General features: G+C 38.0%; 1 protein-coding gene across 1 annotated transcript; it reads right to left on the bottom strand.

Moving 5' to 3' along the window:
- Positions 1-12,355: 12,355 nt before the first annotated feature.
- Positions 12,356-64,825, bottom strand: LOC110150945 (transmembrane serine protease 11D). The gene is made up of 9 exons (XM_020914027.2): positions 64,756-64,825; positions 40,352-40,473; positions 38,944-39,062; positions 29,876-29,943; positions 26,790-26,944; positions 20,404-20,659; positions 17,247-17,506; positions 15,957-16,099; positions 12,356-13,921 (listed from the first exon to the last, which is right to left on the bottom strand). Exons 1-9 carry the CDS (start codon positions 64,761-64,763, stop codon positions 13,760-13,762), a joined length of 1,293 nt encoding a protein of 430 aa, XP_020769686.2. The 5' UTR covers positions 64,764-64,825; the 3' UTR covers positions 12,356-13,759.
- Positions 64,826-72,089: the final 7,264 nt, after the last annotated feature.

Here is a 72,089-nt window from a genome sequence, read left to right as displayed (position 1 = left end):
GTGCAAAATAGACTATCAACAAAAATTGGGTCTTAGGTGGGAGGTGGCATGAGGAATAGAAAAACATTTTGATTTCAACAACACGCCTAGTTTTCCTGAGTTTTATTTATTCACCAAATGTATCTTGAACCCTCATTGGAAAAGACCCTGATGATGGGAAAGATTGAGGGCAGAAGGTGAGGGGTGACACAAGATGAGATGGTTGGATGGCATCACCGACTCAATGGACATGAGATGAGCAAACTCCAGGGGATAGTGAAAGACAGGATGCCTGGTGTGCTGCATTCCATGGGGTCGCAAAGAGTTGGACATGACTTGGCAACTCAACAATAACAACAACAACAACAGTTTTTAAGCCCCTCAGGTGTAATAATGGTATTGAAGATGATTTATCAATTTCAGAAAGTGTGACTTAACTGGTGAGTTTTACTTAAAAATTGTTCCCTTGAAGGGATGAAATCAGGGAGTGTCTATACATTATTTCTCATATGTTGTTAATGGAGCATAAGGAACTGAGCAAGTTAACGTGAACATAAAATATATTACTTAGAGCCAAGGCCAAACATTTTTTCTAGACTTTTTGTTAATTAAATCATAGGGATTAACAGTCACAATTTAATGGAAAAATTTTGGGAGTTCTCTAATAGTTACATTAAATATTAATGTGAATGCATAAAGTGACCAATTATTAAGTTACATTCTGACCTCTATTAAACTCTTCACCTAGAATCTAGATGTTGGAAAGATGTCAAAACCAGAAAAGTTGTTTAAAAATCTGGATCAGGCCTAATGGACTTGTTAAGGCATGCATTTTGGAGTCACAGAAAAGGCTGTAATACGTGTGAGAACATTTATCTTTGTGTGCTAATCAAAACTTATCTGCCCATCTGTGTGTGCCATGGAACCAGTCAGCACATTTTTTTGACTTTTGGGCCAATTGCTATCTAAGCTTATGGTGTTGCTAATAAAAAAAATAAAATCTCCTCCTGTTCTTGTTTCTAACGAAAATATTAAATCATACCAGTAAAAATGTATAGCAACGAAACACTTTATATTTCAATGATCAAAAATTAAGACTTAAACTTTTATCTATCACTTCCTATAGGTAAAATAGCATATTATAAATATGAACATTAATGTCTCTGTATCAACCACATCATTAAATATATATATATATATATATATATAAACTATCTTGTGATCTTTCAATTTTCAAAGTGAAGTTATCTTAAAAAGTAAAATGTCCCAATTTTGCTTCAGCAATTTACACATACACTTCTCATGAATGTTTTAACTGTGATGGAAAAATTTCTCACAAAAAGAAGCAAAACAGACTCTGATGATTAGAATGTATCAATCTTAATCATTCTTGTTTTTCTTTGATTTGGAATATACTTTGTTCCCATTTCCATAAAAAGTTCATTTTTGAGACTTTAAAATACGAATGAAGCTACTTTAATGACTTTGGTCCCTTTAGAAAATTTCTCTGAGAAGCGAGGGCAAGCCCCCCTGCTGCCCGGCCCCCAAGCCCACCTGTTCTGCAGTGGTGTCCATGCCTGCTCTGTCTGTGGAGGTTGTCCTTTCGCCATCTTCTCCCTGAGTGCTGTGTAGCTCAGTCATTCTCCACCTATTTAGCTTATGAGATTCTGTGGCTACTATGTGTTTTATGATAATGGTGTAATGGTAATACTTAGCGCTCATACAACTTTGCATCTTCAAAGCACTTTCTGAGCATTTCCTAATTGTACATTAGTAAAACATGAGCCATTCCATAAATCATAAATACTCAACATGAGTAGAGGCAAAATTTAAAACTCTCAGTCGTTGTGATGGAGGAAACGATAAGGTCACCTGGTTTGAGAAGGACAGTCTTTACCCAGTTCTGTATTGGTGAATCTGAAGAGAACAGCTGCCCTTCTCATTCCCTTCAGTGGTCCCCAACCTTTTTGGCACCAGGGACTGGCTTTGTGGAAGACAATTTTTCAGCAGCTGGGAGGGGGTGATGATTTTGGGACGATTCAAGGGCATTACATTTATTGTGCACTTTATTTCTATTATTATTACATTAACCCCACCTCATATCATCAGGCGTAGATCCTGGATGTTGGGGAACCCTGCACCTAGATTGCATCAATATTTTTATTGCTTTTAGGTGGAAGACCAATGGCTCTCTAAGTTCTAACCCTCCGCTAGAATCTTAATGTTGTACAACTCATAACTCTTAGAGCCTCCTTAGACTCATATCACCCTCTCATGACTTCCTCCCTGACATTTTTACTGCTAACCTAATATTAGCATTCACTAAAGAGTTTTTGACTCTGAAGTCCAAAAGGTGCTGATTATTTTTGTTATTAAAAGTGTATATGGAATTAACCAGTAAGTTTTCAGATTTTTATATATCATTCTGGTGCTTAGCAGCCAATTTAGATAATGTTGTGGAGACTAGATAGGAAACATTCTAATGTTTAGCCACTTGGAAGAAAAAGAATTTGCCAGGGGCCAGGGACCAGCAGGAAGGGAGAATTCAGTTACTCTGGGATCAAAGGCTTCCTTGGATAACAGTCTTTGTTAAACAGACTCAAACTTATAGGATCAAGTGGAAACATTGTTCCACGTAGACTCCCTGCCATTGTCCCCTACCAAACATGACCTGATGACCTGATTTTTAGGTCATCAGAGTAATCATATTTGTATTAGAATGAAAAATCATAATGGCAGTTCTTGTATCAGTTATTAATAGGACCCGGATTGGATACAGTTGCATTCTTTAACAGAGTCTATTTTAATTAGATTTCTTTGAGCATTCCAGGCCATGCTTGTGTGCTTTTCTTCAAAATCAGTTCAGTTCAGTCGCTCAGTCGTGTCCAACTCTTTGTGACCCCATGAATCGCAGCACGTCAGGCCTCCCTGTCCATCACCAACTCCCGGAGTTTACTCAAACTCATGTCCATCGAGTCGGTGATTCCATCCAACCATCTCATCCTCTGTCGTCCCCTTCTCCTCCAGCTCCCAATGCCTCCCAGCATCAGGGTCTTTTCCAATGAGTCAACTCTTCACATGAGGTGGCCAAAGTACTGGAGTTTCAGCTTCAGCATCAGTCCTTCCATTGAACTTCAAAATCACTTCAAAATCCTTCTTCAAAATCACTCATATGCTTTTTTTCACTCACTTGCCTATATAAATCCATTCATTCTTTAAGATTAGGTCAGTCTCTACTTTCTCTGTATGTTCTCAAAATATATTGCTTTATCATCTGAAGTTCATAAAACCATGGGATCTTGCATCTTGCTGAGTTCTTCGTGCCAGCATGGTGCTTAAGCCCTTCAGTAGAGACTTCACAGTGTATTGAGGCAGTGGGTCCCTGAGGTAGCCTTGTTGAGTCTGATGGTGACCGAGAATAATAGAGGATAGTAGGCTATTTGTTCTATGCTTCTAGGCAGTGTGTAGAAATAAATGTGTAAGAAACTGACTGACCTCTTGGAGATGGTGCCAGCAGTTAACAGCAAGATCTACTGAGTCAGAGTCTGAGTTAAGACGCAACCCAGGCTTCTGAGAGGACAGGTGTGGAGGGTGGAAATTCCTGTAGATGGGGAACGTGTATCTCAGGAGGTGACAGTCTGGCTGGCTGTAGGTCAACCCCCTCAGCCCCAGGTGATGTAAGCTGGGTCACCTGGAACTCAAAGAAGGGGAAGGAATTATAGTAACCTGCCTAAGAAAACCTCAAACTGCCCAAGAAAACCCTGAATTGGCTAAATCTACCAAGAATAAAGTATATAGCTGCAATCATGAGGCAGAATTGGGGCCTGAAAGAGATACGACTAAGAAAATTACTTTTCTGGGGGATATACTTGAGTTTATGACAAGAACTTATCATGCCAATAAAGAAACTGATTTGAGTTATGAGCTTTAAAAAGCAGATTTTGTTATGCAAAAGGGAATTTTCACACTAATTTGGAAAGACACATGCATTCCAGTGCTCATAGCAGCATTATTTACAGTTGCCAAGATATGGAAGTAGCCTCAATGTCCATCAACAAATAAATTAATGAAGAAGATGGACTTGGAGGGTATTATGCTAAATGAAATAAGTCTGACAAGAATGATGTATGATATCACTTACATGTGGAATCTAAAAAGTACAACAAACTAGTGAATATAACAAACAAGAAATAGACTCACAGATGTAGAGAACAAATTAGTGATTTCCAATGGGGAGAGGAAAGAGGGGAGGGGCAACAGGGATATGGAATTAAGAGGTACAAACTATTATGTGTAAAATAAGCTACAAGGATGTATTGTACAATATAGAGAATATAGCCAATATTTTATAATAACTATAAATGGAGTATAACATTTAAAAATTGTGAATCACTATATTGTACTTTGGTAATATATAATATTATACATAAACTATATTTCAGTAAAAATATTAAAAAATCAAAAGGGCATTTTCATAAAAGTTTTATTTTTCAAGTGAGATATTTAGAGGTGTCAAAGAAAGACATAGGGTGATAGCTTTAAAAATTACTAATATATATAAGGAAGATGCCATTGAAAGGAAGATGCTACATGGAAATTACAACTCTAAGTATTTTTTTTAAGCTCCATAGTTTTATGTGTTTTAAACTGTCTTGTCTATATATCTAACATTTGTGATGATAAATGCTAGAACACTTTCAAAAACTATTTCTCCCTTTGTCTCATTTACGAGCCTGTTTATTTGGTCCAATTTTGAATTATTATTTAGAAATTTTCAATTTTACTTTTAAAACTTAAGAATATATTTTAGAGGAGCATAATAAAAAAATCTTACTTTTGAGTCAGGGTAAAAAAATCCCTCTAATTAGAGGGGTCTTTCTCATGAAAGAGTTATTCTAATTTTCATAGTATTTGCCATGAAATGAGTCCTACAATTATGTCTCCATGTTGGCATTTACCCCACATATTATGTGAACCTACAAAGAAATGAAAGTGACAATTACATCTGGGTATCTAGAAAAGAAGTCTTCATTTCAATCTCATGCCTTTGTTACCCTTCGCAGTCGGACCCCAACAAGGGTCCCCCTCATCAGGGTCTTGCTCACAAATAAGAGACCAAGTTCAGTTCAGAAGCAAAGGGAAGCATTATTCCAGGATCCCGGGTGGTTCAGTGGTAAAGAATTCACCTGCCAAGCAGGAGATGCAGCTTCGATCCCTGGGTTGGGAAGATCCCCTGGAGAAGAGAATGCAAATCACTGTCTTGCCTGGGAAATCCTATGGACAGAGGAGCCTGGTGGGGTCCATGGGGTTGCAAAATAGTCAGACATGACTTGGCGACTGAACAAGAAAAATGGAGGGTTGTGAGCCCTTGGTGTAGACTGAATGTTCTCCCTGACAGGCTGGCAGCAGGGTCGCTTTACAGGATTCTTCTAATTTGGCGGAGACCTTGCTGGGTGCGCACAGTTTCCGCAAGGTGGGTGCTATTCTGGCAGGGCTCACACTAGGTTAGGAGCGCTAGGCACCGCCTTTCTGCGCCGGCCCCCGCCGCCATCTTGGGCCCCAGCGTTGTGCGCCCGTTCTGCACACGTTCCGAGCGGTCGGCCTGGTGGTCCTGTGCTGGGAGTGCTAATCCAGCGTGTTAGGCGCACGGCGTCTGTGTGGGGCCTCTATGGGCAAATGAAGCTAGACTAAGCACAAGGGACCGTCGACCTTACCACCTGGATTCCATCTTATTTTTCCTGTGGGCGTTGCCGGCAGCACCATAGGTAAGTGTTACCCTAAATTTAAAGGCGTTTCATTTTGCAATTGATGTTTCCTGAGTCAGGTTTGGGAAAGAAAATGAAGTCACCGTCAGTTTATAATAACAATGCCATGGCAATCCCCTCGAGTGTTCTTGGCTGGAGAATCCCATGGACAGAGGAGCCTGGCGGGTTATAGTCCATGGGGTCACAAGGAGTCAGACATGGTTGTGCGACTAACGATGACGACTGCTACTACTGCTTGCTGAGTCTTCTATAGAGAAAAGTTTTAGAGAAAGAATTGAAAAAACTTCAGCGTTTTAGAGGAAAAAATATTTTCTTTTCTGATAAGTGCTATAAACCAAGTGGAGATTTCCTATTTAAACCAGAATAATATAATTACACAGACCTTAACATCTGTAGGATAATTTTGAAGGTTTTTTCTTTTTTTAAAAATTAGTCTAAGGGGGTGATAAACACATATGAGCAAATGTTGATGAGTTCATGAAATTGCTCTTACTGTCAAAAGTAGGGAGAAAGTGATACATTTACGGTTTGAAAGAAACAGGGTTGCATCCTAAGCCTGTTCAGGACAAAAAAATGTTAGTGAAATTACCTTATAAGGATGCATAAATCATCATGAAAGGATCAAAATGCAGTTTTTTGTTTTTTTTTTTCTTCAGGTGGCCCATGATGAGTATGAGAGGTACTGAGTTAGGACAGCATTAGAACTGAAAGGAAGCAAACATTGCAGAAAAAAGTACAGTAGTTTGAAAGTTATAGTAAAACACTCTTTCTGGCTGATTCAGTTGAAACCCGGTTTACCAATACCTTTTGCTCTGGCGGCTCAGAGGGTAAAGCGTCTGCCTGCAATGCAGGAGATTGGGGTTTAATCCCTGGGTCGGGAAGATCCCCTGGAGAAGGAAATGGCAACCCACTCCGGTACTCTTGCCTGGAAAATCCCGTGAACGGAGAAGCCTAGTAGGCTACAGTCCATGGGGTCGCAAAAAGTCAGACATGACTGAGCGATTTCACTCTGTACTTTGAGATTCCCTGTTTCATTGCACTGACACTTATGTAAGCTTTAGTTTTCTTTTCTTGCATGGAGGGAGTTTTGCTTGCTGGAGGCAGTGCTTAGATAAGAGTTCAGGGGATGTGTCAAGTCCCTGGGACTGTCTATACTTAAATAGTCAAGGCCAAAAACAGAACATTTTTATTATAATGAGAAGTTTGTTTACATTTTAAGGCAGAGGCAATTAGTAAAAGCAGAATGAAGTGTTTAAGAAGCCTTCTACTTACAAACAAAACAATCTTTTATTAAAGCAATTTTACTTTTATTTTTGCAAGTACAATTATTTAAGCTGAAGCATTGAATATGATTTATCTCTAATCATTTGATCTGGCCTCTTGTTACAAAATGGGGTTTTATGTATCTTTTTATTTTGCACTCAAAAACTTACAGTTTAGGGAAACTGCTAATTGTGGAAGAAATAGAGTCAGATATTTGAATAGTACTATGCACATTAGAGTGCTCCCCTGATAGCTCAGCTGGTAAAGAGTCTACCTGCAATTGCAGGAGATCCCAGTTCAGTTCCAGGGTTGGAAAGATCTCCTGGGGAAGGGATAGGCTATCCATTCCAGTATTCTTGGGCTTCTCTGGTGGCTCAGCTTGTAAAGAATCCGCCTGCAATGCTGGAGACCTGGGTTCAGTCCCTGGGTTGGGAAGATCCCCTGAAGTGGGAAATGACAAACCTGCTCCAGTATTCTTGCCTGGAAAATTCCATGGACAGAGGAGCCTGGCAGGCTACAGTCCTTGGGGGTAGCAAAGAGTCGGACACAACTGAATGACTAAGCAGAGCAGTACATGCACATTAGGAATGTTTATGTATAATAGCAGTGGTAACATTGCCAGGCAATCCTGCCAAATATTTAAAATTCAAATAAAAACAAGTTTTAAAAGATTAGTGTGAATTGTGAGCAGAAATAAAATGGTCTTTTCTGTTGTCTGTCATGATATATACTTTAAAAAATTTCATATATTTTCTTCAAACATTCTTTCCTGGATGATCTGAGAATTATAGATTACTTTCCCTCACCATGTGTGGAATGCTCACAGATATTCTGTATCAGTGATGTGAAAAGCAATACATATATAAGAAAGCAAATAAAACTTATATATGCAACTTAATGGCTTACTACAAAGCATACACCCACAAACCTTTGCTAACAAACCAGGTTTTCCCTTCATGATTACAATTCTACCCTGCAACTCTAAAGGTAAATATTGTCTTATATCTTTTGGTAATTAATTACTTGCTTTAAAAAATATATTTTAATAAGTAACAATGAATTCCTAAAAATATATAATTTTAAGCAAATAATATGGTTTATATTCTTTAGTGACTGGCTTCTTTCATTAACTTTGTGTTTTTCTAAGGTTCAGTCATGTTGTTAGGTGTGACTCTAGTCTGTTCATTTTTATTGCTGTATTGTATTCCATTGTATGAAAAATAAGATTTATTTATCCATTTTACTGTTGATGGATATTTGGTCGTTTCCACTGCTTGGCTGTGAAGAATAATACTGCTTTGAATATTCCTGCACATGTGCAACCATTTCTAGAGTTTTCACTTTGGAATAAAATGGCTGTATTGTAGGATATGCATATGATATTCTTTGTTTGATAATGTCATTTTTTTTTCAAGTTAAAGAAATTTACACTCTCCCATCCTTACCAATGAGCCCCTGGCAGCTCAGTTGTAAGGAATCCACCCGCAATGCAGGAGAGGTGGGTTTGATCCCTTCATTGGAAAGATTCCCTGGAGAAGGAAATGGCCACCTACGCCAGTATTCTTGCCTGGGAAATCTCACGACAGAGGAGCCTGGTGGACTACAGCCCATGGGGCTGCAAGTGAGTCAAAATATGATTTAGTGGCTAAACAGCAATATCCTTACCAATGCTTGATATCGTCAGACTTTCCATTTTTATCCATTGGTAAATGTGTAGCTGTGATACATTACAGTGGCTTTATTTTACATTTTTTTATTTCTAATAAGGTTAAACCCCTCATCTTACATTGCCAGCCACTTGAACTTCTTTTTTTCTGATATGCCTTTTCAATCTTTTTCCATTTTTCTTTTGAATTATCTTTTTCCTTTTGATCTGTAGTCATGCCCTATGCATTCTAGATACATGGTATCGGTTATGTATATTGCAAATATCTTCTCACTCTGTCATTTTGACTTTTTTATTCCTTAATAGTGTCTTTTGGGTAGAAAGTTCTGAATTTTAAGAAAATAAAATTTAACTTCTTTCATTTAAATCCCTTTCTGTTGTGATGCTAAAATCATCTTCTTTAGCTACCAAAATATTTCTTGATCATCAAGATATTTCCTTCCATTTTCCAAAAGCTGTGTTTCCCATTCCCTCTTCTAGTCATCCAACATGGTTTTTGTCCCCCACTTCCCTGAAACTGTAATTGCCATCAAAGAGATATTTAAGGTCTCAGTCTCTCCCCAGAGCTACATATATGTATTTACATTTACAGTTGTTTACTTGACCTTATTACTTGTATATTTAAAATGTAACAGATTCAGAAAGAAATTGCCAATTCTCCACCCCTGAGCCAAACTTACTCCTCTCAAATTTCATCTCAGTGGTTCAAACTCCTAATTTGAGTCAACCTTGACTTTTTCCTTTTCTCAGCATCTAAATCTAGTCTATCAGAAACTCTTGTTATTTCTCCTTACATATATTTTCTGAATGGCATTATTTGTCACCATCTTCACTGTTAGCTCTTTAATCCAAGTCAGTCTCATCTTTTCCTTCAATTACTGCATTAGTCTTCTGTCTCCCTTCTTCTCGTCCTCTTTACCTTTCTCTACAGAGTAGCCAGTGTAACCAAATGAGGTTCATTTGCCTGATGCATAGCAAGTCAAATGCTGAGACCACTGAATGTTGCAACAGAGAAAGTGTTTATTTGTTGTTGAACCCAAGTTCCTGTGCCCGATGCCCAATGGAACCAAACAAATGGAAACATTGGAATTTGGGGCAGAGAAAGGCTAATTGCAGGGGTCATGCAAGGAGTATGGGAGGCTCATGCTCAAAACACTTCAGCTCCCCAGTAGTCTTCAGGGAAGAATCTTTAAAGACCAACTTAAGGGGAGTGCTGCAGGATGCATGGCTTTCTGCTCATTGGTTGGTAGTGAGGTTATAGGGTGGTGGTCCAGGAATCCTAATCAGCAACCTTCTGGTTGCAACCGATCTGAAGTCTACATGCTTGTGCTCAGCCTGAAGTTACCATCCTTCACCTGGGTCAGGGCCTTACTTCCTGTCAAAGAACTCAAAGAAAAGTATGAGATTGTTATGTATATAATTTAAAGAAGAACTAATATTCTTATTTATCATTAGACTATTGTTTCTTGGCTGCTTTTCCTTTGTTTTTGCTTTCCCTCGCACTCCTAATTATTAGCAGTTTATATGTGCTCTTTGGAACTCAGGGAAAGTCTTTGAACAAGAAACAGAGGTGGCAAGGAAATGTTTTTGTTCCCAGGAGGAACCCACAGGGTCCTGCTCAATATCAGTCTTCTCTTTTCTTTGAAACTGCTTAATAGTTATGGGGCAAGAAAGAAAAAATAGTTTTGGACAGAGAGGTTAATCATAAATTTGGCAGAGGAACTCAGCTTCAGGGGGACTTTGTTTCATATTCATGAGATGGCCAAGTGAGGACATGGGAGAACAAAATATCAAATTGGACTTCCCAAAGGGAGGGACTTGGGATAAGCAAACAGGATGGTCTTAAGTGTGGGAGAATGGGGAAAGATGATTGGAAATAAGAAAAAGATAAGGTAATTGTGGTTCTGCACAGATGTAGCTAAGCTACAGCCTTCATCGTAGAACTCATGGTCATAAAATGATGGTGTTGGCATGTTCTGAGGGTGCAGCACCTGGCCCTCTGACATCAAAATGTCACTAAGTGGTTACTCAGGCATTCCAGGTTGGAGGGTCTGCTGTCTCCACCAGTCTTAAGCAACTGGAGCTTGAACTGGACACAACTTGGGAAAACATTATATTGTTTAGATTACATGCCACTTGGAGGACATACAAGTTTTGTAGTAGCAATTAAAGGGAGTCGGGTCAGTGAAGGTAGGTTCCAGATTTAATGGATCCAACTGATGACTAACCTCAGTTTCACTAGTATAGACTCAGAAAATAGAAAAATTTTAAAGACTTTTTTGATGTGGACCATTTTAAAGTCTTTATTGAATTTGTTTTAATGTTGCTTTTGTTTTATGTTTTCTGGCCTCAAGGGATATGGGATTTAGCTCCCTGACCAGGGATCAAACCCATGCCCCCCCGCCCCCCCTGCATTGAAAGGTGAAGTCTTAACCACTGGACTGCCAGGGAAGACTAGAAAGTAAAAAAAATAAATAAATAAAAAAAATCATCTAATTTCCCTTCAGAATTTTGCCTTTGCATTTATTTCTTCAGCCTCCCCTAACACCAGTCTTTCTTTTATCAGTTTTGCTCCAGTCATGCTGACTTCTTGTGTGTTAGTCACTCAGTCATGTCTGACTCTGCGATCCCATGGACTGTAACTGGCAAGGCTCCTCTGTCCATGGGATTTTCCAGGCAAGAATATTGGAGTGGGTTGCCAAACCTCCTCCTAGGTATCTTCCCAACCTAGGGATAAAACCCACATCTCTTAGGTCTCCTGCATTGGCAGGTGGGTTCTTTATCACTAGTGCCACCTGGGAAACCCACAAACTTGTAATCACCTCAGGACTTTTACATCTTCTTCTGTTTACCTTATTCTTTCCTTGAAGTTGACTCAGCTGGCCAGCAATTTGCCTGGCAAATTGGAAGTGCTCAAAATCTATTGGTAAACAAATAGATGAGTAAAACAATGAATGGCTCATTAGATGGATGAATTTTGCAAGAAAAAAGCATTTATTAATACTGTATCAACAGATTTTTATTGCATAAGTAATTCTAGTCTAACTTGTGTGATTGGAGGTAGGAAAATGCCTGAGCTTTGTTTGGTTTTTAAATTAATTTCTCATTTATTTCAGTTCTCTTTTTCACCAGAATGACTTTCTGCTTAATTTGAATTCTGATCAGTTTGGTTTCTTTGCTCTGTATAATTTGTTTTGTTCCTGGTGAATTTAAAGTTTTTGCTTCATCATGAGAGAATTTGGAGATGAAATGATATGGGAGAGGTGGATTTATTCAAATGTCTCTTCATAAAAATATGAATATTTGCTAAATATTTTAAATAAATAATTGAATCTGCTAAATAAGTACTTTCCTTTATAGGTTTCAATAAATGGAAACTAGAATGTTTATGATTATGTGAAGGCACACGCACAAACATGAAAACACACCATCACTCTTGCACAAACACATTCCCTTGAGACTTACTGTAAATAACCAGTTTAATATTGTCCTTATTGGGAGCAGCCAGGAAGTATCAAGCGAGATGCTTGCTTAGTTATAGAGCTTGATTACAAGGCAGTTGAAAGTGCCAAGACTGTAGAGTCTAATTGTCAGTTCTGTTGTTGGAGAACCAATTTTAAATAAATTGTTTTGGATTGTCCTTCATAAACCATAACTTCCAATAAATACTCAGGCAGAGAAATGATTTTAAAATAGTTTATTTGGAATAACGTGTACCAGTACTTATTTGTACATTTCACTGAGAGTCAGTTAAATTTTCAACTTCTATAAAGTAAATGATTTCAGTGGAGGTCTCTTCACAATTTTACATGAGTAAATACAAGACATTTTCATCACAATGCATGTAGTTATTCTGACATCCAGGTGTCATGAATTAGCTTTTAAAAGGAGGAAGCTCTGACACATAGATGATCATGCTAGAATCCCATAAAAATTCAGTAACATTCATAATTCATATTACATAAATTGCTGTGCCATTAAATGTTAATACATTTTATGCATGTTCTTTGGGTGTGCATGTATTAAAAGAGGGAGGGAAGGAGATGGGGAGAGGGAGAGATGGAGGCGGGGGAGAAAGAGGGAGGAAAAAGGAGAGAGAGAAAAGTTTCTTCACCACGATAATTGTATTGAAATAAAGCTATTTACCCTTTTTATTTTTACTTTTTTTGCAAGCCAATCCTTCTCATTTTTTCCTCTCATGGCTTTCAATTCATTACTCGAGTTTAGCTACAGAGGATTCCTAAACTTTGAAAAATAACTGCCATTGGTGATCTTTAGATCTTAAAGTTACTCATATTTAGTTGTTAAAAAGCACCATGTATGTACACAGTTGTAAATTACCTGAGAATGTTGTGTAGGTATATTTACTGAGTTTCTCTATGGAGGAGACAAATTCTCTCATTCACATAGATGAAGGTAGAAATAATAGTTATGAAGATTATAATTCTTTGGTTCCCTGATGAGGAGTGAATATTCTAGTTTGGATTGTTAAGTGCCTGAAATTCCTTGGCTAGTTCTCATGGGAGCATGTTCCTACAGGATAATTAAGATTGCTCTGTGACTCTACAGTGATGTCATACATGACTTTTAGGACTCACCCCTCGTATAAAATATTAAGTAACTAGAAATTTATAAAGCTAGTTTTTTTCTTGCCTCACGGTATTCTGTCCTGAATGTTATCAACAAGTTTGTCCTTTGCAAGTTTCTATACTTTGCCCTTTTCCCAGCTTTGATGAGACTTCCTTAGAGGAAACGCCTCTGACCCTGGAGACTTGTGCAGTCGCCTCGAGTTTCCACTCTCCGGGTACCTGCTTTTCTCACTAGTAGTACTTTGGTCATCACAAGTATAGCATAATTGTTACCTCTGTAACTCGTTTACTATGTTTCCCCTGGCACATAGCCCCAGTACTATGCAACATTCATGTAATTTTCTTGAGAAAATAGAAACCCATAGTAACAGAGAAAGATTAAATAGTGTGAAACATGTTAAAATTGGATACTTAGTTTCTTTTGCAGCTAGAAAGTTTTAGAATTTTAGACAGGCATGTCTGCATTCAGACTCTTGAACCAAGATGTGTTTATGGCACTAGATCCCAATTTGTTGGGTTATCCAGTCACGGTACGCTGTCACTCGAGTGTACACTCCTGGCTTGTCTGGCAGACCACACTGATACCCCCAGCTTACTATCCCCACGATGAACCAGTGTTGCCGTGAGTCTTCTTGTACTAGAGGGCCTCCAGAGTCACCCTGAAGGAAATAGAATGATGGATTATTTAAGCGTGAAGACAACCCCAAAGTATGAAGAAGTTGATATCTATGATAGTAGAAATCACATACATAATGACAGTAAAGTTAGTCTTACATTTCCTGCTGAAATACTGTATACTAAGTCATGCAAAAATTTAAAAAATCCTCCAAGTATGCACGTTGTTCCTTCAGCAAGCGTGAGAAGAGAAGAAGCGCATCTCCTAGACTTCACCAGACTGCTACCCCGACCAGGCTCCCCTCCTCCAGGAGGTTACCCCTGACTTCCACCTTTCCTCCCCAGTGTCACCCCTTCTAGCTTTGGGCTAGATTATTTATTACTGCCGGTGCTCCCACACCCTGTGTATCTCTCCTTCGTTGCTACTTCATTATTTTATACAAGCCCTAACCCTAGCCCTAGCCATGTGCATGCCTTTTGAATTTATTCCCCCTGAGTCAGCTCCCCCCTTTGTAGCAGTTACACATCTCTGCAACCCTCATTGCATTTATGATACTTGTTCAGTGTCTCTTTTTCAGGCTGTACTGTTAAGGTTCATCAGGGAAAGGGTCATACATGTTCTGGACACTGCTATACTCTAACACAAAGGAGATGCTAAGAAAATATTTATTGAATGAACATGTTTTTAGAAATCTCCTTTATCTTCCTATTCATAGCATAATGCAAAGTGTTTCATGTGTAGTATTGTTATATCAAAAATATCTTTTTTGGTGAATAATAGAAAAGAAATTTATATGGCAATGAGTAAAGCATTCCTTATGAAATGTTTACAAGCTGCTTATAATATTGATAATAAACCAACCAACTAAATATTTGTACATGTAATAGTCCATATGGAGAGAAAAATTGGTATCTCTTCCATGTTGCATGATGGGTTAAGTCTGAGGTTCTTGAATTGGTCTAGGTTTTAATCCTCTACTTAATAACTATATGATTTCCAGTAAGCCACATAACAGCCCTCTGTATTTCAGCTTCTTCCTCTGTAAATGATAATTTTATGTGTTTAATAGAGTTTAACACACCTAGCACTCTGAGTGCATCCTGCTAAATGGTCGGTACTAATAAAAGTCAGCTATTATTACCAAGTATGCTTCCAGAATAGTTTGGTATTCAGTTGACTGCTCTTGGTAGTTAGTTCTTCCATGCGTGCTTAATCACTGCTTTATATGGGGAGAAGGGTTTAGTGTCTGAATCACCAGCTTGCATGACAAGCTCTGTGTGGAGCTGACTGGCTCCTGGCTCCTTTAGATAATGCATATGTGCTCCAGTTTGTCAGTTCTCAGCACTTTCCCATCACTGTGTTTTGCTGCTATTTCTTCTATAGTAAGAGTTTTCTCTGCAAAACATGTTACCAAGAGAGGGCAAGCAAATATTAAACTAAGAGGACTTAGTTTAATAGATGCAATGTTTCCTATATTTGGCCAGCTCTACCACCTCACTGAACAGACATTTAGGCCTGTGTTTTCTCTTCTAGACCATAGACCTGCTGAGCTCAAGTGATGTCTAAGTACAAAGTCTGGCACATAGAAATTAATTGATGCAATTAAAGAAAAAAGAATGAATGAACAAAAACAAATAGGATCTCATAAATTCTTGTGTAAAGTGCTATTTTGAGACATAAACTCTAGGTATTATAGTATTTTAGCTGAAAATCAGTGAGGCCCAGAGTGGAACATGCAGGAAAATTTCATATAAGAATCTGTAAAATCTGGACATTTAGGGTGAAATTATGTTGTAGCTCAGATAGTAAAGAATCTGCCTTCAGTGCAGGAGACCTGGGTTCGATCCCTGTGTCGGGAAGATCCCCTAGAGAAGGGAATGGCAATCCACTCCAGCATTCTTGCCTGAAGAATTCCATGGACAAAAGGAGCCTGGCTGGCTACACAGTCCATGGGGTCACAAAGAGCTGCGCACGACTGAGAAACTAACACTACTACTACTTCTGTGCCCATCATGGCAAGATGCTAGGAGGTGCTTATAAACTTGACCAATGACATGGATAAGGTTGTCTTGACCTACCTGGCATGCGTCCACTCCGCCTTGAGGTACTCCAGCACATAGCATTCCAGATAGGACGGCTCCATTATAACCAGCTGGTGCGTTACATATATTATTACTTATTATATTGACCTGTGCTTGTTCTAGTTCTGGAACTGTGCTGCCTGTTATGTATAAAGGGAGAGAGAAAATGGACTTCAGGGTAGATGAATTAATGATGCTATGGTGAATATAGAAAAGAATATTTGTACTCCAAATATATCTCTTACTCAGCAAAAAGGCTATTGAAGATGTTCTAGGAGTTTTTCCCATAGCAATGATTTCTGCATTAGAGACAGATAACCCCTTTACATACATCAGTATCTTTGTTTTGTTTCTTTTAATTTAGCTTTGTGATATAGTGCCCCTTAGACCTTAAGGGAAAAGCATCTGCCTCCTTAAAATACATTAGTAGAATCTGAAATATCCATTGAGTGACTCTGAATTAGAAAATTACATGTTGAGTAACCTTTAATCTAGTAACAAAAGAGTAACCAATCTGGTTTCAAGGCTAAAGAATAAATTTATTCATATTGATGTTCCTTCGCAATGGCATTGCCATTTTTTCTTATTGGCACAAATTTTATCTATTATATATCAAATTACTTTGGGCCATGAAAATACAATGAACTTTATTTTTTAGGACAATAAGGCTTTTGTTTTATTCCTTGCAGAGATGGTCTACAACATGGGTAGAAACATGCACATTTTGTTCATTCTGCCCTTCCACTCCCTAGCTGATACTCTTGTTTTCCCCTTGGTCATATTTGCTCTTTCATGTCATCCTTATTTTTTATCTGATTTTATTCACTTCAGAAACAAGTGTGAAAAACACTTGTGTGCACACAGAATTTCTTGCTGTAAAGGCAGAACTTTATTTCATTTCAGAATAACTTAAATGGCTGGCAATACCTTAAAGGTTGTTAAAACCCTTAGAGGATACCTATCCAAATTCTATCTTAAATTTTTAAAACTTTCTTTTTAGGGGTGCCACTTGAGTCCTTATAGAGTCTCTGGATCATTGAAGAGCTCATATTTCTTTGTCACTTCCTTTCACATTTCCCTATTACTATATTTGAGAATTCCCTGTAGCTTCTAGGGATAGCACTTTTCTTTGCTGAGGGAAGTCTTGTTAGAGCTTAGGATGATCAAACTGTAGGATGGTTCTCTCTGTAGAACCTGCCTTTTAGGTGTCCCTTGATTAGAAAAAAATGCACAGTGGCAGGTACCAGGAGATATTGCTGTTGTCTTTATTCTTCCTGAGATACTCACCGCTATAACTCTGAGATCCCCATCCTGTTACATAAGCGGTGGAGCCGGGTGAAATGGCCTGGTTAGCCTCTGGGAGACACACTCTATGAATATATCTGGTATAAGTGACTTCTCTATCAAGTTGTACAAGTGCAATATCGTTTTCATGAGTTTCAGGGTTATAATTGTCATGGATTAAAATTCTCGTTACTCCTACTCTCTGTTGAGGAGATGTTGTGGAAGTACCAAAGGTGGCTATCCATTGACGAGGCTCAGAGTAGCTAAAAAATATGAAAACATGCTCTTTGAATAGAGAACTTGTGAGAATTTCAAATGATGGGATTTTTGCATTTGTCATCCAGCCCTGTCCCCACCCCCCCATCCCCAATCTAGGAACTATTTGATCGACATTTCTTTGGGATCTATTTCTGTAACTCTTTACTGACACAATGATCATTGGTCTAAAGAAACATAGAAATGCTTTAGCAAACATCCTGGGGTGATGAACATCCTGGTGTTCTGTTATTCCAATGAGGATATCCTGATACTTTGATGAACACTAGTATAGCAAAGCTTTGCTTTGCTTTCTCCCTTTTCTACATCCTTCCATTCAAGCAACCAAGAAGTCTGAAACAATGTTCACTTTAGTTTTAACTGATTCCTTCTGTTATCTTTTTCCTTTCCTTTAGGCAGAAGCTCCATTTAAATAGTAGTACTGAAAGAGCTCCTTGTCTTATCAGTGGATAAATGATTTTTCTGTACTAAATATGTTGCTTGTTGAAGATTTTGGTGCATATGTTTGTGTGTATGAATACAGAGAGAGACAGAGCACTAATATATACAAAATGTAAGGCATTATCTTTAAGATCTAGGAATAGGGACTTTTTGCCAAACTCCCAAAATACAGTTAAGAAAGAACAGTTAAGAAGAAGGAATTTCATGAAATCAATATTAAGTATGCCATACACAGAGTGCAAACTAATGGTTACCAGGGGGAGAAGGAGGGGAAGGCGCAAGATAGGGCAGAGGATTAAGAGCTGTAAACTGTTATGTATAAAATAAATAAACTATAAGGATATATTGTACAACGCAGGGAATGTAGCCAATATTTTATAATGAATGGAGTATAACCTTTAAAACCTGTGAATTACTATGCTGTGCACCTATAACTCATATAATATTGTACATCATCTATACTTCAATAAAAAGGTCTGTAACATTAAAAAAGCAAATCAATTAAAAGTTATGTAAAACTAAAAACAAAATTAACTGCACCATGGGCATATTTATCAGATGAATGAAAAACCATGAAAAAATACTTGCAGTGTTTAACATCTAAAATTTTTGTAGAATAAACAGAATTCTATGAACCAACAATAAATGGAAAGAGAACCATTATAAAATGATCAAAAAATATTAATAGGCATTTATGGGAGGAGAAGCCCAAACAGCCAGTAGACATGAAAAATACTCAGACTCACTAGTAAGTGGAGAAGTGGAAATTATAACAGTAATGAGCATCTAATTTATATTCATAAGAATGGAAAAAAATTGAAAAAGAATAATATTGTGTTGGTGAGGAAGAAGTTCAAACTCTTTTGCATTAAATGTGAAGATACAAAATTCTGGAAAGCACTGCAGTGTATTTAGCACACTGTATATACACTTCTGGGTACATGTGTCAGAGAAATCCTTCGATGTTTATTTGTTTTGTCTAGTCTCTCAGTCATGTCTGACTCTTTGCGACTCCATGAACTGCAGCATGCCAGGCTTCCCTGTCCTTCGCCATCTCTTGGAGTTTGCTCTAACTCATGTCCACTGAGTCGGTGATGCCATCCAACCATCTCATGCTCTGTCGTCCCCCTCTTCTTCTGCATTCAGTCTTTGCCAGCATCAGGGTCTTTTCCAGTGAGTCGGCTCTTTGCATCAGGTGGCCGATGTATTGGGGAGCTTCAGCTTCAGCGTCAGTCCTTCCAGTGAAAATCCAGGGTTGATTTCCTTTAGGATTGACTGGTGTGATCTCCGCAGTCCAAGGGACTCTCAAGAGTCCTCTCCAACACCACAGTTCAAAAGCATCAATTCTTTGGCACTCAGTCTTCCTTATAGTCCAACTCTCACATCCATACATGACTACTGGAAAAACCAGAGTTTTGACTCTATGGACCTTTGTTGGCAAAGTGATGTCTTTGCTTTTTAATATGCTGTCTAGGTTGGTCATAGCTTTTCTTTTCAAGGAGCAAGTGTCTTTCAATTTCATTGCTGCAGTCACCATCTGCAGTGATGTGATGAAAGTTCATAGAGAGGCACATATGCAGGCATGAGAAAAAGTTCTGTATGCTGCAATCTGGGGCTGTAGGAAGTTGGTGCAGCCTAGCTGGATGAAGGGATATGGTGGATGCAGTTGGGGACCAGATTAAAATTGCCAGGGTTGAGCAAAAACATTAAGGAACAATATGAGACTTACACACAGTGTTACTCATATAAATTGAAGAAACACACACACAAACTAAAGGTTTTACAGGTAACTGCATATTTAAAGACACATGTCAAGTATTTGGGGGAGGCCTACGGGGGCAGGGAAGGCAATAGAATTGGACTTCAAGTATGACAGGAGAAAAATAAAATGAGAGAAAAGTCTTATACAAACTGATGAAAATAAGGTTCTGTGAATTGGAAGCTGATAATTTCAACATGCTCTTAAGGTTGACTAAAAACAAAATGTAACCAAATAGTTTGAGAGTTTTGTGGAGTTTTGATAGTGGAGTTATATGAAAAATAGAGATTATATATATTATCCAGGAGATACTTTTATCAGGTATAGCAGTTTGCAAAAGAGTAAGTGCTAGTTAGAAATTTTAAGGAAAAAATATTTGACAACGAGCAAATACATGGATTTTTTTACACTAAACTTCTTTTACTTGGGTCGTTTTAGTGAAGATGCTAAAAGGCACTCTTCTCTGTCTGCCTCTCTCCCACCCTTCTTTTCCTTTCAGCAAGTTTTGGAGCCAGTTGAATTGATACATGAAACTTACCTGTGCTGCACACTGGCAGTGTTATTCTGGGCAAGTTACTTAATGTCTCTAGTGCTATGTGATTGATGCATACCCTCTAACACAGATGTAAGTATTCACTGAGACAAACAGGGCATGCTAAGATGGATAGGGCACTGCAGTCTTACCTTCTGAAGCAGTGAGCCGCTGACAGGATCCACCTGTTACTGATCAAGGCTCCTCCGCAGCGGTGAGAGCTGCTCCACTGGAGGCTGACTTGCCAAGGCCAGTCTCCTTCCTCAGCTTTACTGCCTCCCATGATTCTCTCCTCAGACAAGGTTATCAGGCCCGAGCGGACCCCACATTCTAATGGGGAAGGGAAGTAATGTGCTAGGAAGATCATGATGCTTACATCTGGGAGATGCTCTAAGAGTTTCACCATAACTTATGACTTTTATGTCTTTTATGTATTCTTTCTCAGGACATGCTAGGCTTTCCAAAAGCATGATCAATATGTTATACTTTTAGAGTACTTATCTGACTGTTACCTATAGACTTCATTTTAGAGAACATTGCTGAACTTGGTTGTCATGGAGCCTTCAAACTGTGGAGCAGATTCAGAGTTCTATGGAATTCGTCATAAGTGGGAGTTAAGGTTGGTCAGTGCTAGAGGAACTAGCTGAGGCCACAGGTTCCCTGGGGAATATCCATCTTCTCAATAACCTTGCTACTCAAAGTGTGGTCTGTGGACCTGCAACATGAGTGTCCCCAAAGAGCTTGATAGAAATGTTGACTCTGTGTGGAAACAACCTAAGTGATTATCAGTAGATGTGTGGATTAAGAAATAGTGGTATATATGCACATAGAAACATGTACACACATTGTAATGTTTTCCAGCCTTAAAAAGGAAGGAAATCATGTCACTTGCAACAACATGGATGAAACTGTAGGGTGTTGTCCTAAGGAAATAAGCCAGACAAAGGCAAATACTGCATGGTATCACTTCTATGTGGAAATAAAAAAAAAGTCAAACTCCTAGAAACAGTAGAAAGTGGTTGCCAGGGTTCAGGGGAAATAGGAAGAGTTTTATTAAAGGATATAAGCTTTCAGATATAAGCTGAATAAGGTCTGAGAATCAAATGTTTAACATTATGACTATGTCTGACAGCACTGTATTATATAATTGAAATTTGCTAGAGAGTAGAACTTAAGTGTTCTTGCCAAAAAAAATGGAGGGAGGTAATAAATACATGAGGTGATGAATGTGTTAATTAACTAGATGAGGGAACTCTTTTTGTAGTATATACATATATCAAATCATGACATTGTACACTTTAAATATATTACAATTTTATTTGTCAGCTGTACCACATTAAAGATGAACAACAACAAAAAGAAATGTTGACTGTCAGACTCACATTAGGGAACAAATAAAAAATTGCATTTTTCTTCCAACTTTACTAAGGAATTGACAAATAAAATTGTATATATTTAAAGTGTACAATGTCATGATATGATATACAAATACACTGCAGAATGATTACCAAGTTCAAGATAATTAACACATCTAACACCTCACACATGGATGCATGGGCATGTCAGTTAGTCGTGTCCAACTCTTTGAGACCCCATGAACTGTAGCCTGCCAGACTCCTCTGTCCATGGGATTTTCCAGGCAAGAACACTGGTGTAGGTTGTCATTTCCTCCTCTAGGGGATCTTCCTGACCCAGGGATTGAACCCAGGTCTCCTGCATCTTTGCATTGGCAGGTGGATTCTTTATCACTGAATCACTTGGGAAGCCCACAATACCTAACACAGTTAACTTATTTTTGTGTGTATATTTTTTTTATTTTTTGTGTGTATGTTTGATGAGAATACTTATGACCTACTCTCAGCAGCTTTCAAATGTATAATATCATATTACTAACTAGAGTCACCAAGTCATACATTAGGTTCCCAGAACTTCTGAGCAGCTGCATTTAACAAGTGATTCATGTGCATAGTGATGTTAGAGGGAACCTGCCCTTATTATGAAGGCTGTAGTGGTAATACAGTTCACCGCGGACGAACCAGTTCACATCCATAACTGACTCTGTCTTACCAAATGGGCCCTAGAAAAGGAATTACTTTAGGTCCACAGAATATTCTTGAGGGTGATTGGGGGTTTTTAAGTACCTAGATTAGGTTTATTTAAACGTCTTAAGAAAGTCCATGACACTCCAGTGGCCAGAGCTGAAATGTGCTGGAGTGGGCTTGATCACTCAATTCCTAATTTCATGGTTTATTTCCTCTTGGTTAGTATGTTACTAAGAAATTAGAGGTAAATCACCATGAAAAATTTCTGTTGCTGAACCAGCTCTAAAGTAAGTGATATTACTTCAATAGGATGCCATCCAAAGGCATTTATTTTCTAACAGATCTCCCAGATGGAGGAGGAATAGACTTCTATTAAGAATATAAATGGCATATAGGTTCCTTTGCTGCATACTCCAAGGAAGTTCTCTAGTAAATTATTTTGTCCATGGGATTCTCCAGTCAAGAATACTGGAGTGGATTGCCATTCCCTTCTCCAGGAGATCTTCTTGACCCAGGGATCGAACCTGGATCTCCCAGTTGCAAGCAGATTCTTTACCATCTGAGCCACCAGGGAAGGCCCTAGTAAATAATTTAAGCACATTCTAATAAAAAAGAAGCATGCATTGTTAAATACACGTGAAGTTGAAAAACACCCATAGAGGAAGTATTAACTTATAATATCACTTAAGTATCTGAGATAGGCCAGCTATCAAGATATATTAAACTAATTTCTAACTACATGTTATCAGCCCCAAGGAGCAAACTACTCTTTCCTAGGGGTTATATGTCTGCTATCCAATCCTGAGAGTATATATAATTACATTGAAAAGTCCTGACTTTTATGTTATGTTATAGACATAAAACTGATAATGCTTTTTGCAATTTTTTAAATTATACTTTATGATTAACTTAAATCTATCACAAAGCAAACTATTCTGGTAGTTAGGAAAAGCTATATAAATGGGGCAGCCAAACATAATTTGCAAGTCTGCTAAAATGCTACCATAGAATCAGGTTTGGAGAAACTACCCAAAGCTACCGAGAAAACTTGAATGAGACCAAACTTGATACAGAGTGGGTGGAATGTCACCGATATTTCTTCCTCCTTCTAAAAATAGGGGAAAACCGGACCATCACTTCATAGCCCAATGAGGTCAGCAGTGTCTAATCTCAACAACAACCTACATGAATAAACTAAGAATACCGTCTCAATAGATACTTCCTTGGCAAAGAGTACAAATCACTTGAACATTTACTCTTGTTATTTTGGTAAACCACATTTACAAAGTAATTTAAAATCTTACCTCGAGTGAACAGTTGTACTGTATCCTGGCCAGTTATTGCTAGTGTTAAAAAAAAGGAGTCGTCAGATCAATACAAAAAAGACTGTATATCATTTCACATTAATCTCTTAAAGTGTAGTCCTCAGATAACCATAATCAGAATCATTTGTAGGACTGCTAAATTTAGATTCCTAGGCTCCACCCCAGACCTGCTGAGAGAATCTGAGTCACAGGCTGCAAAAAACTGCATTTATTTTATTGCCCCAATTTGTCATTAATCACACTAAAGTTTGTGCATTAACTTCTCATCAAACAGTTAAAAGATATTTAAAAGATATTTCTGTTCTCAAGTCACTCAGTTTACTTGGGAAAACAGAAACATAGTCATTGAGATACAAAGTGATAAATCTCTAAGAGAAATTAATTTTTCACTTATTCTAATATATATATATATATATATATACACACACATATAACTATATCTGTATTCCTTGACTGATATTATTTGTAGTACTGCAGGTATAACAAAACATAGGGGGTTTACTCTCACATAATTTATAGAAAGAAATTAATTAAGGAATCATTCAAATAAATTTAAATGCAAAGTAGAGAGGAGAAAGGAGAGCATTACTAATGCTGTCTGATTCACGGATGTTATGATGGTGAAAATAATATTTGAATTGTATTTTGAATACCTAAAAGCAATTTTTCAGGCAACCAAGAGGTGAAAGGCATTCCAGGTGAAAGGTATAGTGGCACAAATGCATGAAGATAGAAGATGTTTGTTGAGCAATGAAGTCAGTAGAGATAATACAAATTTTTCATGTAGGAAAGTGATGGGAGAGCACAGAAAGAAACTATGTTGGTGCCAGACACTGAAGGCCTATCTATTCCAGTTCAATTTCTGCTTACAGAGCTGTTTCCTCTGAATGTCCTACAGCCATCTCAAACTCAATGTCACCAAGTTTTAGCCCCAGTTTATTACTTCCCTGGTGGCTCAGATGATAAATAATCTGCCTGCAATGCAAGAGACCTAGGTTCGATCCCTGGATTGGAACGATCCCCTGGAGAAGAGAATGACAACCCACTCTGATATCCTTGCCTGGAAAATCCCATGGACAGAAGAGACCAGTGGGCTATGGTCCATGAGGTCTTAAAGAGTTGCACACGTCTGAGCCACTAACACACACACACACACACACACACACTTAGTAAATGACATCACTTCCACCAATAGCTAGAAATCTGAAACGGTCTCTAACTCCTTTCTCACTATTTCTCACATCTTATTGGCTTCCGGATTTTGTACCTTCTAGCATCTAACTACCCTTTGAATTAGCCCCATCTTTCCCATCCCTTTAGCTACTACTTGAGTACATACTTTCATCATTCGACACCTGTATTTTCTTTTTTGACACCTTTACTTACAATAGCCTTCATCCTGTCTATATGCCCTGGACAGTTATCTATCTTTTCTGAGTGGGGACAATAGAAGGATCTACAGTATGTGGTTGTTGTAGGAATGAAACAGACTTGATATGCATCAGCAAGTCAGGCAGTACCCAACCACCCACAGAGCCGGAGCAGTGTCTTAGAGGTCCTTGCTGTGTTAAGCATCAACTCTGTAGTTTCAGGGTCAGGAGCTGGGAGTCCAGGATAGAGACAGGAATTTGGAGGAGTTAGGGAGGCAACTTTGTGGGCCTGGTGTAGTGGTTATTTGCCAACAGATAGGAAGGAATTTCATTCTTTTAACCACTGGTAAAATTATAACAAGTGTATGTTGATTAACTACTAGTCCAATGTGGGATCACGAAAACCCCTTAATCTGGAGCTTATTATGAGGTGAATCATGGTTTCTTAAGATAGTAGTACATGACAAAGTTGGAGGAGTGTCTACACATGAATTGAGTAATTTCTTTTTTAAAAGTTATGTGACAAATATTAATAGAGTACTTATTATGTACTAGATACTGAGTAAGAGAAGTAAGGAGGATTAAAAAGGCAGACTGGTTCTTGCCTTCAGAACTTAGAGTAGGATGAAGACACCACAAACTCATGGAAACAAGTTTGTAGTTTCGATTATGATAAATGCTGTGAAGGAAAATGAAGATGTCGGTGACAGAGGTAAACAATTTAGTAGTGGAAGTCAGAAAAGGCTTAGGTTAGAAAGAAATGATCCAGATGATAACTTGACAGATGCAAGGGAGTGATCTAGCAAGTGTTATAAGAAACTGGCCAATGTATGCAAAGGCTTGGGGCAGGAAGGAGAGAATCTTTGCAGATGGAGAAAGTAAAGGTGTGGCCAGATTGTGGTAAATTAGGAAGAGAATAGCGTAATGAATGGCTGCAGGGGGAAGCATGAATGAGATCATACAGTGCTTTAGATGAGATCACCATATCATTTACTGTCCAAATCAGAACATGTAAAGGGTAATATTCATAATAGTTCTTAGACAATTGACATGGTCCCCATTACTGTCCTGAGTAAACCAGGAAATATGGTATTCTGCTTACAGGTGGCATTTTTGTTTCATTTTGTGGGAATACATGGGGACTTTTAAGCAAGATTGTATTTATATTTTAAAATATTCCCTTACCAATATGCGGACAATACATTGGAAGGGCTGTGAAAATAAAGAAGGAGTATAGTTTGGAGGCTAGTACAATAGTTCAAGTAAGAAATGATGTTGGCTTAGACCACAGTGATCACAATAGGGATGGGAAGCAGTGGAACTAGAATTCCATTCCAGGCAGAAGTTGTGTGGAATTTCAGAGAGGAGATAGAGATACTGTTAAATCTTCTAATTTCTTTATTTATTCTACAAGTATTTACCAGACACCTTCCAATTACATACTCTTTTCTCAGTGAGGTGATCCTAAATTAAACTGTTCTCTGACCTTGAACAGCTATTTACCATTCTTATAACATACCTACCAATTGAACATCTGACAGCAGTGTCCCTCATAAAGAGTATTGACAGGGGAAAAATAATAAAGAATTTTTAGCAAATAAAAGTTATGAAATGCATATGATTCTTTGAAACATCAGAATATTTTATATTAGAGAACTATGTATTACATTTAACTTCATAGTAAGTTGTTTTCACAAAATTTAATTCAGGAAAAAAGAGTCCCTCATTAAATAAAAACATGAATCAGAACTTGTAGAGGGATAAACTGATATGAAATGGTATGTAAAAAAATGATACTTGCTTATTAACTGAGTTGGAGTTATTTCGAAGTCTTCAGAGTTATTCGGCATTTGGTGTAAAATAGACTCAATTCTCCTTTTCATTGATGCTTCATTGTTTCTTCTGGTGAATGTAAATTTCATGACAATATCTGCTATCAGGTCATTTCCACTTTGCCTGAATAGCCATAAAAATATTTTAAGTGTACAATTATGATAATTTTCTGTTCTTTTTACATCTTCTTCTTGATTAAGCATTTAAAAAATTACTTAAGAAATTTAACAATAGATGGTTAACAAACACATGAAGAGATGCTCAACATCACTTATTATTAGAGAAATGCAAATCAAAACCACAATGAGATACCATTACACGCCAGTCAGGATGGCTGCTATCCAAAAGTCTACAAGCAATAAATGCTGGAGAGGGTGTGGAGAAAAGGGAACCCTCTTACACTGTTGGTGGGAATGCAAACTAGTACAGCCGCTATGGAAAACAGTGTGGAGATTTCTAACTGGAAATAGAACTGCCATATGACCCAGCAATCCCACTCCTGGGCATACACACCGAGCAAACCAGATCTGAAAGAGACACATGCACCCCAGTGTTCATTGCAGCACTGTTCTTTGGAAGGACTGATGCTGAAGCTGAAACTCCCATACTTTGGCCAGCTGATGCGAAGAACTAACTCACTGGAAAAGACCCTGATGCTGGGAAAGATTGAAGGCAGGAGGAGAAGGGGACGACAGAGGATGAGACATGAATTTGGGTAAACTCCGGGAGTTGCTGATGGACAGGGAGGCCTGTGTGCTGCGGTTCATGGGGTCGCAAAGAGTCGGACACGACTGAATGACTGAACTGAACTGAACTGATGTTGTTCTTTACTCACCAGTCCCACTAGACTGCTTTCAGTTTTTCACTCTTTTTAACCTCAAAAACTTCATACATAAGCTATTCCTTCTGCCTGAAATACACATAAACGCACTCACACCACTTTTCCCCCTTCCTCTTCTGTTTTAAAATATACTGTTACACATGTACATATATACACATATAATGTTATAAGTACAGACATAATATATGTTTATATATCATAGGGGTAAGGAGTGGCAGTTAGAAGAACTTTAAGCAAATACTATGTTTAGCTTTGTCATTTCAAAAAAATCTGACTGGCTGCTATGTGAAATGTGGAATGGAGAAAGACTTGAGGAGAGGAGATTCGTCAGAAGGTGGTGCAAGTCCAGAGGAGAGATGACTGAGAACAGAGTGTTTGAAGTTATGGATCTTAAACATTGTAAGAAACAGGACTGTGAAGGTTAGATGATTGGATGTATGGGTTGAGGGCGAAACAGGAATTAAAGATAACTCTCATATTTCTTTCTTGAGCAACTAGGTTGAAGGTGACAGAGGTAGGCAACACTAAATGAGTCACATATTTGATTGGAGACAGAGGATAGGTTCAGGTCTGGATGTATTAACGTTGTGTTATCTGCAAGATAGCCATATTACGATATCAAGTAGATGGCCGTATATGTTCACATCTAGAGAGGAGAAAAGAGGCCTGGCCCCAGATATACAACTTTGATAATAGTTAGCATATAGAGGGCAGTTCAGTTCAGTTCAGTCACTCAGTCGTGTCCGACTCTTTGCGACCCCATGGACTGGACTGCAGCACCCCAGACCTCCCTGTCCATCACCAGCTCCTGGAGTTTACTCAAACTCATGTCCGTTGAGTTGGTGATGCCATCCAACCGTCTCATCTCCCTTCTCCTCCTGCCTTCAGTCTTTCCCAGGATAGTGGGCAGGGAAGCCTTTAAAAGGAGCTTCAGTGCGATGAGAGGCTTACCGCACAGTCAGACATTTGAGGAATGTAAAAAGAAAGAGTAAGAGCTAACAAATAAAACTGAGAAGTAAAGGAAAATCAGAGTGTAGAGGGTCATGGAAACCAAGGGATGGCACTGTTTCAAAAAAGAATAAAAACAGTGCTAAGTTCTCCCATCCAAGTCAGTTGAGAGGTTCAAGAAGAGGACTGATATGATTCTTTTGGGAATTTGTGATTCAAATGTCATTGTTGAACTTGGGAAGAACAACTAGTATTTTGTGGTGAGATCAGAAGCCAGAGGGCAGTGGATTGAGCAGTAAGTGGGAAGTGAACAAAAGGAAAAAAAAAAATACAAATTCAGTTCTACAAGTATTGCCAGCTAGTGGCTAGTACAGAGACTTGCTCAAGAAAGTACTAAGGTGAATGTGCACTGAACTGACTGAAATACATTTTGAAACAAACTCTTCCCATGAATTCTTCTTACTTCTCGGGCTCCTCAGCAAAACTTAAAAGACCAGAGCGCCATGCTTATATTTAGCTAGGTGACTCTATCAAGAATAAGAAAAATTAATCTTTTTGTGGTGTTAGTATTTGAGAAAGAATTAGTATAATTTCTCTTTCTTCTGAAGAATTTTTTTACGTTATTTGAAGGACTGAGCAGTGGGGACATTTGAGACATTTGTGGTAGGGCCAGTCACTTTTACTTTCACTTCAGTAAGGGTAACTATTTTAGTTAGGAGAGATATCACATCACATCACATCACAAGAATAGGTCTGTATTCCATTCAGGTAGGAATGGAAAATAATAAATATGCATGCTGTTACTTCCCCTATTAACTGATTCATTGCAGACATGTCTGTATCTGGCCACAGCATCCTTTAAAACATTCCAGGGAGACAAAAACTGAAAAGCCACTTTTGATGTTGGTTTAGCATTCCGATCTTGGGTGAATATGCCCAGGATCTCAGCATTGCACATCTCCACAAGGCACTGTTTACACAGACTGCATTGTGAATCGTATCCCCTGAATTTACAAATAGCCTTCTTACTGTACCGTCATCCAACTGCCTTCCTTTTCCCATGAAGAACTGAAGTAACAGTCATTCACATTACTAGATATATAGACCATATGTGATAATTTGACATTGTTTTTTAAGCTGCCCGTGATACTATTTTCATGATATTGCAACACATTGTATGAATGTCTCTTTCATTATCTATGCTATAAACAAAGTCTAATGAAGCAAATTGTATCTAGGCTTATATATATTGTAGTTCCACTTACCTCAGTTTGACGACATGAGCTTTGATGAACTGATTTTTTAAATCTGACTCTTTGAATGTTCTAGTAATCTGTAGAAAGGGGAAAAAAACACCTTGTAATTACAGTTCTTTCTCTCCTTCCTCTTTCCAACACTGAAACATGAGACTATGTTAATGAGGAATATAGACTAGAGTTTTTTTAATTCAATTCCACTTCAGAACATCTGGGATCGATTTAGACAGGCTAAAAACCTTCTGAAGCAGTGTCTGTTCTTCATCTATTACACAAAAATCATAATGGACAGGATGCATCTTCACTAGAAGCCATTCTAAACACAGCAGACACTTTGCTCAGTGAGAGCCTGTGTTGTGTGATTTTGTGGCTGTTCCTAAAGAGGTTGGGGCATGAGCCAGCCCAACACTATACAGCTTACACTGTGATCCTGCAACAACTGTTCTTAAATAGGTTAAAACCAGACTAAAATGAATAGAAAGGGAGAGTCTGATAAAAAGGAGGAAGAGAAATAAAGGACAGTCTTTTCCTTATTGTTTCTGATTAATGTCTAAACATCTTAAGTTATTTTTAACGTCTGTTGTTATTTCCTGACCTAACTTTAACCCACCCCTGAATCATTGCTCAGTGCCAGCAAGGATGGCTCTCTTGAGGTATAAGGTTTAGCTTCACAGAGAACTAGAGAAGTAGTGATTCTGTGACTGGAAGAGTTCTACCAAGATGCAGGGTGAGATGTACTAAGCCATCATATTGTGGAGTGGATTCTGTTGGCTAGTACTGTGAGGTTGGACTAAGGCTGAGGTGAACATGAAGAAGTTCAAATGGGGAAATTAAGTAGCATGCTGAATATTATATTAAGCCAGGATTTGAAGTCAATTCTCGAGACTGTAAAGTTTATATAATCTCTGTCACACCATATTATATCTTATTTTTTCAATATCCATTTCTTTAGGCTGATATTGGACCAACCAGTTGTTAGAAAATATGATAACTTTTTTTTTCTTTCTAAAAGTCTTGAACATTTTTAAGAATTATAAGGCTTTTAGTTTTATCAAAATAATTTCATTTTTTAAAAATTCAAGAAGTACTAGTAAGTATTAAGAAGAAAGCAAAAAGTCAGTCAAAATTCTATGATCTAGAATTATAGGATGCTACCATTTGGCCAGCCATATTCTAGTTAACTTTGTAGAAGGATGGGTTTTAATGTGTTTGTTTATATGGTGTATTGTAGGAGGAGGTTTAGTAAACTGAGTTAAGGTTACTATTACTTGACTTTAACAGAAGTAGAAAGAACTGACCTAAAACTGAAGGAATTGCTAAAATTTAAGTAAGTGTTTCTTGTAACTATATTTCATGATTTAGTATTGTACCAGCACAGGTTAGAATTGATCAAAGGGTTAAAAATCCACTATAATTGTTATATTTTGCTATGTGGAAAATATTGAGGTAATTTAGTGAAGATAATAAGCAACATAAAGAAAGTTGATTAATTGGCAGATATCCATCAGCTCAGTTCGGTTCATTCGCTCAGTTGTGTCGAACTCTTTGTGACCCCATGAATCGCAGCACGCCAGGCCTCCCTGTCCATCACCAACTCCCGGAGCTTACTCAAACTCATGTCTATCGAGTCGGTGATGCCATCCAGCCATCTCATCCTCTGTCGTCCCTTTCTCCACCTGCCCCCAATCCCTCCCAACATCAGGGTCTTTTCCAATGAGTCAGCTCTTTGCATAAGGTGGCCAAGTATTGGAGTTACAGCTTCAGCATCAATCCTTCCAAAGAATACTCAGGACTGATCTCCTTTAGGTTGGACTGGCTGGATCTCCTTGCAGTCTAAGGGACTCTCAAGAGTCTCTTCCAACACCACAGTTCATAAGCATCAATTTTTCGGCACTCAGCTTTCTATATAGTCCAACTCTCACATCCATACATGACCACTGGAAAAACCATAACCTTGACCAGATGGACCTTTGTTGACCACGTAATGTCTTTGCTTTTTAATATGCTATCTAGGTTGGTCATAACTTTCCTTCCAAGGAGTAAGCATCTTTTAATTTCATGGCTGCAATCACAATCTGCAGTGATTTTGGAGCCCCCAAAAATAAAGTCTGACACTGCTTCCACTGTCTCCCAATCTATTTGCCATGAAGTGATGGGACCAGATGCCATGATCTTAGTTTTCTGAATGTTGAGCTTTAAGCCAGCTTTTTCTCTCTCCTCTTTCACTTTGATCAAGAGGTTCTTTAGTTCTTCACTTTCTGCCATAAGGGTGGTGTTATCTGCATATCTGAGGTTATTGATATTTCTCCTGGCAATCTTGATTCCAGCTTGTGCTTCTTCCAGCTCAGCATTTCTCATGATGTACTCTGCATATAAGTTAAATAAGCAAGGTGACAATATACAGCCTTGACATACTCTTTTTCCTATTTGGAACCAGTCTGTTGTTCCATGTCCAGTTCTATCTGTTGCTTCCTGACCTGCATACAGATTTCTCAAGAGGCAGGTCAGGTGGTCTGGTATTCCCATCTCTTTCAGAATTTTCCACAGTTTACTGAGATCCACATAGTCAAAGGCTTTGGCATAGTCAAGGAAGCAGAAATAGATGTTTTCCTGGAACTCTCTTGCTTTTTCGATGATCCAGCAGATGTTGGCAATTAGATCTCTGGTTCCTCTGCCTTTTCTAAAAGCAGCTTGAACATCTGGAAGTTCACGGTGCACGTATTGCTGAAGCCTGGCTTGGAGAATTTTGAGAATCACTTTACTAGCGTGAGATGAGTGCAATTGTGCGTTAGTTTGAGCATTCTTTGGCATTGCCTTTCTTTGGGACTGGAATGAAAACTGACCTTTTCCAGTCCTGTGGCCACTGCTGAGTTCTCCAAATTTGCTGGCATACTGAGTGCAGCACTTTCACAGCATCATCTTTTATTTTATTTTATTTTTTTTATTTATTTTTATTAGTTGGAGGCTAATTACTTTACAATATTGTAGTGGTTTTTGTCATACACTGACATGAATCAGCCATGGATTTACATATATCCCCCATCCCGATCCCCCCTCCCACCTCCCTCTCCACCAGATCCCTCTGGGTCTTCCCAGTGCACCAGGCCCGAGCACTTGTCTCATGCATCCAACCTGGGCTGGTGATCTGTTTCACCCTAGATAATATACATGTTTTGATGCTGTTCTCTCGAAACATCCCACCCTCGCCTTCTCTCACAGAGTCCAAAAGTCTGTTCTATACATCTGTGCCTCTTTTTCTGTTTTGCATATAGGGTTATCATTACCATCTTTCTAAATTCCATATATATGTGTTAGTATACTGTAATGGTCTTTATCTTTCTGGCTTACTTCACTCTGTATAATGGGCTCCAGTTTCATCCATCTCATTAGAACTGATTCAAATGAATTCTTTTTAATGGCTGAGTAATATTCCATGGTGTATATATACCACAGCTTCCTTATCCATTCGTCTGCTGATGGGCATCTAGGTTGCTTCCATGTCCTGTCTATTATAAACAGTACTGCGATGAACATTGGGGTGCACGTGTCTCTTTCAGATCTGGTTTCCTCAGTGTGTATGCCCAGAAGTGGGATTGCTGGGTCATGTGGCAGTTCTATTTCCAGCTTTTTAAGGAATCTCCACACTGTTTTCCATAGCGGCTGTACTAGTTTGCATTCCCACCAAGAGTGTAAGAGGGTTCCCTTTTCTCCACACCCTCTCCAGCATTTATTGCTTGTAGACTTTTGGATAGCAGCCATCCTGACTGGCATGTAATGGTATCTCATTGTGGTTTTGATTTGCATTTCTCTGATGATCAGTGATGTTGAGCATCTTTTCATGTGTTTTTTTAGCCATCTGTATGTCTTCCTTGGAGAAATGTCTGTTTAGTTCTTTGGCCCATTTTTTGATTGGGTCATTTATTTTTCTGGAGTTGAGCTGGAGGAGTTGCCTTTATATTTTTGAGATTAATCCTTTGTCTGTTGCTTCATTTGCTATTATTTTCTCGCAATCTGAGGGCTGTCTTTTCACCTTGCTTATAGTTTCCTTTGTTGTGCAAAAGCTTTTAAGTTTCATTAGGTTCCATTTGTTTATTTTTGCTTTTGTTTCTAAAATTCTGGGATGTGGGTCATAGAGGATCCTGCTGTGATTTATGTCGGAGAGTGTTTTGCCTTTGTTCTCCTCTAGGAGTTTTATAGTTTCTGGTCTTACGTTTAGATCTTTAATCCATTTTGAGTTTATTTTTGTATATGGTGTTAGAAAGTGTTCTAGTTTCATTCTTTTACAGGTGGTTGACCAGTTTTCCCAGCACCACTTGTTAAAGAGGTTGTCTTTTTTCCATTGTATATCCTTGCCTCCTTTGTCGAAGATAAGGTGACCATAGGTTCGTGGATTTATCTCTGGGCTTTCTATTCTGTTCCATTGATCTATATTTCTGTCTTTGTGCCAGTACCATACTGTCTTGATGACTGTGGCTTTGTAGTATATTCTGAAGTCAGGCAGGTTGATTTCTCCAGTTCCATTCTTCTTTCTCAAGATTACTTTGGCTATTCGAGGTTTTTTGTATTTCCATACAAATTGTGAAATTATTTGTTCTAGTTCTGTGAAAAATACCGTTGGTAGCTTGATAGGGATTGCATTGAATCTATAGATTCACAGCATCATCTTTTTGGAAGTCCATCGCCTCCACTAGCTTTGTTCGTAGTGATGCTTTCTAAGGCCCACTTGACTTCACATTCCAGGATGTCTGGCTCTAGGTGAGTGATCACACCATCATGATTATCTGGGTCGTGAAGATCTTTTTCGTACAGTTCTTCTGTGTATTCTTGCCACCTCTTCTTAATATCTTCTGCTTCTGTTAGGTCCATACTGTTTCTGTCCTTTATCAAACCCATATTTGCATGAAATGTTCCGTTGGTATCTCTAATTTTCTTGAAGAGTCTTTCTCATTCTGTTGTTTTCCTCTATTTCTTTGCATTGATCGCTGAGGAGGGCTTTCTTATCTCTCCTTGCTATTCTTTGGAACACTGCATTCAAATGTGAATATCTTTCCTTTTCTCCTTTGCTTTTCCCTTCTCTTCTTTGCTCAGCTATTTGTGAGACCTCCTCAGACAACCATTTTGTGTTTCTTTTCCATGGGGATGGTCTTGATCCCTGTGTCCTGTCACAAACCTCCGTCCATAGTTCATCAGGCACTCTTATCAGATCTAGTCCCTTAAATCTATTTCTCACTTACACTGTATAGTCATAAGGGATTTGATTTAGGTCATACCTGAATGGTCTAGTGGTTTTCCCTACTTTCTTCAATTTAAGTCTGAATTTGGCAATAAGGAGTTCATGATCTGAGCCACAGTCAGCTCCCGATCGTGTTTTTGTTGACTGTATAGAGCTTCTCCATCTTTGGCTGCAAAGAATATAATCAGTCTGATTTTGGTGTTGACCATCTGGTGATGTCCATGTGTAGAGTCTTCTCTTGTGTTGTTGGAAGAGGGTGTTTGCTATGACTACTGCATTCTCTTGGCAGAACTCTGTTAGCCTTTGCCCTGCTTCATTCCATAATCCAAGGCTAAATTTGCCTCTTACTCCAGGTGTTTCTTGACTTCCTACTTTTGCATTCTAGTCCCCTATAATGAAAAGGGCATCTTTTTTGGGTGTTAGTTCTAAAAGGTCTTGTAGGTCTTCATAGAACCATTCAACTTCAGCTTCTTCAGCATTACTGGTTGGGTCATAGGCTTGGATTACCGTGACATTGAATGGTTTGCCTTGGAAATGAACAGAGATCATTCTGTCATTTTTGAGATTGCATCCAAGTACTGCATTTCGGACTCTTTTGTTGACCATGATGGCTACTCCATTTCTTCTAAGGGATTCCTGCCCACAATAGTAGATACAATGGTCATCTGAGTTAAATTCACCCATTCCAGTCCATCTTAGTTTCCTGATTCCTAGAATGTTGACATTCACTCTTACCATCTCCTGTTTGACCACTTCCAATTTGCCTTGATTCATGGACCTAGCATTCCAGGTTCCTATGCAATATCGCTCTTTACAGCATCGGACCTTGCTTCTATCACCAGTCACATCCACAACTGGGTATTCCTTTTGCTTTGGCACCACCCCTTCATTCTTTCCGGAGTTATTTCTCCACTGATCTCCAGTAGCATATTGGGCACCTACCGACCTGGGGAGTTCCTCTTTCAGTATCCTCTCATTTTGCCTTTTCATACTGTTGATGGGGTTCTCAAGGCAAGAATACTGAAGTGGTTTGCTATTCCCTTCTGCAAAATACTTGTTAAAACTGAAGAAAAAATTTGAAAATCTTTCGAGGGAAATAAATGCATAAACCTATATTCTGATAATTCTAGTTCTGGGTATATGTCCCAATAATATAATCATTCAGGTGTACAAGTATGTATCAACAAGAATGGTCATCAGAATATTGATTATAATAGTGAAAAACTGGAAACAGTGTAAACATCTGTCAACAGAAGAGTGGTTAAATGAACTATTGTATCTTTTTGCACTATAATACTGTTTAGTTATTTAAAATGGTAGATTTCTTCATTGATATTTAAATACTTCTGTGACACATTTTTGAGAAAAAATAGGAAAAAGCAGGCGTGTATAATCTTATTTCGTTGACAGAAAATTGTATGTGTTTATGCATGTTTGATTGTGAAGTTTACATGAAAGATACTTGGAACATCAAAATATTAATCGTGGATATGTGAGTATTGAGATTTTGTGCATGTTTCTGATTTTCTTATATTTCTTGAATACACTGAATTTTCTACATTTGTGTTTTATCTTTACCACAAAAGACATTACTAAAATTATTTATTTTGATAACAAAATTTATACATACATTATGATTTGCTTTATAGACCATTTTTGAGAATAAATTAAAAATAAAAAGTTAGATTGTACAATTTTTTTGGTGTTGGAGATTGTATTTTAAAGACTTACTGAATATCTTCCAAAGGTGCTGGTAGTACTTTGCAAAGAAACTTATTTAGTTTATGTTTTCACATCGCTGAATGTGCTATATGTTGTGCTTTATGCCTTACACCATTTCTCTCCAAATTAGTGTTTTGCAATTTTACATGTGCTTTATGAAGGATGAACTCACCTAACATATCTATTCTCTCTCACATAAACTGAATGACCTCTTTAGGGCTGAGGACATCTCTGACATCTTGCTCTAATGACTGGTAGCCGGGTTCTAATTCCCTAGAATGAAGCTGGAATTCTCAAAATACACACTTTCAGTTTACTCACTTTTATTAAACTAGGCACACAGCTGAAACATTACAAGATGTCTTTGTGTGGGTATGAGGGCTTCAATATGAATAATGGTCCTCAGACTGGCCTCCTGAGATGTTTATCTCTAGCAGCTTCTTCAAGAAATTTAAGAACAGCCATTGGTTTGAAGCCTAAACGATGGGCTCTCATGACGCAAATGATATGACTAAATATTGTTGATGATTTTTTAACAACAGTTTGGGAAGAGATAGTAGGAAGCTGGGGAGGTAAGCCTAAAATGCATTTCTACCTTTTCTGGAATATGCCGTAATTCAAGCTTTCAACCCCTGGGTTTTCTTCTGGACCAGGGTAATGAGCTTCTAACTAGTCTTACTGTGTGCGGTCTCTTCTCTTTATAATCTAATTTTTACATTCTGAACGTGAATCTGTCAGATCCTGTTCACATCATTCTGCCTGTAGCTCAAGACTTTTTGTCTAAAAAATAAAACCCAAATTTGTTATTAGCTAAGGACATTCTCTTCTCTGTGTCTTGGCTCATGTTTTAGCTGTGATATGCCTTATTCATTCTAAAAGTCAGCCTGAAAATCATCTTTTATAAGAAACCATCTCTCATCTCCATGATTGGACAGAATTTATCCTCTTAGCACAAACTTACATCCAGTATCTAATATCTACTCCAGTTTCTGTAATGTCCACTGCATTTGGCAGGATTAATGTTTAATAATCATTTATTGAAGGAATAGGAGGCTTCTACTTTTGACATAACCAATTGATGTTCCCCATTATTAGCCCTACCTCTGCCTCCTGGCCTAGATTCTGTTTCCAAATTGTTCTGGTTCAGTTGTTTATTCTGATCTCGTCAAACACTTAAACAATATATCTAACTTCCCTTGCTCTAATTTTGTGCTCACGAAGCACTTTTCTCATAACTTGGCTCCCAGTGTAATTTGTCTCTAGGGGTAAAGGTTGTCAGACAAGCAGATGACTCAATCCCCCGTACATCATAGGCCTTGTTATAGCTTAACTCAGTGATTCCAAAGTGAGGTCCCTGGACAAGTAGCATCAGCATCACCTGGGAACTTACTGAAATGCAAGTTCTAACTACAGAATCAGAAATTCTGACATTTGGGCCCAGAGATCTGTTTTTTAGTAAGCCTTCCAGGTGATTTTGTTACATGCCGAAGTTTTAGAACCATTGGATTAATTTATATTCTTAAGAATTTCAGAAAAGGTAAGGTAAGTGAGCTGAGATTGGTCAGCTCTGACTCTGTAGGGCTGAAGGTCAAACCCTGGTCTGTGATGATAAACTAAGGGTCTGCTTGTGAGATTTCTTGGCAGGCAGCTTCGGGGCCTCTTCATTTGAGAAACCAGACTTGCTTTGTTTATTTTCTATGTTGATCTTTGAAGCAAAGTATTATTTGTCCAAACTATGTTAACATGTATTTTAACACTTACTACCTGTGTGTTTAGTTGCATAAGAAAAAAAGGAAAGAAGGAAAAATGAAAATGATTTAAAAAAACAAACTCAAGGATAGATAAATGCTCAAATTGCACAAACAATAGACTTCCGATTTTTGAAACCATAATCATAAAAAATATAGTTACTCATGACCTAAAGCTCTTCACTCATGATGTAAGAAAATGTGAATAAGAATGAATGTACAAGCAAATTGACTTGAAAGAAGTATGATGAAACACATTCTTCATCATTCAGGGAAGGAAAATACGCATTTAGCAGTTGTAAATATATCACAAAACATTAGGTTTATTATCATATTTGTTTTATGATAAAGAACAAAGGCAAAAATTAACTTACCATAGATTCAATATTTCCACTCAAAGTCCTATATTTCTCTGTAGCTGGTGAACTAAACTCATCACTATATTGAATACCCAGGATTTGAATGCTGCTTTGGTAAAAGGAAGATTTTTGATCTGTAAAACAAGGAAAAGGCAGAATCAGTCTCACATTACTAAGTACTTTAATTTTTATTTCATATAGGATTATTTAGGCTGTTATATAATTTAAAAAAATTTAATTCCTTTAAAAGGAAAAAATTCTAAACTTAGTAAAAATGTAACTATAATAAAATTATTTTCTCTTTCAGTCTTTAAAAAGATTGGCAAAGCTGAAACATTAAAAATGCATGAAAATCAGATCAGCATTATTTGAGAAATTAGGCTCCTGTCTTTGTGTTTAAGTGTGACAGTACAGTGTTGTTAGGAGGGAAAATTCATTAAAACTGAAATTTGATGTTAGTTTTTCCTACTTCTGTAATTCACCTTGCACATAGTAGTCTCTAGGTGATTTGATAGCAAAATACAGTCCAAAGTAAAATTTAGCTACAATTTTATAATTCAATTGACTGAAAAGACTATTACTAGTTACTGGAATAAATTTATTCTCACTTAGTCTCTACCCTTACACATACCCATATGCCTTCATTTTCCCCCTATCCCAGCCCCTATGATTTAAATAATGCAATGAGATTATAGCTGAAGTTAAAAAAAACCAGATTATAGCATATATTATCTAGTGAAATTTGACACATTTTATCTACATTAAAACCTCTGAAAGAATATTCACTGGGATATAATTTTGTGTTAATGAACAGTGTATATGCATTCTTAATATTGTTTCTGTTTCATATTTTTAATAAAAAATTAAAGAAAATAAGAGAAACAAGAAGAACAGAATCATTTTTAAAGTTTGTTTTTTACCTTTTTCTACTTCTTAACTGCAAATTCATCTCCTATCATAACTGTCCTGCTCCTAAGGTTGTTTTCAGGACACAGATCATGAATTAATGAATATTTAGGTACGTCCAACTTTTAGATTTTGAAACTTAAGGTCCTTTGCAATATTTTAAATAAAGAAGGAAATTATAGGATTAATGAAAAACATAACAAGTGAACTCTAGCATCAGATAAATATTGTCTTTTTCGTCGGCTAGAATAATCCTTGCCTGGGTAATAATGTTGTTTGGTATACTAAAAAAGGCCAAAATAAATAAATAAATAAATAAAACTAGAAGAGGAAAAAATACTGAATTATAGAAAATATAAACATGGAAATATATTTAGAGGTATATAAATAAAATGTATAATTATGTTGTATTAAAAAATAAAAGTGGCAATAAAAGAGAGAAGGCCAAACTTTGAATCTGAAAGTATATTTAGTGAATTCATCTGAGAAGTGGTATTTCCAATCTTTCGGTACTTACCAAAAGCTAAAAAGTAGACAAGTAGACCTATGATCACTGCCAGGATCGCCACCACTGCGACGACAACAAAAAATACTACGTATGGATTCAGGGATCTTGAGGCTGATGCCACTCGTGCTGGCCTTAGAACAAGGGGGAAAGATCAAAGCCCATTCATTTCACTCAGAGAAGCCATCATTTCAACACTGCTGAAGTCTCTTAGGTTGCTCATGGCTCTATTATAGAAAATTGATTGGTTCTTTTTTTTTGTTTATTTACTTATTTGGAGGATAATTGCTTTACAATATCAGGTTGGTTTCCACCATACAAATAGGAATATGATTCTGAAATGAAATCAAACTGAACAACACTCTCTTTAATGGTATTTCTTACCATTTTTTAAGCACTACAATGTTGACATTTAGGTAGTTTGATAGAAGAATAAGGAAATATGATTTATGGTTTGCAACTGCTTTTTCTTCTTCTGACACTGTTTCTCAAGAATAACAATGCTTTTCTGTTTTACTAAAACTTCTAAGACCCCTGTTGGACACTACTGTAGTAAGCTCCCTTACCTGGGCACCGTCCCCAGGGATGTGCTGAGATCATTTTTTGGTGGGGAGAGGGGCAGAGGGAGTCAGAATAGTAGCATTTCTCACAGTAATAGCTTCTATATTATTAAAATGAGGACATGGCTAGAGGCTGAGAGCTGAGATCCAGAAGAGTATCAAGCACTTATAATTAATTAGAACTTTACTAGCAGCAGAGGATTTGTGTGATTTTGTTCACCCATGAGTTTATCAATAGCAGTGTAAGCCAATCAGTTCAGTTCAGTCACTCAGTGGTGTCTGACTCTTTGTGACCCCATGAATCGCAGCACGCCAGGCCTCCCCTGTCCATCACCAACTCCTGGAGTTTACTCAAACTCATGTCCATTGAGTCGGTGACACCATCCAGCCATCTCATCCTCTGTCATCCCCTTCTCCTCCTGCCCCCAGTCCCTCCCAGCATCAGGGTGTTTTCCAATGAGTCAGCTCTTTGCATGAGGTGGCCAAAGTATTGGAGTTACAGCTTCAGCATCAGTCCTTCCAGTGAACACCCAGAATTGATCTCCTTTAGGATGGACTGGTTGGATCTCCTTGCAATCCAAGGGACTCTCAAGAGTCTTCTCCAGCACCACAGTTGAAAAGCATCAATTTTTCGGTGCTCAGCTTTCTTCACAGTCCAACTCTCACATCCATACATGACCACTGGAAAAACCATAGCCTTGACTAGATGGACCTTTGTTGGCAATGTAATGTCTCTGCTTTTTAATATGCTATCTAGGTTGGTCATAACTTTCCTTCCAAGGAGTAAATCAATAGATTTGTACTAATACAGTATCTGGTTTCTGGATTGTAGTATCTGATTTCTTGAATTATATTAGGCATATAATCCAAGTACTTCCTCACTGTCTCTTTTCCCACCACACGCACACACTGGGAAGTTCACCAGAACTACTGTGTATGAATTCCTACTTTATCACCATTTGCATGGAGATCATATTGTCATTTATTTGAGATTTTCTTCATCTGAAAAATGGGACTAATACTTGCTTCATAAGGCTGTTTTGAATATCAATGAGGTTATGTTTTAGAGGCTATGTAAAGTGTATAAAGTAGATATTTCTACTAAATATGTTATCTATTAGGCTGTGAGAACTTTGAAGATAAAGTTGGTATTCATGCATATGTTTCCAACACTTTGTAGGCTACTTGGCTTATATAGGTGGTGCATGCAAGCATGCCAGGTCACTGCAGTCATGTCTGACTTTTCACTCCTCTGTCCATGGGATTCTCCAGGCAAGGATACTGGAATGGGTCGCCATGCTCTCTTCCAGGAGATCTTCCTGACCCAGGGGGTGACCAGGGAGCAAACCCACATCTCTTATGTCTACCTGCTTTGGCAGGCAGGTTCTTTACTACTAGGACCACCTAGGATTTATGATATTTATAAATATTTATTGTATATGTTAACTCCTTGGTGTGTTTCAGTTTTAAAAGCCTTAACAGAACTGAAAAGCCATTACATTTTTGCCAGAACACGGTCAGACTTCCATTTCTTTCTTTCTATTTGTTTTGCTAACGTTCTGGTATATATGGGAAGGGGATGATCTGAGAGTCAGTGACTCCCAGAGTGTAGGTTTCACAGCAGGGTTGCCTGGTGTTTGGGCTTTACACAACTCACACTGATGAAGGGGCATCTCCTGGTGTTTTACCTTGTATCACCTGTACATTGCAGGCTTTGGATATGGGACCAGTATCATTTCAGAGGAATTCCCTGGTAAAGAATCTGCCTGCAATGCGGGAGACCCTGGTTTGATTTCTGGGTTGGGAAGTTCCTCTGGAGAAGGGATAGGCTACCCATTCCAGTATTCCTGGACTTTCCGGTGGCTCAGATGATAAAGAATCCACCCACAACGTGAGAGGCCTGGGTTTGATCCTTGAGTTGGGAAATTCCCCTGGAGGAGGCATGGCAACCCACTCTGGTATTGTTGCATGGAGAATCCCCGTGGACAGAGGAGCTTGGCGGGCTGCAGTCCATGGGGTTGCAAAAAGTCGAACATGACTGAATGGCTAAGCACATCATTTCAGAAGATTATTGGAGGTGGCCATAGACTTGCTGACTTTTTTGTTGAATAAACACATTAAACATTATCAAAATTGACCAGCTCAAATATTATTGTTTAATAAAAGGGCATCTAAATTCATGAAAATAGGAATAACGTAATCTCAGAATAACAAAAAAGATGAATAATTTAGCCTTAGCTTAATGATGTCTTTTTACTACATTGCTCTTATTAATTTTGCTATGCTAGTGAAAACTGACTTTCACTAACACTGGTCCAACATCTGGGAATGAATAACTCTATGCTGGGAAAGATAGAAGGCAGGAGGAGAATGGGATGACAGAGGATGAGATGGTTGGATGGCATCACTGACTCAATGGACATGAGTTTGAGTAAACTCTGGGAGTTGGTGATGGACAGGGAGGCCTGGCGTGCTGCAGTCCATGAGGTCACAGAGTCAGACACAACTGAGCAACTGAACTGAACTGAACTGTAGTCATTTTCTGAGTAGGATAAAATTGGTACATTAATATTTGCTGACTTTTTAAGCCTCAATTTACTCTTCTGTTTCTTTGTGGTTTTTCTGTGGCCGGTGACACGTGGTCACAGTTGCACACTGTTTGACATTTGCAAGTTCAGCAAATGTCAGTGGGTGCTTGGCAGGGTAGAACCAAAAGAAGAGCTTAAAGCAAGCCATCCCAAAGTGTCACTTCAACTACCAGGAACCAACTATTTCCAGAGATGAGTAGAAGTGTCAAGATTTATTAGTGTAGAGTGAGAAATTTCTAAGAACTAGGCTTAAGTTGGAAGCTGAAACAGCAACAACAAAAACAACCAAAACAAACTCCCAAACCGAAGGCTAGAGTCAGCACGTGCTTTAGCTTGGATGAGCCTCTCATGGGAATGGTTTTCGAGGCAACTTTGCTTCAGTTCATGGAAAACATCTTAAAACTCAGTGGCTGAAAAGCACCATGAGACATATGACTCAATAAACAAAGGGTGTGGACCTCAAATTAGCTTAATCTCACAAGCTGTATTTAATTACATAACAATGTGTTGTTCCACTTTGTAGAAACAACTAAAGAAGTGTCTGTTCTCTTGTTGGTATCTGCTCTCTTGTTACAGGTTCAGCTTGTCATTGAACCTCTGTATGTGGCTGATTATAAAGCTTATGATAACACATACTAAATTGTGTCCAATGTTTGCTTTGCAAATTCTTAGAGAAAATGTTTGCTAACGCTGTCTGACTTTTGACTCATGCGCAGTGGAAATCTGCAAGTAAATATTTTGCTTTTAAAGCAGGATCTTAATCAGTGAAGTTTTTAGTGCTTGTGTTTAAACAGCAAAACAGATACATAGTTGTGACATGTTTAACCAGCTTCCGCCTCCTTCTTTCTCTCATTGACTTGTAAAATTAAAAGAATGTTGAAAAACATATTCTATACTCTTATGAGAACCTAAGTGGCAGACTTTATACATGTTTATTGCCAATCTTCATAATAGTCTTATAAGGTGGATATTATGCCCTTGTTTGGAAGACAGGAAAACTGAGGCCCAGAGAAACATAAATGACTCATAATTTCTCAGGAGTGACAGAAACTGGAAATAGAAAGGGTGGATAGAATGTAAGAACATGGACTTCCTCTGACGTACACTTCCTCCTTCACACTGTAAGAGACAGAATAGCTTTGGGACTCTTATCTCTCCTGATATCACTTGGAGGAAGCAAAGAGAATCAACATCTGTTGAGTTTTTAGTTTTTATTAAATTGAGCGCTAGAATTTTGTTCTTACACATAGCATATGTGCAATAAAATAATTGTTGGTTTAATTTGAGAGTACATCTTAGATTAATATATCAGATTTATGTAAGAATACTAGTTAATTTTGTCCGTTGACACATAGTTAAAACCAATATATGGTTGTTGATTAATAGAGTCACTTGGCAATGACTTTCCATTATTTGTAAGAACAGAGGAGAACAGGGAAAGGTAATTACAAATTCAGATATACATAGTATGTCTTTAGAGGACTTTTAGACAGTTTTGTGTCTCTTTGAATAAGATTTCAGGTATGATATAAAGATTTGGTCCATGATTGTTATTTCATGATATATATTCTTCCTTGCTGATCCCATCCTGCACCCTGGTTTCAGGTAGCATTTAATAAGGTAATATTTTCTGAGATAGATCTTCACCCTCAGATCTTAGTCTCTGAGCTCCACACCATTATTTCCAGCTGTGCATTGGACATCTTGTGGATGTTTTACAGCCTCCTTAAGTATAACAATTCAGTTCAAAACTGAACTTGCTATCTTTTTCTCCAGATTTTTTCTCTTCCCTACTATTTCTAATATTGGGAATGTCCCTACCATCTATCTGGTACCATAAATTAAAGACCCAAGATTTAGTTGTACCTCTTGATAATTTTCCACTTTTGAGAGGTCATTGAATGGTGTTTATCCTATTGCCTAAATCTTTCTGTTCATTCCCTCTCTCTTAATTCTCGATGTTATCATCTTGTATTACGTGAAATGCCTGTTAACTGGTCTCCTTTCTTCTGTTACCTAATTAAGAGACATTTGGTGAGTGCCTGCAATGGTCTAGGCAAAATTTAACTGCTGGAAATACAATGAAAAGAAACAATCATAGCAGTCCTAATAGTGAGAGGAGAGAAATGAGTAAGATAAGTAAGTAAAATAAAGGAAAAATAAAAGCAAAGAGATGAGAAAGGGAATATATATGGGATGCTGAAAATTTAAATAGAGTGACCAGGAAAGGCCTTGCTGAGGAGTTGACGTTTGAGTAAAGACCAGAAAGAGGTGAGTGAGCAAGTCATGAAGATATCAGGGGGAGAATTATTTAGGTGGAAGAACAGCAGTTTGGAGGCCCTGAGCCAGGAATTCATAGGGTAAATTTGAGGACCATTAAGAGAGGCAACTGAACTGGAGTGGAGTGAGACAGTCAGGGGTGGGGGACATTGAAAGAAAACAAGGTCAGAAAGATAAGGAGCAGGGAGTCAGTGGTCGGGGGAAAATCATTTAGGGTTTTGCACTTAAGGACTTTGATGTTTATTCTGCGTGAGACAGGGTCTTTGAGGGTTTTGAACAAAGGCATGACATCAGATCTATTTATTTAATAGGTTCCCACTCTGGGTACTTCATGAGGAGTAGTGGGCCTGGGATGGAGAGGGAGACCTCTTGCATGCATGCTAAGACTCTTCAATTGTGTCCGACTCTTTGTGACTCTATGGACTGTAGCCTTCAAGGCTCCTCTGTCCATGGGATTCTCCAGGCAAGAATACTGGAGTGGGTTGCCATTTCCTCCTCCAGGGAGACCTCTTAGGAGCTCACTAAATAACTAGAGTGAGAGACGATGGTAGTTTAGAAGAGGTGGTAGAAGTGGAGATGGTGAAAAGTGGTCAGAATCTATATATATTTTGAATTTAGGCCTTAGAGGATTTGCTGATGATTCACTTATGAGATGTGGGAAAAAGAGGAATTCAGACTGAATTCAGGATTTTTGCCTCTTTCCAATCAACCCTTTAAAATCCTTCAAGTGCTTTAAAAAAATGTGAATCTTAGGGTATGATATCCTCCCTTCCAATAATACCTCATTTTAAATTTATCTACAGCTCATCAAAAATCCTCAAATGGCATTCAAACCGTCCATGGCATTTAAGGCCAACCTCTGCAACTTTATCTTCTGTCACATCCTCACCTACCCACCTGACCTCATCCAGATCAAATGTCACAGTCACTTCTGCATGTGATGTCTTTTGCCTGGAGAATGTCATATCTGTATAGTTCTCATTTTATCCTAAAATAATTCAAGCATCTTTCATTTCCCACCACATAGTTACCCTTTTCTCCTCTTGCTGCCCCTCATCTGATCTCATAATGCTCAATGAATTTCTCTACTACAGTCCTTATCCCTTCATGTGCCTGCATCCAGGATTCTGTAGCTCAGCAGTGCCCAAGCTTTCTTTTACCAGGAACCAGTTTTTTGGAAGGCAATTTTTCCACAAATGGCGGGGCGGGGGTGGGGGGAGGTTTTGGGATGATTCAAGTATGTTACAATTTTTATGTACTTTATTTCTATTTTGTGGCAATCTCAGTATATTGTGCCTTGACTTCTGGGTTAGGGTTCACTTTCTTTCACACTCTCATAAGGATCTGATGCTGCCACTGATCTGACAGGTGGCAAAGTTCAGGCAGTAATGTGAGTGATGGGGGGTGGCTGTAAATACAGATGAAGCCTCGCTTGTTCACCCACTGCTGACCCTCTGCTATGCAGTCTAGTTCCTAACAGGCCACATATCAGTACCAGTCTGTGGCCTGGAGGTTGGTGACACTTGCCGTAACTCATGAAACGTAGAGATGCATCTTGTCTGCCAGGATATGCCTCATTCATATACAATATATATTATAGAGTGAGTCCACATCAGGCATTGCAATAGAAAAATTGATGAATGACTGCAAATAGGGATTTTAAAAAATAATTTTACTATTTTTTGGAAGGACTTTAACACTGTAGTCTGTGCATTCTTATTTTAAATACTAAAAAAAAAAATACAGATCAGAGAATAATCTCTGCCATCTATTGAGTGCTTACAATGTACTGGCTGAACTTTTCAACATCATTTAATTTAATCCCTGTTAAAAACCCTTGTTCAGGTGCTCAGTCATGTGTGACTCTTTGCAACCCCATGGACTGCAGCACACAGGTTCTCTAGTTTACAGATAATAGAATAGAAGCTTAGTTAGTCAGCTAGTAAGAGGGCTGGAATGCAAACCCAAATCTGTCAAGCTTAAACTACAAAATGACCACTTCATATGGGAAGAAGTTTTCTGTTAATTATTATGTTGTTATTAATTTCTATCACATTTACTACTTTGTTGGTACTAAGAAACAGAAAGTTCAAAATATTTCTATAGCCCTTATAGGATATACAAAGACAGTTATTTGAGTGTGTGTATCAATATGTTGGAGTTATGCAGAATATGAAAAATAGTTCCAAAGAAGAGGGACTTTTTCTATTTTAGTCCCTTTCGTTAAATCTCGATGGTTGTCATGAGGCAGGCATTAGAGACTATCCTGTTCAATGATTTAATTTTTTAAGTTGAGGAATGCTTTGTTCAAACAAGGTCTTAAAAAACTTGAAAGCTTAATGATTAAAACAGATGAAAATGGAATAGCTTCTTCATTTGATTTTGAGTTGTGGGAAAAGGACCCTTTCCTATTTCTAACAAATCACTGATCTAGCCCAACACTTTTATTAATTTCTTAAGTGTTAAAAAAATTTTGTTGTTGTTGTTGTTCTTGATAGCTTTAGTTGTGCTCTAAAAGAAAAGAGAGACACAGAATTATTCAAGATTGCGCAACTGGATGATGGTAGAGTTGGGGCTCTAGTTTTAAGATTTCTTTGATATATTTGCTTTATTAAAACATGATGCATTCTTAAAACACTGGGTTCATATGGAAGATAAGATTCCTATCCTTGAATCACATATCCATGAGACTTTGTGTGCATATACCTTTGGAATGCACTGCATGACTTTCTTTTAATTCAATGGTTTATTTTCCAACTTAATCTTGGGTAACAATTAAATAAGCTTATATTCATTGAGGATATAAATCACATATTGTTACCCTGCTTTTTTAACTTATATGCAGAATACATCATGCAAAATGCCAGGCTGGATGAAGCACAAGCTGGAATCAAGATTGCTGGGAGAAATATCAATAACCTCAGATATGCAGATGACACCACCCTTATGGCAGAAAGTGAAGAACTAAAGAGCCTCTTGATGAAAATGAAAGAGGAGAGTGAAAAAGTTGGCTTAAAACTCAGCATTCAGAAAACTAAGATCATGGCATCTGGTCCCATCACTTCGTGGCAAATAGATGGGGAAACAATGGAAACAGTGTCAGACTTATTTTTTTGGGCTCCAGAATCACTGCAGATGGTGACTGCAGCCATGAAATTAAAAGACACTTGCTCCTTGGAAGAAAAGCTATGACCAACCTAGACAGCATATTAAAAAGCAGAGACATTACTTTGCCATCAAGGTCTGTCTAGTCAAAGCTACGGTTTTTCTGGTAGTCATGTATGGATGTGAGAGTTGGACTATAAAGAAAGCCGAGCACCGAAGAATTGATGCTTTTGAACTGTGGTGTTGAAGAAGACTCTTGAGAGTCCCTTGGACTACAAGGAGATCCAACCAGTCCATCCTAAAGGAAATCAGTCCTGAATATTCATTGGAAGGACTGATGCTGAAGCTGAAACTCCAATAATTTGGCCAGCTGATGTGAAGAACTGACTCATTGGAAAAGACCCTGATGCTGGGAAAGATTGAAGGTGGGAGGAGAAGGGGACGGCAGAGGATGAGATAGATGGATGGCATCACTGACTCAATGGACCTGAGTTTGAGTAGGCTCCAGGAATTGGTGATGGACAGGGAGGCCTGGCGTGCTGCAGTCCATGGGGTCACAAAGAGTCGGACATGACTGAGCGACTGAGCTAATACCAGTTGAGGAAACAGAGACTGGGCAAGTGGTACTTGAGCAAGCCTGTACAATGTTTTTGTGAAAATTAGGGGAAAAGCAGCTTCTCTGGGAAACAGACATAAGTTGTTCCTTGGGCTACGTGCAGCTCTGGTCTGAGCCAGACAGCTTGGCAAGGAGCATAGGCACAATCTTGGCTTCCAGTCTCCCCCTGAACCAGCATTTTTGTGCATTATACAAGCTGTACAGCTGTATGCAACAGACCAGAAATGATGTATCAAAGCTTTGGAATCTGCTGCTTGTGGGAAATGCCAACCTAGGATTCACTTTTCTCTTGTAAAGTTTGCAAATTGGTACAGACAAATGGCTAATGGATGTAAGCATGTGTGTATGTTGGCGTGTATATAGTAGTTGAATTGGGAGGTGGTTGAATTAGATGATGGTTCAGGAGAACCTACTGCCGGGGAAGTCAAGAGTGTGGGTTCAGTCGCTTCATAGGCTAGTCAAGTTCTTCCTTCCCTAGGACCCAGGCTGTGTCCTGGGGCTCAGGCTCCTTACAGAGCACCAAGCCGAGCTCCCTGTGTGTATAACACGTTCCCACTAGCTATCCGTTTACACAGGGCTTTCCCGGTTGGCTCAGTGGTAAAGGATGTGCCTGCCATGCAGGAGCCGCGGGAGCCCTGGGTTTGATCCCTGGGTGGGGAAGATCCCCTGGAGGAGGGCATGGTAACCCACTCCAGTATTCTTGCCTGGAGAACCCCCATGGACAGAGGAGCCTGGCTGACTACAGTCCATAGGGTCGCAAAGAGTTGAACACAACTGAAGCGACTTAGCATGCACACAAGCTCTATATATATGTCAATTCCAACCTCTTAATTCATCCCACCCTCCTCTTCCCTCCTGTGTCCACACGTCTGCTATAATGCTTTTCATGGAACTTCAACATCTTCCAACTGACACCTGGATGTTATCACACATATACCTTATACTGATGGAAAGGGGTATGTCCAAAGTACCTCTACTGAGGTACTTTCTGTAGTAGAAGAAATTTAATATTAATTTTATCATCTTCTTCTTTAGTCATCAGTTGCTTTACTCAGAAATATGTGTTGATTTTACATACCTATTATTTTGCAGGACATGCAAAAAAAGTCCTTAAATGACTTTAGAGTGATAGTGGCATGTAAGGATGCCAAATGCTATAGAAAATTGAGAGGTCAGAGAAGTAACTTTTGGGTGATGAAGGGGGAATTGTTTCCACTCATCATAGAACATGTGGCATGTGAGCTCTGCTTTATGGGTGGACAGGAGATCTGAGCAGACAAATAAAGACAAAAGAGATAGAAAGTACAAAGTGTGCGTGGAGAAGAGTACTTGGCCATGTGTTGCACTTATAGAGGAGTAAATGGAAAATAATCTAGAAAAACAAGATCAGTCGAAATCATGGAAGAGACTACGTGTGATGGATTTGGAGTCTTTGCTTTAGGACATCACTCAGGCTTTTGAAATGAGTTATAGCAAAACAGTAATATTGTAGAAAGGCCAATCTGGTGACTTGGTTGGGCTGAATGGGAGGGAGTTGGGAGGCAGGAGGTCTTACTGGGGAGACTAACTCATTAATCCATGAATGGGATAGGATGGGCCTTGGACCTTGTAGAGACTGTGGGATGGAAAAGGAGGGATTGAGGGAAATATGGAAGATGGAAAACTAGGACCATTTCCTGATAGAGGAATCAGTGCCAGAGGCAGGAGTGGCAGCCCAAAATGAGACTGAAAGTTCAGCCTGAGTAACTTAGGAATTAGTTATGCTGGTTATATCAATAGGCAATTTGAATTTTGGGGGGATATTTTAATAATATTTAATTTTAATAACTAATAGTATCTGTATGATAATTCCCAGCAGTTAGCTGGAAAGGTAATTAGCCTGGGAAAAGGTATTGGGACTGGAGGTATCCTTTTTGAAGCTACTTTGAGAGAGAGTAATCTAAAACTCTGAAAAAGAGAGTGTGAAACCAACTCACCTCACTAAATTTGAATTTAAAAAAACTACAATGTAAATGTCCAGAAAGATATGCAAACACACATGAATTTGATGTCATAAAGAGCTTTCTGTTATCACAGCCTTAGGTATCCAATAATAATTAAAAGCACCTGGTATTATGAAATCAGTGTGTATGCAATTTGTATGGAAATACAAAAAACCTCGAATAGCCAAAGTAATCTTGAGAAAGAAGAATGGAACTGGAGGAATCAACCTGCCTGACTTCAGACTATACTACAAAGCCACAGTCATCAAGACAGTATGGTACTGGCACAAAGACAGAAATATAGATCAATGGAACAGAATAGAAAGCCCAGAGATAAATCCATGAACCTAAGGTCACCTTATCTTCGACAAAGGAGGCAAGGATATACAATGGAAAAAAGACAACCTCTTTAACAAGTGGTGCTGGGAAAACTGGTCAACCACCTGTAAAAGAATGAAACTAGAACACTTTCTAACACCACACACAAAAATAACTCAAAATGGATTAAAGATCTAAACGTAAGACCAGAAACTATAAAACTCCTAGAGGAGAACATAGGCAAAACACTCTCTGACATAAATCACAGCAGGATCCTTTATGACCCACATCCCAGAGTATTAGAAACAAAAGCAAAAATAAACAGATGGGACCTAATGAAACTTAAAAGCTTTTGCACAACAAAGGAAACTACAAGCAAGGTGAAAAGACAGCCCTCAGACTGGGAGAAAATAATAGCAAATGAAGCAACAGACAAAGGATTAATCTCAAAAATATAAAGGCAACTCCTCCAGCTCAACTCCAGAAAAATAAATGACCCAATCAAAAAATGGGCCAAAGAACTAAACAGACATTTCTCCAAGGAAGACATATAGATGGCTAAAAAACACATGAAAAGATGCTCAACATCACTCATTATCAGAGAAATGCAAATCAAAACCACAACGAGGTACCATTACACGCCAGTCAGGATGGCTGCTATCCAAAAGTCTACAAGCAATAAATGCTGGAGAGGGTGTGGAGAAAAGGGAACCCTCTTACACTGTTGGTGGGAATGCAAACTAGTACAACCTCTATGGAAAACAGTGTGGAGATTTCTTAAAAAGCTGGAAATAGAACTGCCATATGACCCAGCAATCCCACTTCTGGGTATACACACCGAGGAAACCAGATCTGAAAGAGACACGTGCACCCCAGTGTTCATCACAGCACTGTTTATAATAGACAGGACATGGAAGCAACCTAGATGCCCATTAGCAGACAAATGGATAAGGAAGCTGTGGTACATATACACCATGGAATATTACTCAGCCATTAAAAAGAATTCATTTGAATCAGTTCTAATGAGATGGATGAAACTGGAGCCCATTATACAGAGTGAAGTAAGCCAGAAAGATAAAGACCATTACAGTATACTAACACATATATATGGAATTTAGAAAGATGGTAATGATAACCCTATATGCAAAACAGAAAAAGAGACACAGATGTATAGAACAGACTTTTGGACTCTGTGGGAGAAGGCGAGGGTGGGATGTTTCAAGAGAACAGCATCGAAACATGTATATTATCTAGGGTGAAACAGATCACCAGCCCAGGTTGGATGCATGAGACAAGTGCTCGGGCCTGGTGCACTGGGAAGACCCAGAGGGATCGGGTGGAGAGGGAGGTGGGAGAGGGGATCGGGATGGGGAATACATGTAAATCCATGGCTGATTGATGTCAATGTATGACAAAAACCACTACAATATTGTAAAGTAATTAGCCTCCAACTAATAAAAATAAATGAAAAAAAATTTAAAAAAATCTGTGTGTATGTATAATTTAGGCAGCCATCAATTAATAGTTACTAAACACTTGTAAGGGTAATCCAAGTGGCTCAGGGCTAAAGAATCTGTCTGCTAATGTAGGAGACATGGGTTCCATTCCTTGGTCAGGAAGATCCCCTTGGGAAGGAAATGGCAACCCACTCCAGTACTCTTGCCTGGGAAATCCCATGGACAGAGGAGCCTGGCAGGCTACAGTTCATGGTGTTGCAAAAGAGTCGGACATGACTTGGTGACAAAAAACAACAACAAAATACATGTAATCGCACCATTGTCCTAAGTGAAAGAATTTCTATGTGTGAGGCTAAAAATGCAATAAACCATGACCCAGAAGAAATGATCTTTTATTGTGGCTTACAAATAGAAAAAAATACAAATTGTTTTCTGTACTTCTTTTACTAGCCTATGCTTTAAAGAGGCAACAATAGTGAAATGAATGAAACAGCATAAGTGACTACTCATGCTAGGTGCTTGGGTGTATGATGATTTAAACAATTGATTGATGGCTTAATGGAGTAGGAGTGGCCCTTCATAGCTAATTTATTACTTATGGCATGATATAATGAGACCAAGATCATCATAATTTCATTGTAGATAGATTTTCCCAACCAGTTCACAGCTATAGGCTGAGACTGTTCTTATTTGCTATTCTGAAAATTTGCTTATTTGCTGTTTTGGTTTAGAAGCTTCATGAAGGTGGGATTTTTCCTTCTTTCTTTCCTTCCTTACCTAGGTTTTTCCTTCCTTCTTTTCCACATTTCCTTCTACCTTCCTTTCCGTGAATAATGTCTTTATTTTCAGAAGACTGGCCCCATTACTCTGGTTTCTGTGTGTTCAACATATTCAAGAAATCTTTTAAGAAAGGCATTGACTAGAAGCAGGAACTGATTCTAATATTGAAAAGACTATAAAAGAATGTGACATATACCAAAAACAAGAGTCTTTGTTCATAAGTCAGGCTGGTTTCAAAGACCCTTTTAGGGGAATAAATACTTGACTGTGGAAGACTTATCAAAAGAAAATCAAAGTTCTTCCTTTTCTAATCAGAGGTCTAATACAGCCTTGCTCCCATTATTTTAAAGTAAGCATTTCCAGATGCTTGTTTCTGAGCTTTGTTTGATATTTAACTTATTTTAGACTAAGGAAGGAAATGATTTATCTGAATTGTCCCACGCATGCTTCATTTTTCTCAAGCAGACGGTCTGGTTAGTCGAATGGAGTAGACCGCTGAGGAGGGTTTGAGGAATACTGCTCTACTGAGATCAGTAAAGTTTGCTGGGTTTCCTTTACTCAGAATATACCTCCATATTCAGTAATAGAGTTAGACTCGTATAATTATTAACAGAAGGTATTTGATGACTCCTAAGTGACAGAGTCGGGCTTCCCTGGTGGCTCAGAGGTTAAAGCGTCTGCCTGCAATGCGGGAGACCTGGGTTCGATCCCTGGGTCAGGAAGGTCCCCTGGAAAAGGAAATGGCAACCCACTCCAGTATTCTTGCCTGGAGAATCCCATGGATGGAGGAGCCTGGTAGGCTACGGTCCACGGGGTCGCAAAGAGTCGGACACGACTGAGCGACTTCACTTTCACTTTTCAAGTGACAGAGTCAGTTAAAGACTTAAAGGCCTTTTTTTTTTTTTGAAGTTACTGCTCTGCTAAACTTGGGCCTTCCAGGTGACACTGGTGGTGAAGAACCCATCTGCCAATGCAAGAGACATAAGAGATGCGGGTTTGATCCCTGGGTCTAGAAGAGCCCCTGGAGGAGGAATGAAAACCCACTCCAGTATTCTTGCCTGGAGAATCCCATGGACAGAGGAGCCTGGTGGGCTATGGTCTGTAGAATCGCAAAGAGAGGGACGTGACTGAGCGATTCAGCACAGTGCTGCTAAGCTTACTATATGTGCTTCTATAAGGAAAGTCAGCTTTGCTGGGACTGTACAGCTGCCCACGAGGTAGGTTCTGCTTTCATAACTGAGATGCTGGAACCTTTCCCGTGTGCAAACAGGCACAGTGGCGCTGTGGTACACAGTGACACGGTCTGCAAAAGTGAGCCTGCCTCAGTGATCTGAAACGACAGAACAGTAAGCTACTTTGGGACTTGAGATGCTGATATTTTAAGACTACTTCTCTAGGAATCACCAAACCCAAGTCACGGGAGTCATGTTCTCTTGACTCTACCACTGTTGAAACGCATGTCCCTGGTGTTTCAGCACAGACAACTGTAACAGAGAAAGTCCTGACACAGGACTTAATTTTACTTTATAAAGTATAAATATATAAATATATATATGATATATAATATATTAATACTTTATATTTTACTTATACTTTATAAAGTATAAACATATAAATATATATGATATATAATGTATTAATATACATACATACATATATATAGTGTATATATGTCTTCTTGGCTGATTAATGTTAGAGAAAGATTAGCATGTACTCTAGAGGGCACTGCTCCCCGTGTTAGTACTCCATCTGAACTCTAGAAAGTGTAGGTAGCTACTGAGTCATTGAGCCCAGAGTAGTTTCAGAGCAAGAAATAACCATTTAGTTGAAGATTTGCTTGTTTGTATTCCTCCAAATAGTATTTTTCCTATATAGATTTAGTTTTTAAAAACTAGATTTTTTTCTTTTTTGTTTATTGTTTCCTTAAAAAAAAATTTTTTTTTTTAAACTAAAGTGAAGTGAAAGTCGCCCAACCACTTCTGACTCTTTGCGACCTGGTGGACTATACAGTCCATGGAATTCTCCGGACCAGAATACTGGAGTGGGTAGCCTTTCCCTTCTCCAGGGGATCTTCTGAAGCCAGGGATTGAACCCAGGTCTCCCGCATTGCAGGCAGATTCTTTACCAGCTGAGCCACAAAGGAAGCCTAAAGATAATATTTAACCTTTATTGGCACCAACATTATTTTGCCATCTTTCTGCAAATTGCAAAGAAATATTCATGATACTATATGCATGTGATATTTTACTTTTTATTGGGGTATAATTGCTTTAGAATAGTGTGTTCATTTGTGCTATACAACAAAGTGAATCAACTATGTGTATACATGTATTCCTTCCCTCTGGGACCTCCCTCCCATACCCGCTTCCTACCCCTCTAGGTCACCATAGAGCACCGAGCTGAACAAACTATGTTATATAGCAGTTTCCTACTAGCTAGCTGTTTTACACATGGTAGTGTATGTATGTCAAGCATGTGATATTTTATTGTCAAAATGCTCTTTTAAAAATGTATGTTTGAAATCAGTTTTTTAAAAATTAAATCTGTCTATTAGGATGATGAAAATGTTCTGAAATTTGATTTTGATGATGGTTGTACAACCCTGTAAGTATACTAGAAACCGCTGAATTGTACACTTTGGTGAACTTCATTATATATAGTTAAATTTCAGTAAAGCTGTTAAAATTGTTTATCTTTTATGATTCTCAACTTACTGCAATAACAAAATTACCAAACTTTCAAAGAATGATTGACAGTGAGGGTGGACTTGAACTCACAGAGACAAAAAAGGACTCAATAACCCATTCAGTTTAAGTTTCAATGCCGTTTCTCCAAAGCAATTCTCAGCTAGGTATTAGAATGCAGTGGTGCGTTATCATTAATGACAACAGCAACAATAGCAAGCAGATCGTTACAAGTAATAGTTAAAGCATCAGAGTTTTGAAATTATTTATACACAATTTAAAGCATAATTCCACCGTAACATTGCTGTCACTCATTTGTGTTTTCCTTTTATATATTTATTTTTTGAGTGGAGTTTACAAAGAGTGCATTGGGCATTGCTTATAAGCCTGGTTGGATCTACAGAAGTCTGCCACACATATTATTGTTACTTGTCAGGGTAGAAAAAAAAGGTAAGAAGTCTTAGAGAAAAACTTATATTTAAATTCCAGCTGCTAAATGACCAAAAAAACCCATTCATTTTCTACACATTTCCCAATTCTCCCATTTCTTCCTTTCTTATGCAGCCTGAACTGACTAAGTAACAGTGTCCCCCAGGCTTATTTGAGTGCAGAAACATTTCTTTCTGAAATACCTAACGTTGAGGAGCACAGTGTTCCTGGAACTCAGTTAAGAAAATGTTCCTCTGTGAGTCCTGACTTGCCTAAGTCCTTCAGTGTTTCTGCAGGAAAGGGATGGGAGAGCTACTGCACACCCAGCTTAGAGGGCATGCTCGTTCATATGTAAATACACAGAAATATGTCTTGCTGTAACTCTCTTTCCATTTTGAATAATACTTGGGGAACTACTTTGTAGCTGTTTAGTTTCAGTTGGTTTGTTGAGTACTTATATTTCAATGTATATATGAGTTGCCTGTTAAAATGCAAATTTAAATAGTGAATCTGGGATTGGGCCCAAGATTCTACATTTCTAACAAGTTCCAGGGTGATGCTCATGTTAGTGATCCAAGGACCACACTTTGTGGAACAAAGGTTTTGGATACAATTAGATCAGAATAGCTCCAAGGCAGAGAAGAGCGATTTTTAGTAAAGGCATCCTAGTTTCTTCTCTGTTTCCTGAAGTCCAAGCACAATGGAGACAATCCTCCTATAAGATCATTATGAAATGTTGAAAACCTTAACTTACTGCTTTGTCAAATATACTGACCCTTATATAAAACCAGATATGTATTTGTTTTCTATAGGAAATAAGAGTGTAGTATTTAGGAGCTCTTACTCCTAAATCAATGTGATATGATTTGTAATACCAAATTGAGAATTTCAGGATATTTCTGGTTTCATTGTTTCTACAAAGCATGTCCCAGTGAGGTGAGAAATTTGGTATATCACACTCTGAAGAAGCACAAGGAAGCATTTTTTTTGTGCTCTAAATGTGTTTATCCTACCATGTTTGAGTTGATTATTATTCTTTATAGACCCAAATTTTAAAAATTCTAACAATTGCCAATGAGACAATCTGGTTTAATTTGTGTGGAAACATATATACTAGATTTTTAACATTGTTTACTTGTGGGGGGACAGAGGAGGTACAGTGAATGATGGGGTGGAAGAAAGAAAAAAGAAATGTACAAGTTAAGTAAAAATGTATCAGTGTAGGTTCTAAAGCAAGAAAGACATTTCAGCACAAGCTGGATGGAATAAGTTAGTGGGCATGATAGAATAGAGAATCTGGAAATTGACTGAACTATTCTCTCAGAGCTACTAGTTAAGTGTTATCACCCATAACTTGGAAAGAGTGTAGACTGAAGTCAGAACCTCATATGTATTCTTCATGGTTAGTTCTATTTAACTATATCCAGTACATGATAATTGTTCTCATAGGGAAAAGAAGTAGCTTTAATGAATCATGGACCAAACCCAAGATTAGTTGTTTCAAATGCTCTTGAGTAATATTTAGTTGCATCAGTATATTTTTAAAAACAACATCTTGTACTCAAACCTTTCAGAACTTAATCCTAGTGGCTTCTTGCCCAGATTTTCTAAAGAAGCAGAGGAAAAAAATTGAGATTCTCTATCATTTTCCCAGGAGGATTCTGTGTCATATGAAATGAGCAGCGTTCCAAGGTCTATGGTACTAACTTTTTTGAAACCTACACAGTAGAATATATTCCTCAGAACTTAGTAAAAATGCTGCAGATATATCTCTTTTCTTGGGAAGCAGTTTACATAGTGTGGGGGAAAACACTGTTGAAGAGATCAGCAAAGATACTTGACACTAGGCAAATCACTTCTATGAACTTCAGTTTTATCCTTTGTCATTGAATGAAGAATCAGCGTTTCCTGATCACCTTCATGGTGTTCTGTCCTTTCCCCTGCTTTGCATAGATGGTTCCTTTTCACTCCATAACCACTCTATTTGGTAGATTCTCTCACATCTACTACACACTAAATTTTTGCAAATACTTTATTCCCGTAAGAATGTCTGTCTGCTTACATTTTTCTTATCTCCCCATTCCCACATCACCTCCCTCCCCTCCTGGTAGATTAAGTTCTATGAGAGGAGCCACAGTTGAGAGCATAGACTCTGAAGCTGGGCTGCAGGAGTTCTATTTTTGCTATCTACTTGCTGCACGAACTTGGGAAGTTACCTTACTTCTCCTTATTACCTTGTCTGCAAAATAGAGGAGATAATGGTACCTACCTCCAGGTCATGAGGATAAAGAAGTTAAAACTGTGTTAACACAACTAGAGTTATTGTCTGACATTCGGCCCATTGTCAGCATGCAGCCTATCAAAGTCATGAGGGGAGGGACTGACTGCGGTTAGTTCTCCACTGTGTCCCCTGAAGTTTCTGATGGTCTGTGTTTAAGTGTATCTGTACAGTGAGAAGTGGGTTAGGTGGTGGAAGTGAGGCCCTGTCTACTCTGTGAACATTAAGGCCTCTAGCGCGGGCATGAAGAGCCATTAAGAGATCCTTCTCCATCTTCTGGATAAATGGATCTATTTACTCAGTTTTCTTCTATTTTATTTTACAAGTAATACAGAAAGATAATCTAGTACAGTAATGATAATCACGAGTTTTGTATCCAGACACACACAATGTGACCATGGGTTAGTGACAAAAAAATCTTTCTAAGCCTTAGTTCCTCATTCATAGAATAGGGTCAATCACATGCCTCAAAGGGTTGTGAAAATTAAAGGGGGTTCTATTTGTAAAGTATCTAGAACTCTGGCCTGCCTTCAATAAATGGCAAATGTTATATTCTTCTTTTAGGTAAAGCCCAACTTTAACTGCAGGTATCATTTTATTTTTTTTTGTAATGACATTTTGTAAGAGTGATAACCTTCTGCAGTATCACAGAACGTTATCTGTAGAAGGGAACTGCGAGAATACCTACTCCACTTTATCCGTTATCCAGATGAGTAAACTGATCTAAACAGAGATTAAGTGGTGGTATCAAGTTGTCTCTTAATTTTTTTGTCTGTGCTCTTTTAAATTAACTAATTAATCAATCTAGGATATTGTGGGCACTCTTACAAAGAATGAATGGCAGAAACATTAAATTGAATGTTTATTGATTAAATGTTGGGAAAAAATCAATAGATAGGGAGTACTTATTATGTCACTCTGTAAGACAGTGGGGACACTTATAAAATGGCCAATTGTCCTTGCTTTAAGGCTCTCATGACGTTCTAAGGGATGATAAGATATAGACCTTTTTTTTTAGGTTTTTATTTATTTATTTTAATTGGAGGCTAATTACTTTACAATATTGTAGTGGTTTTTGCCATACATTGACATGAATCAGCCATGGGTGTATATGCATCCCCCATCCTGAACCACCCTCCCACCTCTCTTCCCATCCCATCCCTCAGGGTCATCCCAGTGCACCAGCCCTGAGCACCCTGTCTCATGCATCGAACCTGGACTGGCGATCTATTTCACATATGATAATATACATGTTTTGATGCTGTTCTCTCATATCATCCCACCCTTGCCTTTTCCCACAGAGTCCAAGAGTCTGTTCTTTACATCTGTGTCTGTTTTGCTGTCTCGCATATAGGGTCATTGTTACCATCTTTCTCAATTCCATATATATGCGTTAATATACTATATTGGTATTTTTCTTTCTGACTTACTTCACTTTGTATAATAGGCTCCAGTTTCATACAACTCATTAGAACTGATTCAAATGCATTCTTTTTAATGGCTGAGTAATATTCCATTGTGTATATGTACCACAGCTTTCTTATCCATTCGTCTGCCGATGGACATCTAGGTTGCTTCCATGTCCTGGCTATTGTAAACAGTGCTGTGATGAACTTTGGGGTACACATGTCTCATAGACTTTTAGCAATATTTCACACCCTTGACCATTCCTTTTTATTTAACCATTCTGGTCTGGCCCATTGGGTAACTCTTTCAGCTTGTGGCTTGAGGCTCTAATGTGTAGTATCTTGTACTCTAAAAGCACCATTTTGGGCTCTGTTACTGTAAAAATAAGTTGGTATCTACTTGCCTAATTTCTACTGAGAAATATATCCTTTGCCTAATGGTTTACAATTTTAAGCATGGTTTTTGAAAATTAAAATGGCAATTCACAAACCAGAATTGAATCAACAGGCAGAATTTGGAAAGTATTTCTGACAGTTATAGCTTTTTTCCCCATGTCTTTTGACTGACTGACACATCTATGTGGTCAGTTAATCATAACATGAGCATGAACAAAAAGGAAGAAAATGGAAATAAGACTTGTTATGGTGGGAGGAGTCCTTCTAAGACATGTCTGTTCCTGAGCTGAGATATTCTCATTTACCTTAATCTTTCCTTAACTACATGCTAAATTCCAAATTTGAATCTTCATCCTATTTCCCAAACTTAATTTCACACTTTTCATGTAATCCAGTGGAAAACACACTCTCTTAGAGGACCTGAGAAAATCTGGGATACTTAAGGATTTGAAAAGAATAATAATTATATCATGATAACTCCACTGCCCAGATTCCTGGGTCCCCTGATAGGATTTCCCTTTTCAGAGAGAGGTGACCAGGTAGGTAAAAAAAGAAACATACCATCTTTGCAACCTTTAGGAGAGGACAACCTAAAAGAGGTCTTAGAGTTTATATGCAAGTAATCAAACCATTTAAGGAGAAGGAAATGGCAACCCACTCCAATACTCTTGCCATACTCTGGAAAAATTCCATGGATGGAGGAGCCTGGTAGGCTGCAGTCCATGGGGTCTCAAAGAGTTGGACATGACTGAATGACTTCACTTTCTTTCTTTCTATAGTTCCTTTTGGAAAAGGAAATGGCAACCCACTCCAGTGTTCTTGCCTGGAGAATCCTGTGGACAGAGGGGCCTTGTGGGCTACAGTCTATGGGGTTGCAGAGAGTCGGACATGACTAAGCAACTAACACACAAACCATTCAAGAGACCCCATTGTCAACCATCTTTGCATGAAATGTTCCCTTGGTATCTCTAATTTTCTTGAAGAGATCTCTAGTCTTTCCCATTCTATTGTTTTCCTCTATTTCTTTGCATTGATCGCTGAGGAAGGCTTTCTTATCTCTCCTTGCTATTCTTTAGAACTCTGCATTCAAATGGGTATATCTTTCCTTTTCTCCTTTGCTTTTTGCTTCCTGTCTTTTCACAGCTATTTGTAAGGCCTCCTCAGACAGCCATTTTTCTTTTTTGCATTTCTTTTTCTTTGGGTGGACTCTGGGAGTTGGTGATGGACAGGGAGGCCTGGCGTGCTGCGGTTCATGGGGTCACAAAGAGTCGGACACAGCTGAGCGACTGAACTGAACTGAATTGTCAACCAAAAGTATCAAAAAATTACCTGATTATTTTACCTAAGAGTGACCTAGAATTACCTGAAAACATTACTTTCATATCCCTTCCCCTACCCAATTGCTCCTTCAGAGCATATGGAGGAACTGGAAAATAGTGAAGCTTGAGTTATTTATTTATTTTTTTAAATTGAAGATAGTAGGGTGTGTCTTTATGCTGATGGGGATATTCCAGTAAAAGGAAACTGAAAGTTTTAATTAATTCCTTCCACCATTAAACTCAGGCATTTGTCTTGTCAAAATAAAAATTTGCTGTTTTTAAATTAGCCATGCCATTTGAGTAACAACTTTCCCGTTTCCACTGACAATTCTGTTTACTCAGGTTGACAGGGACATTGTTTCTTAGTCATGGGTCCTCAAACTGATGAACAAAGGTTGTTATTCTCAAAATTCACCAGTTTGGCATAGTGACACTGATTATCTTCTTACAATAAAAATCAACCAACCAATGAGCAAAACTAATTACTAGTTATATACTTTTAGGTTAATAATAAAAGCTGATTATTTGTAGATGCAGCTTATTTTTAAGAGAGAAAATATTTTAAAGTATGCTGCATAGAAACCAAGTTCCAAAGAAGAGCTGTTGTTTGTTGTTTTTTTTTGTTTTTGTAACTGTAAAGTTTGGGTCTTATTGAGTATAAGGATGGATCAGTTTAGAAATTAGATTGATTCAAGGCTTTCTGAAATTGTACATCACTTTCATTATTTGCATTGTTTACAAGTTTTATTTTCCTTTGAAAGACATTTAGCTATTTATGAGGATACTTTTTTTTTAATCAGAGGAATTTCTTCACAAAATTAAAAATGTTTCAGTAAAATCATTTCAAATTGTATTGTGATCATTAGGGCAATCCCACATTGTTATAAAAAGTTTAGGAATAATGGGGAAAACATAATTCATAAGCTCACCACTGTAACACAACAAACATGATTAATATTTTATATTTCTCATTAGACATTTTCATATGTATATTTTTCAGAGGTAAGTCAGTGAGTAAATACAGTTTTGTGATTCCTTTTCACATAAATGAGAGCATACAATATATGCTATTTCATAGATTTTATCCTAGTTTAATAGGTTCTTATCCCTTGTATGAATATGAAATTATTTTTATTATTTTCATATATTATTACTTGTTAATTAATACTTATTTTTTAAAGCTTAAGCTGCTACACATTTTTGTTTTTTTTAAGGCTGCACCATGTGGGATCTTAACTCCCCAACTAGGGATCAAATCTGTAACTCCTCCATTGGGAGCATGGAATCTTAACCACTAGATCACCAGGGAAGTTCCTACCACCCATTTTTTATTGTTTTATATATATATTTAAATGCATATAATTGTAGACATATTTTATTAAAAATTTTTGAATTTTGATTGGATTTCCTCCTTCCTAAAGTTCAGGAGATTTAAAGTAAACTCAACTACATTTGACTTGGCCAACTATCCATACTTCATTTATTTCTCTTTTAAAATGACTTATTTGTATCACACTTTTTTGTGTTCATGGGAAAGCAAAATGAACAATATACTCACAGATGCAAGCACAAACATTTCAAATTATATAATTTTGAGATTATACCATCTGACTCTAGATTGTGCTACAATTTTTTGCTTTTTAACTTCGAAGTATATAAAGATAAACAGCTATTAACTGAAAAGAAAACTAGGCAAATACTATTTTTTCTTAAGTATCAACAAAAACTTGCTTGAAAGTAATGATATCATAGTATATAAAAGGTAGACAAATGCAGTTTTTGCTTTCTTAAATAGGACTTCAGAATTCACTTTGTATTTAACAGCTAAAGTGATATTGTGACAGGAGCAGAAATACAGAACCCTGAAAAACTTTAAAACAACAAAGGAATTTTTTTCTGATTACATTTTAAAACCACACATCAGTTTTCTGAGAAGTTAAACATGAGAAAACAAAAACACTTCCTTATTTAAATATATGTTTTCATAACACTAAGTCATCTATTTAGATTTATTCAGTTTGTTAAAAATTCAGTCAAGCAGCCAAGCACCTTATTTAAACAATATCAAGCATATTACCTAAACATTAACTAATAAGAGTTTCAATGAAGTTTTGGTAAAAATAACTAGAAGTAACTGCCAACCAAAATTTCTTTAGCTTCTGTGTACTTTTCATATGCTTTATGAGAGTCAAAATTTCAAAACAAAAACAGAACTTACCTATACATCGTAATCCTTAATAATGAAGAAGTCCTTTTTTCTGCCTATGCAACTGCTCTGAGGTTTCCACTCAAATGAATGACTCTCATATGTTATATGTGATCTATGAAAGAACTGGAGCAAAGGAGGAAATTCCACACAATTAAAACCTAACTTGTTAAACAAGTCTGAAGGAATCAACTTGAACCAATCATATGACATGTGGAATGGATCAGAAATAGACAGGAAATCTTACAAATCAGTAAAAATTTTATTTATACTGGTAACTTGTAATTAAACATAACAGGTGATACGTATTTCGTGAAAGGCTATAACTACTCCGTAGGCTGCAGCATCATAGTTTTTAATTTAAAAAGGATGTGACACTCTTGCCCATGTTATCATGTTGTCACACACCTTATTTTTTGCCACAGCAGGCCAAAGACTATCAGAAAATGCTTTCCATAGATTAATTGGTAATACTCCTTTCTCTTTGATAAAATTTTCTTTTTCTCATAGCATTTGAAATATTCAGAAAAATAATTGAGTATGTATACAAATTTGTGAGATAAGCAAGAAGAACAATTGAAACTAAAATTCATTTAGTCTTTCTCTGAGTATGCCTTTAAAAAATATTCTAACTCAGTATTGCAGTAGATGAGTGGGCAGCAGAGTGTAGAATGAGAATTCTGTGTAGAATAGCATGGAAGTGAGAAAAGCTATTTCTGTTTATTGTATTGGGAAGGATAGGAGATAAATTTGGAAGGTTATGCTGAAGTTACTTTGTGAGAAATAATGAATACTAAATTATTGGAATTGTATAACAGAATTAGGAAATCTGAATTTGGGTTTCAACATTTTCACCAATTAATTGTGAAGCTTAAGCAAAAAATTACTTATGCCTTTATGAGTCTCATTTACTTGCTGAAAAAATTAGATGCTGATTACATGGTCTTCTATAACTATCATGTAAATCATGGATAGCTAATGAATTCACTCCAGGACTATAACTCAAGAAGTGTTCAATTATGCATTTTTAAAATGTAATGTGCAAAATCTTTGCATAAAACAGGAGTAGGTAGATATAAGGGATGGGATGGGGAGGGAGGTGGGAGGGGAGTTCAGGATGGGGAACACATGTAAATCCATGGCTGATTCATGTCAATGTATGGCAAAAACAACTACAATATTGTAAAGTAAATAGCCTCCAACTAATAAAAATAATTGGGAAAAAAAAGAAAAAAAATAAAAATTATTAAAAAAAATTATCAAAAGCAAAAACAAAAAGAAAAACAAACAGGAATAGGAATGCATGGGCTCCTCCCTACCATTCCTGCATACATTTTCACATCTCACACCTGACATTCTGACCTTTCTTTTTTCAGTAAAAAGAATAAGACAATATATCAAAACAGTTGAACAAAGTTACCTAAACAAACCATTTTTATTTTACATGTTAACCTTGACTGTACAGATCTTTTTCACAAGTTATATTATAGTGTGTAATTTTGTATTGTGCTTTTTATGCTCAATATTATTTCATAGGCATATCCTTGTGCTACTAATTTTTATTTCTAATGGCTTCTGTATTATTTCTAGTAGCTATGTATGTATCCAGTAGCTGTTTAACTGTATTATAACTTATTATATAAGTTATATATAACAGTATACATTATATTAAATTATATATATATATACTATGTATTATATGAAGCTATATTATAGTTTTTTATTTTAATACAATTTCAAGTTTACAGAAAACTTGCAAATATAGGACCTAGATCCATCAATTGTTAGGAATTTTAATGACTTTATTTTAATCACATGCAGCAGTATAGAATATCACACCAAATAGATTCATCATAAAATACTGAAACCATCTCCTAATATGAAGTATTTTGACCACCTTCATGAACATGCTTTTGTAACCCCATTGCTAAATATTTCCTTGAAATAAATGAAAATAAAAACTGTTTATTGGGACAAATTATTTAAATATTTTAATGACCTTTAAAATCTGCTTTTGTTTCAGTACTTTTTTATTTTTTTTATTTTTTATTTTTTTTATTTATTTTTTTTTCCATTTATTTTTATTAGTTGGAGGCTAATTACTTTACAACATTGCAGTGGTTTTTGTCATACATTGAAATGAATTAGCCATGGATTTACATGTATTCCCCATCCCGGTCCCCCCTCCCACCTCCCTCTCCACCCCATCCCTCTGGGTCTTCCCAGTGCACCAGGCCCGAGCACTTGTCTCATGCATCCAACCTGGGCTGGTGATCTGTTTCACCCTAGATATACATGTTTCAATGCTGTTCTCTTGAAACACCCCACCCTCGCCTTCTCCCACAGAGTCCACAAGTCTGTTCTATACATCTGAGTCTCTTTTTCTTTTTTTGCATATAGGGTTATCGTTACCATCTTTCTAAATTCCATATATATGTGTTAGTATACTGTAATGGTCTTTATCTTTCTGGCTTACTTCACTCTGTATAATGGGCTCCAGTTTCATCCATCTCATTAGAACTGATTCAAATGAATTCTTTTTAATGGCTGAATAATATTCCATGGTGTATATGTACCACAGCTTCCTCATCCATTCGTCTGCTGATGGGCATCTAGGTTGCTTCCATGTCCTGGCTATTATAAACAGTGCTGCGATGAACATTGGGGTGCACGTGTCTCTTTCGGATCTGGTTTCCTTGGTGTGTATGCCCAGAAGTGGGATTGCTGGGTCATATGGCAGATCTATTTCCAGCTTTTTAAGGAATCTCCACACTGTTTTCCATAGTGGCTGTTGTTTCAGTACTTTTTTAAAGATGTGAAGTATATTGTCTTCTGGTTTTTGTTGACAGCACTTTCCTCCAACTATACGTGTTCTTTCTTTTCCATCTCTGTATTTCCTAGAACAATCAGCAAAGTCCTTTTTAATGAGAAGGTGCTTAGTCAACACATATTGTTTGAATGTCTAATAACTAAATAAATTAATGCAGATTCTGGTGTCCCATCACTATTCACACAGAAATTGGGAATGAGTCAGGGGAAAGGCATGGGGAAAACTGCATTCAGTCTGAAAGCATCTTCCTGTTTGCCTGTGATGAGCTCAACACGGAAGGAGAGGTGGGGCATGAAATTACGGTTTGTGAAGCAAAGCAATTGCTCTTAACAGGGACTATTTCAAAAGATGTTGACTCTTAATTTTCAGATCCTCAAGGAGTGGCAGGATAGGGCTTGACCTTTTCTATTCTACAAGGGGCAGCCCTTGCAAGAATAAGGTGTGTAGAATGACATTGTACAAAAACCATCAGAATCCTCTTCTTGTCTGCCATGGGCTTGATTTTATTCTTACAGTTGTACATTCATAAGACTAAGTGTGACCTAGGACTGACAGGAACAGGCTTCAAGGAAATAGATGAGATCACTTATTTAGATGGAGGATAAATCATGTAGTGCATACACTGCTGAGGTTGGTTCTTTTGCCTGCCTTAGCTGAGGGGGGAGACTATGGCAGAGATAGTATCTCCAGGTACACAAATGTCTGAAAAAAGTTCTAGCTTTGAGAGAAGTATGAGTCATTCAGTTGAACCCATCATAATAATAAGAGCAGAAGAAAGCAACCAAAAGGCAGATGATCTAAGAAGGTGTGGGCCAGGGTGTTTTCTCTAAATTTGGAGTTTGCTTAGTCATCATGTTCATAGCAGCACAGTCATATGGCTATAGTTGGTAATGAATTTGTCATGACCTCCTTCATAGAGTTATTATATAGATAGAAAAAAAAAAGATAATGGATGTGCTCACCATTTGAAAGCTGTAAAGTGTTGTTTAAATATGCATGTTTATATTTACTGTAAGTTTAAAAGTTGGGTAGTAATTTGATTTTTTCAGTGTGGCCAAGTTTAATGTTGTGGGTTATGACCTGTAGGCAGTGAGAGGTAAGGGGACATATGCAGATAAGTATGTTCTATTATGTTTCAACTGTCAAAGGACATGGCAACCCACTTCAGCATTCTTGTCTTGAAAATCCATGAACAGAGGAGCCAGGGGCTACAGGGCCTGGCGGGCTACAGTCCATGTCCATTGCAAGTTGGACACAACTGAGGGACTGAGCTCACATGCATGAACTATGTTTCAAAGGCTTTGTCTGTTCAAAAAGCATGTAATAAAGTACATTCTTTGGAGTTAGAATATACCTGGAATCAAATCTTGGTTCTTCTACTTACCATCCAACAGGGCTCAGCAAAATTATTTATCTGTGTATGCCTCAGGTTTCTTACATGTATAAATGATGTTAAAGTACCATTCTCATGGAGAAGTGAAAATTCTAAGAAATCAAATCAAATGAACTAACCAAGATAAACCACTTGGCAATGCAACAGTTATGTGGTCATTCCTTTTGCACTGAGTCTCAAGGCAGTATTTTTGTACATGTGTAGAAGTCACAATTACTGAGAGGTGGAAAGCACAGACAGTTTGAAAATGGCCCTGGGTGTTTCTAAAATACACTCTTTCTTATATTCACATTTTTGGCTGTGATTTGCCAAAATAATCTTATTTCTATAGCATTCCTCCAAACTTGGTTTAAGAAATCCAAAGCTTACTAAAAATCTGTAATTGCTTTTATGCTGAGAGCCGACTATTTTCTTATGCTTTTCACATGTAAATTTTTTTAAGCCAGTTTCTGATAGTAAGAGGTCAAAGAGGCATCTTGGTAATAAGCCTTTTTATCTTGTTAAAGGAAGAAACTTGTTTTCTTTACCCTTTGCCTAAGTTCTCCACATCGGTTGCCCTTGGGCTGCCTAGACTTGTTTTCTCCTATAAACAGTAATTTCTATCATCCTATATATATATGAAAATTTGACTCTTAACCATTTTCCTTCACATTCAGAGGGACAATCAGGGCAAATAAATATAATACATATTAATACACAATGTAAATCATCTCATCAATTCAAAGGTCTGGCTGGTAAACTCAAATTAAGTGATCTTTTATTTGGTTGATGATAGGAACTAGTGGTAAAGAACCTGCTTGCCCATGCAGGAGATGTAAGAGATCGGAGTTCAATTACTGGGTTGGGAAGATCCCTGGGGGAGCACATGGCAACCCACTCTAGTACTCTTGCCTGGAGAATCCCATGGACAGAGGAGCCTGACAGACTGCAGTCCATATGGTCTCAAAGAGCTGGAGACGACTAAAACGAATCATCAGCAGCAGAAACACTATGAATACACATAACCATTGTAAGTATCTATTTTAAAATTCATCCCATTATCAGTTTATGACTTTTAGTCTTAGCTGGCTCTTCAGTACTGCCCAGCAATACAGCCAGGCTTCTCTGATCAGTGCTTTGTTGTTGTTGAGTTGCCAAATTGTGTCCAACTCTTTGTGACTGCATAGACTGCAGCATGCCAAGCCTCTCTGTCCTTCACTATCTCCCAGAACTTGATCAAACTCATGTCCGTCGAGTCAGTGATGCAACTCAACCATCTCATCTTCTGTCGTCCCTTTCTCTTCCTGTCCTCAGTCTTTTCCAGCATCAGGGTCTTTTCCAATGAGTTGGCTCTTCACATCAGGTGGCCAGAGTATTGGAGCTTCGGCTTCAGCGTCAGTCCTTCCAATGAATATTCAGGGTTTAGTGTTTACAAAATCCATTTCGTATCTTATCTATTCTTCTCCAAGTGTTTATTTTCTATCCCTTGTTTCTACCTTTGCTTTCAACGAATGACTTATAGTTCTACCGTTGGAGAAAAAAACAGAAGCCTCCAGGTGGACACTCCCTCAACTACTTGTCATTGAATTCTATGCCTCTGCCTGTATCCTTCCTTTTATAGTGGAAGAGGTTTTTGTCCTCTGTTGGGAGGCCATTTTTTTCAGTTGTTCTTTATATGCACATCTTTGTGCTTCTTCTTCCTAATCTGCTTCTGCAGTACTTTCCATCTCTATAAGTCACCTCCCATTCACCTCGTTTCTCAAACTGGAAATCTGGGTGTCGTCCTTGTCTCCATCTCATTTCTCAGAGCCTTATGTGCATAAACAGCTATTGAACCCATTTCCCCTTGTCCTTATACCCACTGCTAGTACATGAGTCCAGCCACTCTGATCTTTCAGCTGGATTACTGCCACAGTTTCTGATTAGCTTTTCTGCCCATAATATTTTCCCAGTCTAGTCACTTCTTGACACTACGAGAGTGATCATTACAGACTGATTTATGTTGTTACCCTCTTAAAAAGTCTTCAGTAGCTTCCCTTGCAGTTAAGAGAGTTTATTCTCCTTAACTCATGTGGCAGAGCCCTAAAGCGAGCTGGACCTTGCCTACATTCTCACCCCCCTTCCCACCCTCTTATAGAACTCTACAGTCTATACACTGAATATCCTTTGTTACTTGAGTACACTGCCCTGTCTCTCTCCTTCGGTTCTATTCCTTCAGCTCTCCCCATTGTTTTATGTCTCTTTTGATACATTTCTTAGTTTCCAATTCTGAGTAGTCTGTCAGGACTGCTTGTACACTTCCCTCTATGAAGGCTTCTTCACCCTTAGGATAGGTTGCATGCTAAGTCACTTCAGTCATGTCCGACTCTGCCAGGCTCCTCTGTCTATGGGATTCTCCAGGCAAGAATACTGGAGTGCATTGGCATTCCATTCTCCAGGGACTCTTCCAACTAGGGATTGAACCTGCATGTCTTAATGTCTCCTGCTTTGGCACACAGGTTCTTTACTGCTAGCACCACTAGGAAGCCCCAACAAATAATTTATTATTATTATTATTATTATTGTTTTTGTTGTTTAGTCACTCAGTCGTGTCCAACTCTTTGCGACCTCATGGACTGCAGTATGCCAGGCTTCCTTCCCTGTCCTTCACTGTCTCCTGGAGCTTGCTGAAACTCATGTCCGTTGAGTCAGTGATGCCAGCCAACCATCTCATCTTCTGTCATCCCCTTCTCCTCCTGCCTTCTATCTATTCCAGCATCAGTGTCTTTTCCAATGTTTCACTATTTATTTATTTACTTGGATGTGCTGGGTCTTGGTTGTGGCAGGTGGGATCTAGTTCCCTAGCCAGGAATTAAACCCAGGTCCCCTGCATTGGGAGCGTGAAGTCTTAGCCACTGGACCACCAGGGAAGTCCCTAGGTAGGATAGGCTGGCTTCTTTCTGATGTGATCCCATTTGTTTGCTTCTCCTTTCATATTCATTACAGCACACTTTTACTTTTATTTTTAATTAGAGGATAATTACTTTACAATATTGTGATGGTTTCTGCCATACATCAGCATGAATTAGCCACAGGTGTATTTATGCCCCCTCCCTAGTGAACCGGCCTCCCCCCACCCCCATCCCACCCCCCCCTTTCCCCCCT

This window comes from Odocoileus virginianus, chromosome 29 (genome assembly GCF_023699985.2).
Source record: "Odocoileus virginianus isolate 20LAN1187 ecotype Illinois chromosome 29, Ovbor_1.2, whole genome shotgun sequence".
Taxonomy (NCBI): domain Eukaryota; kingdom Metazoa; phylum Chordata; class Mammalia; order Artiodactyla; family Cervidae; genus Odocoileus; species Odocoileus virginianus.
The sequence above is the reverse complement of the archived record's forward strand: the minus strand, read 5'-3'. Positions and strand labels throughout refer to the sequence as shown.

Bases quoted from the DNA above. Each gene is read 5' to 3' on its own strand.
- LOC110150945 (XM_020914027.2), bottom strand. The intron at 39,063-40,351 runs GTAAGTACCGAA...CTTGTTTTACAG, and splicing joins TGTCTACTTTTTAGCTTTTG to ATCAAAAATCTTCCTTTTAC. The intron at 17,507-20,403 runs GTAAGACTGCAG...CATATTTTTTAG, and splicing joins GCGGCTCACTGCTTCAGAAG to CTACTCTGAGCCTCGTCAAT.